The 72,089-nt window shown below is 38.5% G+C and overlaps 1 protein-coding gene across 1 annotated transcript; it reads left to right on the forward strand.

Moving 5' to 3' along the window:
• The first annotated feature begins 17,383 nt into the window (after window positions 1-17,383).
• On the forward strand, window positions 17,384-24,858 carry LOC138882734 (uncharacterized). The gene is made up of 3 exons (XM_070163361.1): window positions 17,384-17,449; window positions 24,071-24,138; window positions 24,525-24,858. Exons 1-3 carry the CDS (start codon window positions 17,384-17,386, stop codon window positions 24,856-24,858), a joined length of 468 nt encoding a protein of 155 aa, XP_070019462.1.
• The last annotated feature ends 47,231 nt before the right edge of the window (window positions 24,859-72,089 follow it).

Raw genomic sequence — 72,089 nt, forward strand, 5'->3', positions numbered from 1 at the left:
CCGAACATTTTTCGATAAAGATTGCCTTGCTCTAAACAATATCGAGCAGCCTTTTTTCGAAGCGCGTGAGCTTTTCTCTTGTCTTCAGGGACGGTACCATACTGCAAAAAAGCAATAATCTCGTTCCTCCAATCCCAGATTAAGTTATTAAAATTTACCTCATTTTTGTCTGGATCGAGCATTGAATGAAACAAATGAATTACAGAAGCATTTTCATTGCTTGCCACGTCTGCCGTAGATGCAAGATTATCTAGTCATCTGCCTCGACATTTTTATCTCTCGGTATTTGCGTAACTTTCCAGGTTTGGAATTGCCTAATCAGATCTCGTACCTTTTCTAAGTACTGCTGCATCCATGCTTCCCTGGCCGTATAAGTCCCCAGCATTTGATTAACTACGAGCTGCGAATCACTTTTGATTATAATCTGATTCATGCCAAGTTCTCGTGCCAGTTCTAAACCTGCAATCGCAGCTTCATACTCTGCCTCATTGTTAGTTACAGAATGACATTTAATGGCTTGTCGAATGGTTTCGTCCGTAGGTGATACCAAAATAACTCCTCAGCCTGCACCCTTCACATTAGTCGAACCATCAGTAAATAAGGTCCAAATTCCTGAATTAGATCCGTTGAACACTTGTAATTCTTTTTCTGCTTCTAATTGCATTCCTTGGCTAAAATCAGCCACAAAATCTGCTAACACTTGAGATTTTATCTCGGTTCTAGGTTGGTATGTGATGTCATATTCACTTAATTCTATAGCCCACTTGACTAACCTACCTGATAACTCATGCTTATGTAATATATTGCGTAACGGATAAGTAGTTACTACAACGATAAGATGACATTGAAAATAAGGCCTTAATTTTCTAGATGCCATGATTAATGCAAGTGCTAGCTTTTCTAATTGAGGATACCGCGTCTCCGTATATAATAAAGATTTGCTAACATAATAGATTGAAGATTGTTTACCTTGGTCTTCACAGACTAAAACAACACTTACCGCTAGTTCTAAGACATCAAGGTAGATGAGCAGTCTTTCCCCAGACTTTGATTTTGCGAGCAATGACGGGTTTGACAGGTATGTCTTCAAATTTTAGAGTGCCTGCTGACATTCCTTAGTCCATTCAAGCTGATCTTGCTTTTTAACAGCTGAAAAGAACTTAAAGCACTTTTCTGATGATTTAGAAATGAATCTCCCCAAGGCTGCAATTCTTCCTGTCAACCTCTGCACTTCTTTTTTACTTGTAAGCATGTCAAGAATTTCTTCAATGGCCTTAATCTTTGCGGGATTCACTTCAATACCACGGTTAGAAACAAGAAAACCCAAAAACTTACCTGATGCAACACCGAATGCACAATTCTCTGGATTTAATTTCATATTAAATTTTCGCAAGATCTGAAACGTATCAGACAAATGCGATATATGATCCCCTGAATGTTGAGTTTTAACGAGCATGTCATCTATGTAGACCTCCATTGTTTTTCCCAAATGTTCTTGAAACATTTTGGTCACTAGTCTTTGATATGTTGCACCAATATTTTTGAGACCAAAAGGTATTACTTTATAAGAGTAAGTCCTCGTGTCTGTTATAAATGAAGTTTTTTCTTCTTCTATTGGATCCATTTTGATCTGGTTGTATCCTGAATACGCATCTAAAAATCTTAACAATTCATGTCCTGCAGTAGCATTAATTAGTTGATCTATATGTGGTAATGGAAAAGAATCTTTAGGACAAGCTTTGTTAAGGTCTGTGTAATCTACACAAACTCGCCACTTACCATTCTTCTTTGGTACCACAACAGTATTGGCTAACCAATTAGGATACTTTACCTCACGGATAAACCCAATCTTCAGTAATTTTGAACCTCATCTTGAATCACTTGATTTTTAAAAGTTCCTTGCTTTCTCTTCTTTTGTTTGACAGGGGGAAACAGTGGGTCTTCATTTAATTTGTGAGTCATTACCTCTGGTGATATTCCTTTCATATCAGAGTGGGACCAAGCAAAATAATCCACGTTAGTTTTTAAAAATTCAATCAACTTACCTTTCATGTCTTGGCTTAGATTGGTCCCTACGTAGATTTTCCTTTCAGGCCATTGTGCAAATAATATTATAGCTTCCAGTTCTTCAATCGTTGTTTTGATATTTTCATTTTCCTCTGGTTCTTGAATGGCATTGAGTCCACGTCTGTTCGTCCTTGTTCAGTTGAGGTTTGTGTTGTGGTACCCTCAACTGGATTCTGTAATTGCTATTTTCTTCGTTTTCCATACTTGAATCTGCTACAGAGTTGATGCTCCTGGATGTATGTTGATCCCCACGGATTTGACATATTCCCCATGGTGATGGAAATTTAATAACTTGGTGCAAGGTTGACGGAACGACATCTATCTCATGGATCCATGGTCTCCCAAGGATCATATTGTAAGCTATCTCCATATCTACCACCTGAAACTTTGTATCTTTGACAACTCCTTCTGAGATTGTTGTAAGTATTACCTCCCCTTTCGTTACTACACTGGAATTATCAAATCCATACAGAGTATGCGCCTTTGGTATTAATTTATCTTCGGCTTGCATCTCACATAGTACTCTTAGTAGAATAATATTCACGGAACTACCTGGATCAATCAAAACTCATTTCACATTAGTATCATGTACAAGTAGAGATATTACCGGTGCATGGTTATGTGGGGATAATACGCCATCTGCATCTGCATCATAAAATGCAATGCTTTCTTCCTCTAAGACAATTAAAATTATAACCGCCAAATTTTGCTTTCAAATTTCTATCATCATCCCATGACTCTCGCGCGTTTTGATCATTCCCAAATCTTGATGATGAGCCCAACTCTCTATTCCTCGACCTATGATCATACCTTGGATTGTCCTGTTTTGACCGTGAATCTTTTCCCACTGGACACATATATGGTTCGTACCTATTTTTACCGGACCATTTTTCGGTTTTTGCCCGTCTCAAACTCACCTTTTCTTCTTTTTGAGATTGTGAGATAATATCCTCTTCTATCCTTAGCTTCGTGCTATACCTGTTGTAAACGTCATTCCACGTTGTTGCTGGGAATTCACGAAGACTTTCCTTGAGTCGCCTCGTGGCTTCAGAGCTTTTTTCATTCAAATTACTAGTGAAGGCTATAGCTGCCCAATTGTCAGGTACGCGCGGTGACGTCATTCTTTCACGTTGGAACCTATCCACAAACTCTCTAAGCAATTCTGAGTCCCCTTGCTTGAATTTGAAAATATCTTCCACTCTCTTTTCGACTTTTTGATCTCCCGAGTGTGCTTTAATAAATGAATCTGCAAGCTCAGCAAAAGAATTTATGGAATTTTCAGGTAAAAGAGAATACCATGTTAATGCTCCCTTAGTGAGTGTTTCACCGAATGTTTTAACCAGTACTGATTCAATTTCCTGTTTGGTCAAGTCACTGCCTTTTACGCTTGTTGTGAATGCATTCACGTGGTCTCGTGGATCAGTTGTTCCATCGTATTTTGGAATATGGGGCATTTTGAATTTCTTTGAAATTGGGAGGGGAGCAGCACTTGGCTTCCAGGGTTGTTGTGTTTATCCATATCTATCCCTTTGATTACGGGCGGTACTCCAGATATTTGCTCTATGCGGTCGCTTAGCTCCTTGAGCTGTTTCTGCAATGTTAGTACTAAATTTTGTAAATCAGAATTGACTAAATTACCTAGTTCTCCATCTCGTGACTCGGTGGGGATTCCATCACTGCCTGAATTGGCAAGCCCAGAACGAGGGTTCTCCAAAGTGTTGTCATTTGGAGTGGGTGTTGTGGGTGCGATAGGTAACTGACTAACAAAGGCCTCAAGAGCTTTATTGACCTGTTGAACGATTAGTTTTTGCAAAGATTCATTGGCAGCTTCATTATTTTCAAATTGAGCGTTTCCATTTGCATGAGATCCATTAGGAGTGCCTTTTTGAGACCGCCGAGGGGAGCTTTGTGGAGAAGGGACCGGGGTGTGATCATCCTGTGGATTTCCCTGGAGTTGTTGGTCTCCTTGGTTTCCTTGGGTGTTGTCATTAAAGTTTGACATGGTTGATGCAACATAAAAGGTTAGGCTAAGAAAGAACAGATTACCAGATTTCCGGTAACGGAACCAATTTGTTTAACCAAAAAGTGGAATTTTGGTCAAAGCTTTAATTTAGAAGAACACGGGTTACTGATAATCAAAACTGAATAAAGAAAAATGATTTTGCTAACAATAAGATAGACAAAAGAAAACAAAGTAAACCAGTATATTTAGATGATTTTTCGTGTCCTTACAAATGATCCATTCTCTCATTTTTATAGCTATATCAAAGATATACGTTCTGCCTTTGTCATAATAAGGCCATTATAGACAATTAAAGGCATTAAATGCTATATTACATAATTATTGTAATTTAATACAGATTCTCTAACGTTTTTAGTATTAAATATTGTATCTGTACTCTCTTGTGCTATCGGATTCATTCACCTTGATTTTTGGGTATAAATAGGTACGAGCGTTGAGTCTTTTGAATAACTGCCCGTGCCTCTACTTTTACTTCCGCTCGTATCTGTTGCAACTCGTGCCTCTTTGCTAATCATTATTCTTTGACCAACCTTCGTGTCATGACACATCATCTTTCAATCAATTCAATACGTAAACCCAATTTTTCCCAATATAACAAGGTACGCAATTCCATGTTTATTATGTGAGTCGAACTTTAGGAGATGCTGAAACTAGATACCCGCATCTAGAGAAATTGGCACTTGCATTAATAAGCGCATCTAGAAAACTAAAGCCATATTTCCAGTGTCACCCCATATGTGTGTTAACTACTTATCCTCTCCGAAATATTTTGCATAAGCCCAAGCTATTAGGCAGATTGGACAAATGGGCAGTCAAACTTGGCGGGTACCCCAGACGACCATCAAGTCTCAAATCTTGGCTGAATTTGTGGCTAATTTTATGCCAACCCTCGTACCCAAAGTAGAAAAGGAACTTCTACTTAAATCGGGTACAACACCGGGGGTATGGACCCTATTCACGGACGGTGCCTCGAATGTGAAAGGGCTTGGGCTCGTCATTGTTTTGAAGCTACCCACAGGGGGCACTATCAGACAATCTATAAAAACTACTAGATTAACTAACAATGCAGCCGAGTATGAGGCCATGATTGCAGGTCATGAGCTAGATAAAAGCTTGGGGGGCAGAAATCATCGACGCCAAATGTGACTCTCTATTGGTGGTGAACCAGGTAAACAAAAGCTTCGCAGTTCGAGAGGATAGAATGCAGAGGTATTTGGACAAGTTACAGGTGACATTGCACTGCTTCAAGGAGTGGACCCTAGATCACGTGCCTCGAGAGCAAAATAGTGAGGCCGATGCGCTTGCAAATTTGGGATCATCAGTCGAAGAAGACGACATTGTCCGGGGGGACTATCATCCAGTTATCAAGATCTGTTGTCGAGGAAGGTCATGCCGAGATAAATTCTACAAGTTTGACTTGGGATTGGATGAATATGTATATCGAATACTTGAAAAATAGAAAGCTCCCATTGGATCATAAAGAGTCAAGGGCTCTACGAACCAAGGATGCTAGGTTCACATTCGATGAAGATGGGATGTTGTACAGGAGGACCTTCGATGGACCATTGGCGGTATGTTTAGGGCCGGGGGACACCAATTATGTTCTACGAGAAATCCAGGAAGGCACTTGTAGGAATCACTCTGGCGCTGAGTCCTTGGTTTGCAAATTATTAGAGTAGGATATTACTGGGATAGTATGGAGAAAGATACCAAGGAGTTTGTTAGAAAATGTGATAAATGTCAAAGGTTTGCACCAATGATTCATCAGCCCGGAGAGCAACTTCACTCAGTCCTATCCCCGTGGCCTTTCATGAAATGGGGAATGGATATTGTTGGCCATCTACCAACGGCTCCAGGTAAAGCTAAATTTATTTTATTTATGACTGACTACTTTTCTAAATGGATGGAAGCACAAGCCTTCAAAAAGGGCAGGAAAAAATAAGTTATTGACTTTATTTGGGACCACATCGTGTGTCGGTTCGGGATACCCGCCGAAATCGTATGTGGCAACGACAAGCAATTCATAGGCAACAAGGTAACGGAGTTCCTCGAAGCACACAAAATAAAAAGGAATTTATCAACGCCATATCTTCCGACCGGGAACGGAGAGGCCGAGTCATCAAACAAAACTACTATTCAAAACTTAGAGAAGAGGTTGGACAATGCAAAAGGAAAATGGAGAGAAGTTCTTCCCGCAGTTCTTTGGGCGTATAGAACAACATCAAAGTCCAGCACGGGGGAAACCCCGTTCTCGTTAGTATACGGCTCTGAAGCCTTGATTCTGGTCGAGGTCGGGGAACCCAACGCTAGATTTCGACATTCATCGGAGGAGTCAAATCACGAGGCTATGAATACCAGCCTCGAACTACTAGATGAAAAATGAGAAGCTGCATTTGTTCGGATGGAAGCACAGAAACAAAGAATTGAGAGATATTATAATAGAAGGACTAACCTTCGACACTTCGGAATCGGGGACTTAGTTCTATGGAAAGTCACCCTCAATACTTGAGACCTGAATGAAAGGAAACTAGGCTCGAATTGGGAAGGACCATAACATCTTATCGGAGTTGTCGGTAAAGGATCTAACAAACCTGGCACGATGGGGGGCGAACAATTGCCAAACAATTGGAATGTATCGCTACTCAAACGATATTACTGCTAAGGTATGACCTTATCCTTTTTTCCATTTGAATTTAAGACCAACTCATTGCAGTTGTTTGATCGAAGACGCCGAGGGAACTTTTCTACACGAAGACATTAGGTTTTAAAGCACGTGTTGCGCTCTTTTTCCCTTAGATCGGATTTTGTCCCAAATGAGTTTTTGCGGCGAGGTTTTTATCGAGGCAACAACTATGTGCTACCTAAGGAGAATTCAACAGTATCTAAAGCTTCTTTTCAATCAACCTCGAATACTGGGGGGCATCACCCTTGGATGTTATATTTTCGAGGAAAATACTTCACACCAAAGAGGACCTCGATAGGAAAACTTTGTAATGAGCCAAATGGTCAGATGAACCGTGTTTATATAAAATAGTCGAGACCCAATGACAAAACATGTACGCATGTATCAATTATTCAAAGAAGCATTCCTTCTATATCAAAACACTTCGTGTCTCAATGAAATCTGCTACTATACAAACTCCATACTTGTGATTCTGCGAGAAACGGCTCAAGGGCCAAAAGGTGAATACACCTCGAATACTCGGGGACTGTCGTCGACAGTCAATACATTCGAATATCTAAACTCGAATTTATAAGACCTCAAAAAGGCATCCCCCGACTTGAAGGCCAAGGCCATCATACTCGGGGACTAACCTCTCGGACAAGTTCGAAAGGTTCTCGGGAAACAAGTCCAAAAGACACACCCGAAGGCTATGACCATATTAAAGACTACGGTCATATAAAATGGCTACGACCGAAATTATACGGCTCGGAGACGTCCGACTTCTGCCATAAGTTAAATGCCTTCAAATACTTTGAAAAACGGGTTAAATAAGGCTACCCTCGGCAAAGCAAATAGAAAAGGATTTTGATAAAATCAGCCCTCGATTAATTTGAAGGCTTCGATAATATCAGCCTTCGAAAAAGCCTCAATGGTATTAACACGAAGGGATCCTGATCGATTGAACCCTCGAAAAACCTAATGGGTACAAAAAATGCATGCTAAGGCATAAAGATATTTTCACTAAGTCTTTTAGCCAAAAAGAGGGAAAAATTATGGCCGCTTTAGAGGCCGAATTGGCCCAACGTAAAGAGCCTAAGGGCTGAAAAATGTAGTTTTCGAGTCCTTGCTCTCACTCAACTCGGACCCGAGAGTCCCATCATCCCAAGCTCGCATCAAATCGACTTAAGTATAGCTCGAGGGTTAACAAAAATCTTAAGAGGTATTCTGTTATAAGTTCACTAAAAACCTAAGGTTTTGTTCTTTTCTGAGTCCGACCCAATGTTCACTTGATCATTGAAGTTATAACATCAAAAATTTTCACAAAATAAAGACGAAGCAGAATTCAATTCAAATCGAAGATGAAGCAAAAAGAATTTCTTATATTTATAAAGGGTACTTATAGTGCCCACGAGGGACCTTACACAAAAACAAAGAAACAAAAACAAAATCCTAAAGAGCCTAATCTACTTTGAGAGCAACATCCTTTGGAGCGGCACGTTTAGGGGCCGCATCTTCGGGAACTTCCTCCTCGGGGACTCCATCCTCATCTCCCCCGCTCTCAGAACCATTAGAGGAATCTTCATCATCGGAAGAAACGAGGAACCTAGCATCGGTTTCCAGCGCCCTTGCTTGAGCTACCTCTTTAGTGAGGTCGAAACCTTGGGCGTGGATCTCTTCAAGGGTCTCCCTCCGAGATTGGAACTTGTCCAGATCGTTGCTCTATTTTTCTCGGTTGAAGGCCTCCCTTAGATCTGCTTGAACAGCCTCGGCACCCCTTAAGTACACGTCGATGGTTTAATTGGGCATATTCGTCCTCTAGGTCTCAGCCGAGGCCAGTTGAGCTAGAGCAGCTTCTTTATCAGCAGCAAGCTGATCCATATTTTCCTTCCATTGGTTGCAATCAGCCTTAACCTGATCGACCTCACCCTGAAGCTGCTCGATCATCTCCAATTTCTGCAGCTGAGACATTGAAGTGTTAGCCTCCACAGTAAGGTCAAGAAGACCATACTCTTTCAAAATCACGTTTACCTACTTGTCTAGCTCGACCTCATTTTTACGAGCTTTGGCAAAATCTGCCCGAAGATCCTTGAGCTCCTCCTACTTTTGGCTATAAAGGAGCCTCAGGGCCTTCTCTTCATCCAAAGATTTTTTGAGCTCGGCATCGCATTGCCTCAGCTCGGCCTCGAATTTGTGATGGCCTACATAAAAAACAAAAAGATATCAGTTAAGAGAGGGTGAAGAAGAAAAAATCGCAACAGCGGGAGCTAATACTTACCTGGGAGAAAAGACGATGAGCCTCTTCAAAAAGGGTAGATGCGTCATTAAGGTCGGCGACATCATCGACCCCAATAAAGCAATCCCGGAAAGGATCTTCTGCACCGGGGACTTTGCTCGGGTCAGGTGTTCGTAGAGCTAGAGCTTCATTCATTGTTTCCTCAGAAAAAGATGGTAAAGAAGGAGAATAACCCATTGTCATGGCCCCGAGCAAGTCACTTGGGGCGCTCTTTTTAGCCTCGGGGATCTCGGTACTTGTCCCCTGTGGTATACTTGTTAAAGGCGATGGAATAATCTCGACCTCGAGCGACTCAGGGGCTTTGGTCGAGTCTTCCCTCGGAGTTTCCTCTTCATAAGGCAAGGTCTCATGTTCGGAGGGTTTGGCGGCCTCAATTGGTTTCCTAGTTCAGGTCACCGGCGTCAATTCTTCGCCATCGTCCCCTTCATCATCCAAAAACTGGTAGGCCGAGTCTATGTCCACGTGAATAACATTCCTCCTGCATCTTCGAGCAGGAGCCTTTTCGTCATGGGGGTCTTTGGGTTTCGAAACCCTTTTTCTCTTGTTATCTTTCCCCTATTTAAGAATCGGGGACTCCATCTCTTCCCTAGGAGGTGCCGGCCTTATCTCGGAGAAATCTCCAATGCTTACATAAATTTAGAATTGAGTGTGAGGAAAGAAATGGCTTCGGTAAAGAAGAAATATATCAAAAAACGAGCAGAGGAAAACTCACCATGGTGTTTGGCTTCCTATTTACCTCTCGACAAGTCATGCCATTTGCGCTCGTTATACAAGGAGGTCACGACTAACTTCCGGACCCAGTCTTCGAGGTCAGTGACCGCATGAGGTATCCAAACAACAACTACAAAAAAGGTAAAGGCATCACACAATGCGAAAGCGAAGTATAAAAGGACATAGGGAAAAGGATTTCACTTACGGTCGGGGTTCCATTTCTCTGGGAATGGCATTTTTTCCTCGGGGATGATGTCCGAGGTCCTCACTCGATGAACCGACTCATCCAGCCTCGATCTTTGGCCTCATCATTGCTAGCAAAGAAGGCTTTGCTCGATCGATGTTGGAGCTTGATCAGTCCTCGGAAAAGCTGAGGCCGATACAATCGGATGAGGTGATTAAGGGTAAACTCCAGTCCCTTGGCCTTGTTGGAGAAATAACGGAGCATGATCATGGTGCGCCAAAAGGAGGGATGGATCTGGCCGAGGTGACTTGATACCTTTTACAGAAGTTAATCACGATTGGATTAAGAGGACCCAGTGTGAAGGGGTAAGGGTAAACACTTAGGAACATCTCCACGTGGGTGGTGACACTCTCCTCGGGGGTCGGGATCTGTACCACGACCTCATCCCCCAGCCATACTCCTTTCTCACAGCCTTGAGATGTTTCTTTTATTATCGAACAAATATATCTCTATGCATGCTCACATCGCCTGGGAACTGCAGGGGAGTTTTCGATATGAAAATCTTTCTTTATGACGAAGGCGACGGGAACGATCTCGTGAAGGGCCGGCGCTTTGTCATCGGCCAAACGTGAGGAGGAGGAGGAGCCTTTTCTTTTTGAGGAACTATTTTAGAGGTCTTTGCCATGTTTTTGGGTTTAGAGATGGAAAAGGTGGTGGAGTTCAGCGTTTTCCGGCACTAAGAGGACGGTAGAGGCGGATAATGAGAGAAAAGAGATGAAGGGAAGGAAATATAGAAGAAGTTTAGAGGTGGTTTGAAGATTGGAGTAAAGCTTTCTCTGAAATTTAAACCTTATATTTATAGGTGAACGACGACGGTTCAACGACGCTAGTGGCTGACCACCACTGGAGAAGCATTAATGTTTTGGTGAAGAGAACCGACAGGACTTTTCGGTCACTTCGAGCGCCTATGTCACGAGAATGACGTCATCATCAAGGGCTCTAGAAAATCGAGGTTCAAATCATTTCTTATCATTTTATTCTAAGAAACGCGGGGACTATCTGTATACGGTAAAATCATGTACCCCAATTTTGTGGGCTCGAGGGCTCACATCGAGGGATAAACTCAGTATGGATCGGGTTCGAGTTTGAGGGCAGAACATAAAGATCGAAGATCGAAATGCACGATGAGTACCGAAGCCAAGTATGACCAACCCCGAGATGGAGCCGCTATGAGTTTGTAATAAAATGAGTAAGATTCCAGCCACGTCCCCAAGATCATGGTGTAAATTCTGGAATAGATTTGTACGAGTTAGTACTAATCCGTACTAGTCGGTTAGACAACTGTCCCAATAAGATTCTTTACTGTAAATAGAAATATAGCTTATTTAGGGTTCCCCTACTATATAAAGGGGACCCTAATTATTTGTAAACATCATTAATCATTAACAAAGAGTATACTCTCTTACTTTTCTGCCTACTGCTCACCTGAATCTTCTTATTATTATTTTACTGTTCTTGTTGTTCTTGCTCATTTACCTCGAGGTCGCCTTTGCTCGAGGTCGAGGTCTGCTCACACGATTGGTTTGACTTGCTTTACTCTTAAATTTATACATTAGATTCCTTGTTTATCAATTAGTATTGGATTAAATCACACATCTTTTACCCCACAAACAAGTTTAATTGTTACTCGTATTTTCGAGGTAAACAATATATATATATATATATATATATATATATATATATATATATATATATATATAATTGAAGTCATCACCAGGTTTCGTTTTCACATACTGTCATTCCAATATGGAATTATATATGTTATCATTTTGGCGCAATGAACAACACCCGGAAAATAATTGCAGCATTTGTGATCAGTTTGACAAAAATAGGCCTAAAACTAACTCATAATCATTGTTTATGCTATCCCAGTGACTTTATAATTCGACTTATCTAATTTTTTTTTAAAAATTGTTAGTGTTTTTAATTTGTCTAATTGATAATCTATCTTGTTTCATGTTACTAATTTCACCTTTATATATAATTACATGTAATTATCTTTTAGGATACTTGATGATAATATTAAAATTAATTTACACCATTTTTGTAAAAAAAAAGAAGAAGAAGAAGAAGTTAATCTCGTACACAATACATGTCTTCACTAAGGCTGTAATGGCCTTAAATCACGAGTCTCATGGCTCAAAGAGGCGTCCCCCTTCTTTCTATTGCACGAAAACCTTAGCTTAATATCATTTCTAAACTCCTCTTTGTTAGATTAATTGCTATAAGATTTGCAGCGTTTCACATTCTTCGATTAGTCGCAAACCAAACAAAAAAAAAATACATAGACGAAGTTGAACCAAAAAAAAAAAAAAAATCAAAAAATGTAGTAGCCAGTCTACTGTAAAAATTAAATGATCAGTGTATATATCTTTAAATCCTCCCCTTAAATTTTTCGTCACCATCTTATTTATTCGTTCCCCATCTTTTTCTCTATTTTGCGTGAACGGCTTGCCGCATTCTTCTCCATGTTTTTCTCAGAAAAGGTTAATAGTGCTATCCTTCTGGCATTCAACACAACCCCACATGACTTGAGTACTCTTCTAATTGATGTTCTCACTCATTTTTTAATGTTCAAAATCATCTCCTTTTTTTTTTCTTTTTTCATGTTCACTTTTCGTACTGCAAAAAATGTAGGACGAGGATTCAGTATTTTGGTTCGGTATTTAAGAATTTTGGTTTGGTATTTCGGCATTTGATTTATCAATTGTGTATATCAAATACCGTACTAAAATATTTCGGTACGGTTCGGTATTTCTTATTTTGGTTCGGTACAATTTCGGTTTAAACCAAAGCTTCACTATCTCCCCTACTCCATTAACTAATGTAATTCATGTTAGAAATATTTAAGGCAATGAGGCAATTCGAATTCGAGGACCCTTAATTGCGTCCAAAAATTTAGCAATGAATATATACTATGAAAGTTATCTAATTTAATTTGAGTTCATTTCATATTGGCACATTCGGAGTTACATGTAATGTATTATTTTAAAGATGAAAGCTATCTATAATTGTGAGACTCACTGTCACGACCCGAATTTTCCACTCTCGAAAATCGTGATGGCGCCTACTATTGAGAGCTAGGCAAGTCAACCCCTAATTACCTTTTCATTTAACAGTTTACTTCTTTTAACAAATATTAACAACAACATGAAAACAATGAAATTTAATAATTAAGCGAAAGACTTAAATTTAAGAAAAACTGAACAAAATGCGGAAACAACATATATCTCTACCCAAGAACTGGTGTCACATACTCATATGCACGGTATCACCTTTCGTGCTTTTACTCTCTTTCCTCACAATATAGTAAATGAATATCAGTACGGAATGGTACATCGTACGGCACGACATCACCCTTCGTGCTTTACACTTTTTCCTTACAATATCAAACAATGCACGACATCACCCTTCGTGCTTTATCACTCTTCCTCGCCCAAACAACAATCACAAATAAGGGACAAGGAAGTAAACAAATAATGATAAAAATCCCGGCAAGAGAACAATATCAATAAATTCAATATAGGCAAGGGAGAAGATCAACAAAACTACAAAACATCCCAGCAAGGGAATAAATCAATAACTCTTTCTCTTTCTTTCATTTCTTACTTTATAATTTACTTTACCACTTGAGCCAATGCTCCAAAGGGTCCATTTATCTCATATTCCTTCACAATTCGTATTACAACTCGAGTCAATGCTCCTCGAAGTTCAAAGATCACAATTTCTTTCACATGCTCTTTACAACATATAGAAATCATCAATTAAGTATGGAAGTTACAACAAAATAAGAATATTCGCAATATAGAGACTCACGGTCATGCTAGACTCCAATGTATAGATACTCGTCACCATGCCTATACATCGCACTCGACAATTAGCAAGTAGCAAATAAGACTCAACACCTATTCCCTCAAGCTAAGGTTAGACCAAACACTTACCTCAACTTCCACGACCAAATCAATCCACAACAACCGCTTTCCCTTTCGAATTCGGCTCCAACTCAATCAAGTCTATACAATAATGACTTCATAATATCAATATATGCTAAACAAATCAAACCCTTATAGATTTCCAAGCTTTCTTCCCAAAATCCCAAAAATCGACCCCGGGCCCGCTTGGTCAAAATGCGAGGTTCGGACCAAATTCATATCTCTCATTCACCCACGAGCCCGAATATATAATTTGTTTTCAAATTCGACCCCAAAACGAGGTCTAAATCAAGAAAAATCAAAAAACCCTAACTCTACCCAAATCCCCAATTTTCTACCCTAAATTACATGTTTTAGGCTTAAGAATTCATGAGATGTTGAAGAAAATGGAAGGAAACAAGCAAGGATTACTATCCCATGAAGTCTTTGGTGAAGGATAGATTCAATGGACGCCTAAGGACCTTGGAGAAGAAGGAGTTCGTGAAAACTTAATGAAATCCCGTAGCTACTGTTTCTGAAAATTAAAAATATAACTGGGCGAAATTGCCCTTCGCATTCGCGACAGGCTGGTCACGTTCGCGAAGGGTAGGTCTTAACAGAACATCGTGTTAGCGGAAGGAGGCACGCGAACGCGGAGAGTAAAATGGTGAGGCCTTGAAATGGGTCTATGCGAACGCGGAAAGAGGCACGCGAACGAGAAGAGGAAATCTTGCAAGGTTTCGCGAACACAAGTAGGCTTACGCGAACGCGATGAAGAAAAGGAGACTCAGCCCTCAGAGTCAAATAACCCTACGTGAACACGAGGGCAGGGACGCGAACGCGGAGGAGGAAAAATTAGAGTATCACGAACGCGAGAGAAACAATGCGAACGCGTAGAAGAAACTCGGTCTGCAACAGCTGAAGCAAATCTGCAATTTTTCTAAGTTTGAAACCACTCCGAAACATTCCCGAGCCTTCGGGGCTCCTAGACAAACACATGCACTAACTCAACAACATTCTACGAACTTAACCGTGCGATCAAATTGCCAAAATAACATCAAAAACAACGAATCAAACCTCAAAATCACTAGTTTTTCTACAAACTTCATAAACTTTCAAATTTAGAGTTTTAAGTCAGAAACACGTCAAACGACGTTCAATTTCAACCAAACTTCACAGAAATATTTTAAACCACATATAAGACTTGTTCCGGGCGCCGGAATCAAAATACGAGTCTGATACCAACACGTTCGAACCAATTTTCATTTCAATTTTCTTTATAAATTTCAGAAAAACAATTTTACTCAAAAATTCATTTCTCAGGCTTGGGACCTCGGAATTCGATTCCGGGCATACGCCCAAGTCCCATATTTTCCTACGGATCCTCCGAGACCGTCAAATCAGGGGTCCGGGTTCGTTTACCCAAAATATTGACCGGAGTCAAATTTACTCATTTTAATATCAAATTTTAGTATTTTTCATAGAATTTCATATTTTAGCTTTCCGGCTACACGCCCGGACTGTGCACGCAAATTGAGGCGACTAAAAATGAGGTTTTTAAGGCCTCGGAAGCACGAAATGGGTAAGAAAACAGGTGATGACCCCTTTGGGCCGTCACACTCACTTAGCGGAAAGGAGGATTGAATACAAAAAGTAATTACCTTAATGAATTGAGCAACCTCTCAACTGCACATGCTTCTTGCAAAACATCAGTAGCTGCAAAGAGAGCAATTTACTATTCTGCATGGCACAACAGAGAAGATAGGGGTACAAATTCTGAAGAGAAGTTGTAATGAAACTATTTTTGTCGATGATGAGGATACTACTGAGAGGTCATTATTGCCTCAATGTGTATTTGTTTCGCAAAAGCACAACAGTAAGATGAATACAACCTTTCTCCATTACACTAAACTATTTCGGTATACCGAAATACCGAAATATCAAAAATCCAATACAGTATACCGAACCGAAATACCGAAATGTTTGTACCGAAATAAACTGAAATACCGAATAAACCGAAACCGAAATACCAAATTAATTCGGTTCGGTTCGGAATTCGATTTTTCGGATTTTATGCTCACCCCTACGAAAATGTGTGTATCGATATCTCTGACACAGTACTTGTGTATACGGTTAAAATCGGGTCTACCTCATTTTACTATTTGATCGAGGCCATCGAAGACCAGCCTCACAGTGGATCAGACCAGAGCATGAAGGCAAGGTATCTAGTTCGGGATCGAGGTGCTTGTCGAGATCGAGGCTAGCAACGATCGAGACCAAATATGGCATACTTCGAGTAAAGCGTAATAACGAAAAGTGAGATATCCGCGACTGGTCGAACATCACGGCGGAAATATAATCTCGGAATGGATCAAATCAAAAGCGGTTAATTAGCTAATCATGAGATTTACTTCCGTAATTAGAATTGTACCATAGAAATTCATGCATACCAAAGAAATACAATACTTTTCAGCTTGTATTCTTGTTCATCAGATTGTTATATTTTTAGTCGTTCTTGCATCGATCAGTTCGAGGGTATTCAACTCGAGGGTTGAATTCTATTCAAACGCTAGTTTGCTTAATTTTACTGCTAATTTCTGGTACTATTTTTTATATTCATCAATTGATATTAGGTGAAATCACGTGTCCTTCAAATCACATTATAAGTTTAATTGTTATCCAATTTTTAGGGTAAACATACTCCATTCAACAAAAAAATTCTTCTCTATAAAATAATTATTCAAATCAAATAAACAAAACAAACAAGGCATCCTTGTGAATAAATATTCCTCAAGTCCAAATTCAGTAACTGTTCGATGAGAAAGATCTTTACCCTGGCAAAATTAAGCACCAAACGACAAGATAAATGAAAAAAGAAGATAAATGGAAACCAAAAATGGTTAAGTGATTAACATCGCAAATCATGTTTATTTACTTGATTAAGTAGGCGAAGAACTGATTATGATCGGTGGAGTATTCTGATTTCTAAACTACTAAGTATCTCTTTTACGTACTACAGAAAAATATTACAAATGGAATCCCGAGTTTAAAAATTGTTCTAAGAGACATCATTAAGCTAGCAAAACTTTTAACTCGAGGAAGTGAGGGAGCAGCAACAATATATTTTATGAGTGAATTAATCGGAAGGTTTATCATATGATGAAGAAACAGCAGGAACTCCGATGTGGGTGGGTTTCTGATCACCGGCCATGATTACGACGATCCTCGGCGACATATCCTCAATTGTAATATTGACCTGACGAGGTACTGATTTCTCTTCGTCAGACACGGCGGAGGAATGGCGGCGTTTATGGAAGGAACAAGCGAGGAGGACAAGTGCCACCACAATTAGTGCCAACGTTAATGCTAAACCACCGAAAAGGTAAGGCAATGGAGATTTCCATTGCCAGAATGAAGTAGTTGAGTTTGTATTTATGTCTCTCATACTGTAAAATTTTCTGGTATAGTAATGAAACTGCGTAAGAAGGGACTAGGAATGGCGACTCAGATGGCAATCCTATCTGATTTTATAGAGGTAAACAACTTTGTGCTCAAAGCACTACACTGTATGAATTTGCTAATATGCCACTAATAGTAGCTAGGCTCTAAATAAGATTCTCTTTCTGCTACTTATACGATGTATATATTTTGTGTTTCTTTTAGAAAGTTAATTATTACGAAGTTTCTTGGAAATTCAGGATTTTTTTTTTTTTTTTGCTTTTCCTTTCCGGAGGATTATAACTTTTTGTCACTCGTACTTCCTTCCCTAAAGGTCCATCGATCACGTTTTCAATTACAATCATCAACCCATAAAATTTTATGTGCATAAATGAATAACTATTGGCAGAAACTCAAATATTATAACCTCACATCTATAAAGTAATATTATATGGAGTAATAACTAAAAAAAAATTGGTAATATCTTAATTTAAATTATACAAAATATGTTCTATTTTTATCCCAACAAAAGTACCTCTCACAACAACATCAACTTCTACCAACCTAAGTCACACAATTTATTACCTTTAGGGTTCGTCTGATAGGAAGTATAAGAATAGTACTGAATATGGTGTATTAGTAATGTTGATATTATTTTTTGTTCACTGTTTGATTTGGTGTACTAAATCATTGCATAATTTTTTTTAAAATTAATTGCTTACAAAAATACCCTTCACATTCTTTAACTTTGTACACTATTTTTATTGCAACAATTTTATTATCCTCCACATTTTTTGCTCTCTCTAAAGCCAACTTCTTTTACATGAGAGCAAAATTAAAATAGGAAACTAATTGAAATACTGGAGTTAAAAGAGAAGAAAAATTTAATTGCTATGATATATAATACAATATACTACCACCAAAGGATGTGGTGCAGTGGATGGGACTGCTCCTCCCTTAACCAGAGGTCTCGAGTTCGAGCCCTTGATATGAAAAAATCTTTGGCAGGGAGCGCTCTTCCCCGAATGGGACCCTACGCGGCGCGAATCCGGATATAGTCGGGCTCCAATGGTGTTTATTGATCTGGAGAAAGCGTACGATAAGGTTCCTAGGAAGGTCTTATGGAGCTGCTTAGAGGATAAAGGGGTCCCGAGTAACTATATTAGGGTGATTAAAGACATGTATGATGGAGCTAAGACTCGGGTTAGGACAGTAGGAGGCGACTCTGAACACTTTCCAGTTATTACGGGGTTGCACCAAGGGTCTGCGCTCAGCCCATTCCTATTTGCCCTGGTGATGGATGCACTGACTCATCATATTCAAGGGGAGGTTCCATGGTGCATGCTATTTGCTGATGACATTATTCTAATTGACGAGACAAGAGGCGGCGTCAACGAGAGGCTAGAGATTTGGAGACATGCTCTTGAGTCTAAAGGTTTCAAGTTGAGTAGGACGAAGACGGAATACCTCGAGTGCAAATTTGGAGTTGAGCCGACGGAAGCGGGAGTTGAAGTGAGGCTTGACTCTCAAGTCATTCCCAAGAGAGGTAGTTTCAAGTACCTTGGATCGGTTATTCAGGGGATCGGGGAGATTGACGAGGATGTCACACACCGTATAGGGGTGGGGTGGATGAAGTGGAGGTTAGCGTCGGGAGTCTTGTGTGACAAGAAAGTGCCACCGTTACTAAAAGGTAAGTTTTATAGAGCAGTGGTTAGGCCTGCCATGTTGTATGGAACTGAATGTTGGCCGGTAAAGAACTCACACACCCAGAAGATGAAAGTAGCAGAGATGAGGATGTTGAGGTGGATGTGCGGGCATACAAGGATGGATAAGATTAGGAATGCAGATATTCGAGAGAAGGTGGGTGTGGCCCCCATGGAGGACAAGATGCGGGAAGTAAGACTCAGATGGTTCGGGCACATTCAGAGGAGGAGCACTGATGCACCGGTGAGGAGGTGTGAGCGACTGGCTGTAGTGGGCACGCGGAGAGGTAGAGGGAGACCTAAGAAGTATTGGGGAGAGGTGATCAGACAGGACATGGCGCGACTTAGGATTACTGAGGACATGGCCCTTGATAGGGAATTATGGAGGTCGAGCATTAAGGTTGTAGGTTAGGGGAGAGTGTGAATATTTCTACAGCACAAGTGAGGGAGACTATCTAGTTAGGAGTTAGACTAGGAATGTCAGTGGTCGTCTATTGATGCAGGGCTTTACCTTCTAGTTGTACTATACCAACCATCTATTTCGTATTTCGTATTTCGTATCCTGTATTTCATATTTCATATCTCTTATATATTTTTATTACGCATTTTTATGGTACTAATATATCATCTCCTATTTTTTTGAGCCGAGGGTCTCCTGGAAACAACCTCTCTACCCTTCGGGGTAGAGGTAAGGTCTGCGTACATAATACCCTCCCCAGACCCCACTTGTAGGATTATACTGGGTCGTTGTTGTTGTTGTTGTTGATGTCTAAGTAGCTTCATACTTTAAAATATTATTCCTACAAAATACATTAATGTGTAGCTTGATATCAATTCCTCTTGTTCTTATGTACATTCATAATTGATTTTATCATCCTTCCAACATTATTGGAGTTACTTTATTATTGATCGAATTAAATTACTTGCACATGATCATTATAAAATAGAGAATAATTTTAAAATTGTTCGAATACACACTACATTCATCACACATTTCGATTCTAAAAATTGAATGCTAATTGAGCAAGAGAATCAAACTGCATGCCCAATGACTTTTAGTTTATATTGAAATTATCTACTTAAACATCTAAAATATATCTTTATATTTTTTATTTATTTCTTGAAATTATGTCAAATGTCTATATTTCCTATTTTAATTTTATCTATCATAATATTTTCATACGTGTATCTTATCCATATAGTATGACTTCTCTCGTTATTATTTGAAAAACTTTCTCTTCAAAAAAATCAAATAAATCTTATTCTTCTATATATCTCAATACTAAAATTATTTATTTACATAACTTGTTTCCTTTTTTTTTTTGATTTTTTGTCCATGTTATTGCATTGCCATAACTTAAAGTTATCCATATCGTGTCTGCTACTCCCATTTGGTGTTTACTATAATAATAGATTAAAAATAGAAGTACATATGCTCATACTTTATATTTCACCAAAATTTTAAAGTATTTTTTTTTTATCCTTGGAGTTTTCTTTGCCTATTCAAAAGCTTGGATAAAATTTATTTTATTTTATTTTTCAATTTAAAAGCTTGGATATGATTTGAATTAATTAAGTGTAACAAATAAATAGACAGAAGATATGCGATTATTATTATTATTATTATTATTATTATTATTATTATAATTATTATTAGTATTATTATTAATAGCAATAGTAGTAGTAGTAGTAGTAGTAGGAGGAGTAATTACAGTATATAGTAGTAGTAGTGGGAGTAATTACAGTATATGCTAAAATCAAGTTTTCTATTTATTTTTATTTATATCTATTGATCGATTTAAGTTTAATTCATTTGAATAGAAAAAATCACATTACCACTTGGTTTGTTGCCGATAAAAATAATTCTTTAATCATGATTTGTAACGACCCGAATGGTCGTTTTGAACAATTGCGTCTGGTTCGGCAGTTTGAGATCACGAGCAATTTCATATTATGTACATCGACTTGTGTGCATGGTGGATTCAGTTTTTGGATGAATCGGAGTCGAATTGGACGAAGGAATATAGTTTTGGAAGCTTAAGCAGAGAGAATTTGATCGGAATTTGACTTTTGAGTAAACAGCTCCGGAATAAATTTTGGACGATGTCAGTAGCTTTGTATGTTGATTTTGGACTTGGGTGTGTGTTCAGATTTGGTTTTGGAGGCCCTTAGGGCAATTTGAGGCATTTCGGTGAAAGTTGAAAAAGTTAAAGTTTGGAAAAATAGAGAGGGTTGACCAAGAGTTGACTTTTGTGTTATCGAGGCCGGAATACGATTCCGAAAGTTGGAAAAGCTCCGTTATATCATTTGGGACTTTCCTGCAAAATTTGGTGTTGTTTGAGTTGATTTGATATGGTTCGGACGCTTGGTTGCAATTCTAGAGGTTCTTGAAGTTTATAGTGATTTTCATGTATTTGAGCATCTGATTCGTGGTTTTAGCGTTGTTTGAAGTGATTTGAGAGTGGATCTAAGTTCGTATGATGTTATGGGATGTGTGGTACATTTGATTGAGGTTCTGGGGGCCTCAGATGAGTTTCGGGGTGAGTTTTGAGCGAGTTCGGACATTTCGGCACTCAGAAGTTGTTCCGGATAGTGGGGGGGGGGGGGGAAGGACAGCGGTAAATCATCACCCCAGCAACCTAAAGGACTGCTGTCAATGGTGATATTCCGCTGCAGCGGTGGAATTTCCGCTGTAGCGGAAAATGGTCCGCGGCCGCGGTCATGAAGAATCTGCAGGTTCATTGGTTTGACTTCGGAAGCCTATATCGTTTGATCTACAAGGAATGTTGAGATGATTCAGAAAGACAAGTTGTATACCTTCGTGTCTAGTTTCTAGAAAGGTAAAGAAACTATAATTTGGATATCTATAGAGAAAGTTATGGCCAAAATACTAAGGCATATCTGTGCAGCCACCAGAAGCGCGAACCGCGATACTTTTTCGCGACCGCGGAGGGGTGACCACTGCAGCGGTAATTTTTCGCGGTCAGCAGTGATGGAAATCCAGGAGGTGCACTATAAATATAATATTTAGGGTTTTATTTCATATTTTGACCTAGAGAGCTCTTTTCTTGGCGATTTTTCGAAGGTTTTTCAAGAAGTTCATCAAGGTAAGTGATTCTATTTCGAAGGTTAATAGTAATATGATATTTCGAAGGTTAATAGTAATAGTAGTAGTAGGAGGAGGAGGAGTAATTACAGTATATAGTAGTAGTAGTAGTAGTGGGAGTAATTACAGTATATGCTAAAATCAAGTTTTCTATTTATTTTTATTTATATCTATTGATCGATTTAAGTTTAATTCATTTGAATAGAAAAAATCACATTACCACTTGGTTTGTTGCCGATAAAAATAATTCTTTAATCATGATTTGTAACGACCCGAATGGTCGTTTTGAACAATTGCGCCTGGTTCGGCAGTTTGAGATCACAAGCAATTTCATATTACGTACATCGACTTGTGTGCATGGTGGATTCAGTTTTTGGATGAATCGGAGTCGAATTGGACGAAGGAATATAGTTTTAGAAGCTTAAGCATAGAGAATTTGATCGGAATTTGACTTTTGAGTAAACGGCTCCGGAATAAATTTTGGACGATGTCAGTAGCTTTGTATGATGATTTTGGACTTGGGTGTGTGTTCGGATTTGGTTTTGGAGGCCCTTAGGGCAATTTGAGGCATTTCGGTGAAAGTTGAAAAAGTTAAAGTTTGGAAAAATAGAGAGGGTTGACCAAGAGTTGACTTTTGTGTTATCGAGGCCGGAATACGATTCCGAAAGTTGGAAAAGCTCCATTATATCATTTGGGACTTTCCTGCAACATTTGGTGTCGTTTGGAGTTGATTTGATATGGTTCGGACGCTGGTTCTTGAAGTTTATAGTGATTTTCATGCATTTGAGCATCTGATTCGTGGTTTTAGCGTTGTTTGAAGTGATTTGAGAGTGGATCTAAGTTCGTATGATGTTATGGGATGTGTGGTACATTTGATTGAGGTTCTGGGGGCCTCGGATGAGTTTCGGGGTGAGTTTTGAGCGAGTTCGGACATTTCGGCACTCAGAAGTTGTTCCGGATAGTGGGGGGGGGGAGGACAGCAGTAAATCATCACCCCAGCAACCTAAAGGACCGCTGTCAATGGTGATATTCCGCTGCAGCGGTGGAATTTCCGCTGTAGCGGAAAATGGTCCTGGGCCGCGGTCTTGAAGAATATGCAGGTTCATTGGTCTGACTTCGGAAGCCTATATCGTTTGATCTACAAGGAATTTTGAGATGATTTAAAAAGACAAGTTGTATACCTTCGTGTCTAGTTTCTAGAAAGGTAAAGAAACTATAATTTTGATATCTATAGAGAAAGTTATGGCCAAAATACTAAGGCATATCTGTGCAGCCACCAGAAGCGCGAACCGCGATACTTTTTCGCGACCGCGGAGGGGTGACCACTGCAGCGGTGATTTTTCGCGGTCAGCGGTGATGGAAATCCAGGAGGTGCACTATAAATATGATATTTAGGGTTTTATTTCATATTTTGACCTAGAGAGCTCTTTTCTTGGCGATTTTTCGAAGGTTTTTCAAGAAGTTCATCAAGGTAAGTGATTCTAACTCGAATTTGGCTAAAATACATGAATCTATCATTGAATTCATCATTTTATTCGTGATTTGGGATGGAATTTGGGAAAAATTGTGAAATCTTTCAAAAATGTAAAATGATGATTTGAATGACCAAATGGTATCGGAATTGGATAATTTTTGTATGGGTGAACTCGTATCAGAATGGGTATTCTGTAAGGCCCAATAAAATATTTACTCAAAAATACAAAATCTCGTAGTGCCAAGTTAAGAATATGTGAAAGATTGCAGCAGTAAGGAATTGGTTTAGACCTACCACTCCAACAGAGATTCGCAGTTTCTTAGGTTTGGCCGGGTACTACAGAAGATTTGTGGAGGGATTTTCTACTCTTGCCTCTCCATTGACTAAACTGACACAGAAAGTAGTTAAGTTCTAGTGGTTCGATGCTTGTAAAAGGAGCTTCCAGGAATTGAAGTCAAGATTGACTACAGTGCCGGTATTGACCCTGCCAGAGGGTACAGAGGGTAAGTGGTGTACTGCGATGCTTCGAGGATCAGGCTTGGGTGTGTGTTAATACAACATGACAAGGTTATAGCTTACGCTTCTAGGCAACTCAAGAATCGTGAAAAGAACTATCCAACCCATGACTTAGAGATTGCAGCAGTGGTGTTTGCACTAAAGATTTGGCGACATTATTTGTATGGGGTCCATGTGGATGTATTTACGGACCACAAGAGCCTTCAATATATTTTCAAACAAAAGGAGTTGAATTTGAGATAGAGAAGATGGCTAGAGTTACTCAAGGACTATGATATCGATATTCTGTATCACCCAGGAAACGCCAATGTTGTGGTGGATGCTCTTAGCCGGAAATATATGGAAGTTTGGCTCATTTGAAGACATATCAAAGGTTGTTGGCCCGGGAGGTTAACCACTTGGCTAGTTTGGGAGTTCGCCTTGTGGACTCTAATGAAGGAGGAGTAATTGTGCAGAATAGGGTTGAATCATCGCTTGTGGTGGAGGTGAAAGAGAAGCAATTCAACGATCCATTATTGGCACAGCTGAAGGAGGGGGTCACAGCTTTTTCTTTTGGCATGGATGATGGTACCCTACGGTACCAAGGGCACCTATGTGTTCCAGATGTTGACGGTCTTCGAGAAAGGATCATGGCCGAAGCTCACACTTCCAAGTATTCCGTACACCCAGGTTCTACGAAAATGAATCATGATCTCAAAGAAGTTTAATGGTGGAGCAACATGAAAAGGGATGTGGCGAACTTTGTGGCAAAATGTCCGAACTGTCAGCAAATGAAGGCCGAACACCAAAGGGCAGGTGGATTGGCTCAAAGCATAGAAATTCCAATATGAAAATGGGAAATGATCAACATGCATTTTGTGGTAGGGTTACCGCGCACTCCGTGCAAGTTTGACTCAATTTGGGTGATCGTGGATGTAGACATGTGATTTTTGACCCTCCCCAAGATTTTTCATATTTTAGCATGTAAATACTTAGTTTAGGTCTAATATAGTTATTTCAACTAAGTTTGACTCATTTACATTTTTTTTATCACAAAATTGATATATACAAAAAAATAGTTCCATATTTCTCGATTTAATTCACGTATTTGATATTTTTAGAAGGATATGTTAGTTTGAACCTATTTTATTTTAATATAATCTTTGAAAATACCAAAAATAGTTTCAACTTTAATTTTTAGTTTTTATTTTTAATATTAATAGTTTATCAAAATCAATTAAGAGTTTTTATATTTTTATAGGTATTTAAATTGAATTTTTAACCTTTTCTTAGCCCAATTTTATAGAATTTTTAGCCCAAATTAAATTCTTGCAAGAGCCCCAAATATGAAGCCCAAGACCCTTTAATCCATCAACTCTTTTTATTTTAATCCTAGCTATGATTCAATTACCATTCAGATGACAAAAGAATTAATTTAACATGTTTAAGTAGATTTAGTGGAGTTTCGTTGTTTTGCAAATAGGATTTTTGGGCATATAGAATGAGAAATTAAATTTATCACGTTAATTATTTTATCTTATCTGCTTGAAATCGATAGGAGCGTGTTTAGGCCGACCACATTTGAGTAGGCAAACTCTAGGATTTTATTTTATTTAATTTTGAGGCGAGAGGTCATTCCCTTAGTTAAATATATCCGGGGAATGCCCCGAAGGATTTGTATATATATTATTCCGGGGAATGCCCCGTAGTATTCTGTAACTGGAGGCCGAAAGTGAACTCGTAGTACTTTTATTTCTATTTTATTTTTATTTTTATCTTTCTTTTATTAGGTGGGAACGATCTTGAGCCTCTTATGTGTTAATTTTCCCGTTTTGTGTTTATTATCTCAATTCGAATATTTGAAAAGCCAACTAGATCGAGTACGCAACCGTGACTTTCACGGGACTTGGGGAGTGCCTAACACCTTCTCCCTGAGTCAAATGAATCCACTTACCCAAATCTCTGGTACGGACATAGTTTTGGAATCCAAAGTGTTTTAAAAGAAAATATTATTTCTAAAAAAAATGGTGACCTGACACACCAAAACCAATGTCAGGTGGCGACTCTCAGTTAATCCTTTGAACACAATTTTGTCACTTTTCATAATTGAAACCCTTTTGAGCTTTACTAAATCTTTTTTATATTTTTAAGAGGGTTAAGTGAAGTGTAAAAAAGGGACGTGACATCTCTAGCGACTCTGCTGGGGACTTGCGAGTTCGAGCTGGTACTTGATCTTGTTAGTTTTTAGGATATTCGATTGAGGTGTTTGTTTTCTTTATTTGGTTTGTTTGTCTTATTTTCTGTTTTGTTGGTCATTTGTTTATCGCTTTTCCTTATGTGTCATCATTTGCATAACTATGTGTCTTCTTTCTGCAACAAGTCTCGGAGTACGCGTCGCGTACACGAACTCTTTGTTGAGTCACCCTTATTTTAGGAGGGGGCCGTCGGACGTATGGACTGGGTGGAAAGCTTGATCAGCCACCATCGACCATACGTTCCCCTGATTTGCCTTATTAGTGAACCCCAAACTTAGGTCAGCCTTTAGGTCATTTTTATTTGTATCATGTCATTTAGACCTAGCAGGGCTCGGTCCCAGGTATCGTGCCCTTTTGTAGGAGGCCTATCCAAATTTTGTCAAAATGGTTCGTGGCCCAAAAAGATATTCAATCATCCCTATATGATACATGTTGCATCTTTGAGGGTAAAAAAGTCATTTGGCAGACTGATGTTTGGGAAAGAGGGTGAAGTATAAAAATGAATCAAGTAGGGCCCAGTTACGACTTTCTTTCACAACTTTTTCAAGAAAAAGACTAAAAAAATGAAAATGAAAAATTCAAAAAGATTTTGCACTTTTCCATTATTTTCCAAAAAATATCAAAAAAAGAGAAAAAAGAAAATCCAAAAAGATTTTACATTTTCCATCATTTTTCAAAAAGACAAAAAATATTGTTTTTCCAAATTAGTTGCATTTTTTTTAAAGCTTTCTTCCATGTCCGATTTTCCCGAACTACGCATACCTGATTCTCGTCTTTCGGGGCGGGATATGTAGGCAACTCACATAGGGTCCGGTCTTCCTAGTGAGTCTTAGGTTCTTGGCTTTGCGGGGTCTTAGTCAAATCTTGCATGTCTGGCCACTTTTGGCCAAATCGGTCGTTGTTGCAAAATTGGGTCATTTTCGCAGAAGTGGATCAATTAACCATGTCTTAGGATTTTGAGTCCACAACTAGGTGTCATATTAATTTAAGGTCCTCCTTTTAGAGTTTGCATCTTTAGCAACTTCAGGCCATATCGACTGTTTTTGCAAAATGGGTCACTTCTGCAAATTAATTTTGGGCCATGATTAATGAGAGTTCGAATCCATATAAGTCTTAGTGAGGTATGTCCATGTCTTTGAGGTCATCTTTGTTGAGTTTGCGCTAATAGCCATATTTTGGCTACGTAGGTCATTTTGCAAAAATAGCCTTAATCATGTCTTGCATGTGTCCAATAGAAGGTGTCGTGGAGTCACATGTGTCTTGAGTCACTAACTCTATTTGATCTTATTTTTTCCATTCAGGTATGGAGCAATTTGCTAGAGTTTGAGCATGACAAATACCTCAGGACCATTCTAGTCAAGACCATTGCATGCATGAGCTGCTTGAAGAAACTTTTATTTTTTAGTCTATCTTATGTTGTCTTTTAATTTTTAGTCTTGTACAGTAGTATCGAGTCTATCAGTCTAGTTAAGATTGTCGAGTCTTTTGTTATAGTACTTCTTGTTTTGTATTTGAAAATCCAAAAAACTTATAAATGAAAATCCGAAAAGATTTTTATTTTTAGTTTATTTGTCCATTACTTTTTTCAGAACTACACTTGATCTGATTCATGAGGGACATGATATGTAGGCAACCTATATAGGGTTCGATTGAAGCATCTTTTAACAAAAAAAATAAAGAAAAAGAAAAAAAACAAAAAAAGAGAAAAAGAGAATGAAGTTGTGGGACGTGAGAAGTGAGAGGAAAGAAAAGAGGGGGAAAGAAATGAGAAATCAAATGGTGTTAGAAAGGAAAATGAAGAGGGAAATGGGGCAAGAAGAGTGAAATTGGGATGATGTCATATGACCTTCGTACCCTCGAAGCCATTTTAAAACTGTTAACTGTGACTAGGGGCATTGCTCGCAATGTGATATTTCTATCTGATAAATGCCCTAACTCTAACATGTTGGCTTTGTTTCGCTCCTCTTTGTTACTTTCATTGTTATCATAACAGAGGGTGGTTAGTTTGTGGCACTTTGGCGAGTCATCTGTACAACACAAGGTCAAAAGCAAGGTAGACATGGCTAGCAAAGACTTGGACACATGAGTTGTTGACATGTCGAGGGAGTTTGTGGAGTCGGAGTCTGAATTGAAAGAGGAGGTCCAAAGGTTGAAATAGCAGATGACAGAAATGTATCAGTCTTGGATCAGGGGGCATCCTCCACCTTCATTCCCCACTAACTACACTGAAAACCCTACAACTATCCCACCACTATCACAAGCCCAGATTCCCACTACCGTTGATCTTTTCCCTTAACATGCACCAGGCTTCACCCTTACCACAACTACCGTGGCACTTCCTCCCAAACTTTCCATGCTCCACCAGCCAAAATAACTGCATACCTGCTCTGAGATCTACTCCTATTTTTGTACCCCCTCCACAAGGTACCCTCTACCGATCCTCTAGTGAACCCGCATTCCAAGCTACAGATGTCCAACACTATGCTCCAGAATCAATTTTCAAGGTCTCGGGTCCATACTCTTACGCTCCTCATTTTGAGACTCCTGGTGAAACTGCAAAGCCTGTTAAGACAATGGAGCAAGATGAGATATCCATAAAGTTGAAAGGGTTTAAAATGCCAAAGCTTAATTTATATGATGGGCGTGAAAATTCAGTAGCGCATCTAAGAGATTATTATAATGAGAAGTGTTTGCGACAAAGATGAAGTATTGATGGCATATTTCAGTCAGAGTCTGAGTGGGGAAGCTCTGGAGTGGTACACCCGCCAAGACGCTAGTAAGTGTCATGCATGGGGTGACCTGGCTCAACATTTTGTTCGGCATTATCAGTACAATGTAGACATTATCCCAAACCGCTCCTCCCTATCTCAGATGGAAACGAAACCCAAGGAAGGCTTTAGGGAGTTTTGGTTCAGATGGAAAGAACAATATGCTGGGATCAGTCCTCCGATTGATAGAAAAGATGTTGTCGAGCCCAGCCAACGATAGGATGCAGCGGGCATCCCTGCTAAACGCTTTCAGCCTCAATACCAACCCTATGAATATCCTTGTACTCCAAATAATCCTCCCCAATGCTACTTTCCTCCACAAAATCCCCAAAGTCATACCTCACCTCCCTAGTACTCTATCCACAATGTACCGCCATATGATCCACACCCACAAAACCCGCAACGGCTTACACCGCCTCCACAAATGTCTTACCCACCACTACAAGCATATCAACCCCCTACCCAAAAGAGGTTCCAACCAAGGCTGGAATACAATATGAGAAGGCAGCAGCAATGAGAAAAGTCTTTCACTCCTATTGGAGAGTCATATGCCAGTTTGTTCCAAAGGCTGAGGCAATTAGACATGTCGAAGCCGATTCAGATAAAAATGTTGAAACGCATTCCAAAGAGTTTTGATTTTTCTCAAAGGTGCGCATATTGCTCTAATGGCCCGGGGCACGACATAGAAAAGTGTTGGCATCTGAAAAGAGCAGTCCAAAAGCTTATTAATGCAGGTGACATTACTGTGCAAAATTCAAATGCAACAGATACTAGCCAAAGCCCATTCCCTGTTCATAATGAGACGCATGTGGTGGGCATGATTTGTGTGGAAAAGGAATATGAGAACTCTTTTGAATCCCTTGGGGGGCCACCTACTACAAAGTTTTCAGCGCTATCAGTCTCGGTTCAAGAGGTTGATCTTAAGAACGAGTTGGCAAAAGGGACCCAAAAGTTATTTGTTAAGGTCAACATGATGAAGATTTGTGGAGTTTCTGGTAATATTGATGTGGAACTCAGTGGCTAAGATGTCGAGCTTGTTGATTGGAAAGACACTCCTTTCTAGGCTAGCCAGGGAGGAGTTTTGGTAGTTTATTTTGTTGTCATTTTTGTCTATCCGGGTTATTTCAGGGTTGTAATCCGGATATTGTCTTGTGGCTCAAACTCTTCTTCTTCTCATTTTGTCTAGTTCGTTTAGTTGTAGTAACTCGTCTAGTGTTATTTAGGATTGTTCCAGGGTTGTAACCCATGTCTATTTTGCTTGTCTTGTTCAAACCCTTTTCATGCACATGTAATTCTCAGCCTGGTCTTGAAAGCTAGTCTAATCATGAAGCAGTGACACAATTTTGAATATGATAAAAGGATGCGTTTGAGGAAACAATTAAAGATTCACGCATTCTGAGATAACTTGGACTTTGAATTGAGTGAAACTGATGCAGTAAGTCTGGAAAATTAAGAGGTTGATAAAAGCATACAACAAGGAAATTTCTCCCAAGTAGTTTGAGGTAAATCAGTCAGTGCTGAAATGCATTCTTCCACATCAAGATAACGTTGAGTCAAGTCTGCTTCGAACTGGCAAGGGTCATTCATTGGGACAAAGGTATTGCCCTTAACACTTTTTATTTGTGTTGATGTCATCAATAGATACTGTGTGTAATTTGTTTTCTTATCTTCAGTTGCATGTTTGTACTTGGAATTTTTAAAGTTTGGTATGATGAAGGCATTTTATTCTGCTACCCAAATACTTTTATCCTTTGCTACCCATTTTAAGCCCTAATTTTTGTTTCAAACCCCTATTTTGGAATCAAAAATAAAGTTAGGAACTAGAAAAGGAAAAGAAAAAGGAAAAAAAGAAAAGAGAAAAAAAGAGACAAAAAAACCAACTTTGTGTTTGAACTACGTTCGACCTGATTCTTGTCACCACAAGATACGTAGGCAGCCTTACGATTCGGTCACACCAAATAAAATATTTCATAATCCCCCGAAGTCAAGAGTGGACAGATTTTCTTAGAAATCTCAAAAAAAAAAAGCAAAAAGTAAAGAAGAAAAATCCCCAAACTTCAAGAAACTGGGGCAGAAGTTTTAATTATGCCAAAAGATCTGATTCCAAAAGTTGTAATTTTGAGCCCTTTCATCTTAAACTATTTTGAGCCTTCATGCCACCCTTTCTTTCCAACCCTGTCCAAAAGCCTACAACGGTCCAAAGAAAGACCTTTGACCAATCTTTGAAGATGCCAAATCAAGTGTGTGTGAAAGTATGATCTTCCTACATCATGGGTAATACCTTGTTCTCATCACAAAGAGAGAAAATGATAAATGAGAGAGTCTTATCGGTGAAAACCCTCATGGGCACCGTAAGGCGGTGGTGAGTTGAGAAAAAGAGTAAATTAAGAGAGGCTTGATGGTGAAAATCCTTCAGGGCATTGATAATTGGAGCACTGAAGCCCAGTTTCACAGCGTAGAGGCACAACAAGAGTCGAACATTAGACTTGCTTAACAGATTAGACCACTTTAATCCAAAATGCATGTCACAGTCAATAGAGTTGGTATCTACCTCTGACAAGTTTCTACTCGGTGATTTTCTTGTTAGATGTCATCGCTTTATGTTGTCCCCTTAACTCTATTTTTCTTGATTTGTTTAAGTCCTTTGGAGTCTGTTGTGTCAGAACAAGTAAAGAAATGACTTCAAAATCTGCCACCAACTTTAAAATTGCACAAAGCGGATTCTTGCTAGCACATCAAAATAGCATAAGTCAGGAAAGAACTGTATGCGCACTAAGTTGATAACAATTAACATGCTTTGGGATTCATGTGAAATGCAAAGGTTCGGTAAATGTCAATTGATGAGCAAAATGCAACAGATAGAGGATATTGGGATCGAATGGAGCGAAGGTGTTTTCTGTGATAAGGGTTGTAAGAAAATGGGTAGTCGATAACAGGCAAGGTCTTCCAAGTTGAAATCAAAGTTATCTTGGCAAGTGCAGAAGCAGCCGCCTTCAAGTTCAAGGCCACAAACTAACCACCGTGTTTTAAACTCACAAGTCTTTTTCTGTGAAACAGGGATGAAGGCTATGCTCATAACAAAGTTCGAATTTTTCAGGTGTAATGCCCTAATTCTGCTTGCGCAAAGGCTATTGAGAAGATCACACATCACCCCTAGGAGAAGCACTTCCTAGTCTGAGCCTTTCAAGTTATATTTTATTTTAGGAGACGCACTTCCTAAATTGAGATTTTACCCCTAGGAGACACACTTTCTAGTTTGGGTCATTTAAGTTCATTCCTAGGAGATGCACTTCCTAGTTTTAGTCATTGAAGTTTCACTCCTAGGAGACGCACTTCCTAGTCTAGGTCTTTCAGGTTATATTTTTCTTTGAGGAGACGCAGTTCCTAAATTGAGATTTTACCCCTCGGAGACGCATTTCCTAGTTTGGGTTATTTAAGTTCATTCCTAGGAGATGCACTCCCTAATTTGAGCCATTGAAGTTTCACCCCTAGGAGACGCACTTCCTAGTCTGGGTCTTTCAGGTTATATTTTTCTTTTAGGAGACGCACTTCCTAAATTGAGATATGCACTTCCTAGTTTGGGTCATTTAAGTTCATTCCTAGGAGACACACTTCCTTGTTTGAGTCATTGACGTTTCACCCCTAGGAGACGCACTTCCTAGTCTAGGTCTTTCAGGTTATATTTTTGTTTTAGGAGATGCACTTCCTAAATTGAGATTTTATTCTAGGAGACGCACTTCCTAGTTTTTGGTTCATTCAAGTTTCAACCCTAGGATACGCACTTCCTAGTTTGAGTCATTCAAGTTTTATCCTAGGAGACGCACTTCCTAATTTGGTTCATTCAAGTTTCTTCCCTAGGAGACGCACTTCCTAGTTTAAGTCATTTGAGTTTTATCCCTAGGAGATGCACATTCTAGTCGAGTCTTTAATTTTACTCTCATCATTGCATCAATAACATAGGTGATTTACAATTTTGCTAACAACTCACAAATCTTCCTAGTGCAAACTGGGGCAGAAAATTTTGTTTGTTTTGTTGTTTTGATTGCAGATACCCACCTGGAGAACAAGAGAATTCGTTTCAATTATTTCAAGTTTCAAGTCAGTGGCAGGCACCCACCTGAAGAATGAGGGAAGTCATTCCATAATTCAATTCAAGTTAGAAGTAGCAGAAGCTCGCGGTAAGAATGTGAGTCCAGGGGCGGATCCACCTCTTTACCATGGGGTGGCATGGCACCCGCTAAAATGATAAAAAAAAATTATATACCAATATTGAAATTTTCTTAAATTGGGTTAAATATCTAATCCTACCACCCGCAACTATAAATTAGATAAAGGTGCCATGACTGGTAGATCTTTTTGAAAGCTTTTCTCGTGTGAAAAAATCAAGTGAAAATTATCTTGAACCTTGTCCGACTTTCCCTTTTCGTGTGCTTTTTATTTATTTTTTTTCAATCATTTTCCTTCTTGGTTCCCTCCCAATTTTCTATAGATCGTTTCATTATTTTTTATTTTTCTTTTCTTTATTTTACTATTTATATGTGGTCTCTAACAAGAACACTAAAAAAAAGAGGCTAATATTATAAAATAAGCATTCCCCTTAATCTCAAATTTATGAGTTTGCTTCTTTCATCTCAGAAAAACTTGAGTCTTAATGGGAATTTTCGATTCAGATCAATTTTTTTTCATCTTTTTTTTTAATTATATCATAGACATTTTATGTTATTCTATGGTTATTAAATATAATTTAAATCTCTTTACTATTAAATTATAACAAAAATTTTCTAAGCATTGCTGCTTAAAAAATATGAGATTTATGATTTTAATTTTTGAGAACTTCTAGTTTATTTAATTCTATACTTGTGGGGTATAATTTATTTATTGAAGATATTTTAAAAAAAATCTTATTCTGTTTGATGTAATTCCCTCATTCAAGATTTTTTCTTGTGTAAGTTTATTTTTAATATATAAAAAAAGATGTAACTTTCTTAGTGAAAATGTTGATTTTACTTGTGTTGTTATAATTAAGGTATGATTCCTTAATTAAAAAACCGAATAAACATTCCTAATAAATTTCATAGTAGTCATTATAAGGTATACTTTAAAAGAAATTATGGCACCCGTCACCTTCAAATCCTAGATCCACCTCTGTGTGAGTCGACAATCCGAGATGAACAACAGAAGTAGTCTCAATCTAGAATAAAAAAATAAAATAAAAAGAAGTATCTGAAATGCAGAATCAGAGATAAGATATGGATTGCTCAAGACATGACCAAGTCACGAGCTTCGCATGTCCCGTTTTGATCCGAAAAGCTGAAGAAGAATGAACTAGCACCTGCAACTAGCAAGCGTCAAGGTTCAAATCTAAAATCCGCACGAAAAACTATTCAAGACTCAAGATCAAGCTTCAGAAGACTTATAGATATGAATTTTGTAACTCATAGTTGACAGGCTTAGTTAGTCTTTTTCATTTTTTTTATTTTGATGTTATAACAGGAACCTCGATGGAACGGCACATCGACCGGCTCTCCACCTCAGTATACTCCATCACCTCATTCACTTTTGAATTACGCGTGGCCTGATTCCTTTATAGCCAAGAATATGTAGGCAGCTCAGATACCAGGGTTCGGTCACATTCTCTTCCTTTCTCTTAGTTTCTGGTCTCTCTAAATAAGGGTCGGGTCAAAAAATATGTTTAGTCGTTCTTTGTCTGAAAATACTTCGTATTTCCAGTCAAAGAGGGGCAGCTGTAGACATGTGATTTTTGACTCTCCCCAAGATTTTTCATATTTTAGCATGTAAATGTTTAGTTTAGGCTTAATATCGTTATTTCAATTAGTTTTAACTCTTTTACTTTATTTTATCAAACAAAATTAAAAATTACAAAAATATTTATTTATTTATTTAGCTAATTAATATAAAATAGTTTCACTTTTAATTTTAATTTTACTTTAATTAATTGGAAATGAGTTCATAATTTTATAATTGTTATTTTAGGAGCTAATATTTTTAGTCTACTAGAGTTAAAGGGCCACTTTTAAAGGTATATTTGGCCAAATTTTGCCCAATTCGGATCTAGCCCATAATCCTAGGCCCAATACCTACTAACCTAACCCTAAAATCCTAATAAAACTAGACACTCTAAGATTTGGAGCCTTCGGCGAGTTTTATCATGAAAAACAAACAAAAAACCCCTAGAAGAGCACACCCTAACCTAATTTCCCTGATTCCAAAATCAGCGCCTCCTCTCCAAAAATAGACAGCCATCGCCATACCCTAACCCCAAGAGAAGAAGCGATCAATGAAAAATGGATCCCCTTACTTTAAACGTCGTCGTCCCATCCCCCTCTCTACCCTAGAATAATTGGCGCCCAATTCCTTAAAAATCCCAGCCTTATATGAGCCACATTCCAACTTCCCTAATTCTATGCAACTCTCAAATCATTCTGAAGAACCAAAGAATCAGTAGTATTTCCCATCGACGTCTACAAGGTGGACTCAAATTAAAGACGAATACTGAAAGTCTCGTTCCAGTACTTGAAAAGGATACTACAACTGTGGGGACTTCTCCAGATAGTTTGGCTAGAATTTCGAGTTTGTTCAAGAGATTTGAGTTTTCCGGCGAGTGCCGAGGTCGTCGAAGGTTGTAGTCTGAGGTTTCTGGTAAAGGCTTCCGGTGGATAGCTTGTTCGCGGTACTGTCGCTTAGCATTTTCAAACTATCAAACCATCAAATTTCAGATTTAGTTGAGGTCTATTTCTCCCCTTCTTTTACTATTTTGGCTTAATTACATGCTTCTATTTTGTTGAACTTTTGAGTTAATATTCATTTTTTCCGTTTGTAACGCCTTAGTAGTATTTATGTGTGTTTTTTGTTCTGTTGATTATTGTTTTGTGTTTTTTTCATGTAACTTACATTCGGGCGTTTTAATGGCTGAAATGAGTCTTTTGTTTTGTCCTTATCATATTGCTTCATTAAATGTTCCATGATTTAGTTACCATTCAAATGACAAAAGAATTAATTTAACATGTTTAAGTAGATTGAGTATAGTTTCGTTGTTTTGAAAATGGGGGTTTTGGGCATATAGAATGAGAAATTAAATTTATCACGTTAATTATTTTATCTTGTCTGCTTGAAATCGATAGGAGCATGTTAAGGCCGACCACATTTGGGTAGGCAAACTCTAGGATTTTGTTTTATTTAATTTTGAGGCTAGAGGTCGTTCCCTTAGTTAAATATATCCGGGGAATGCCCCGAAGGATTTGTATATATATTATTTCGGGGAATGCCTCATAGTATTCTGTAACTGGAGGCCGAAAGTGAACTCGTAGTACTTTTATTTCTATTTCATTTTTATTTTTATCTTTCTTTTATTAGGTGGGAACGATCTTGAGCCTCTTATGTTTTAATTTTTTCGTTTTGTGTTTATTATCTCAATTCAAATATCTTAAAAGCTAACTAGATCGAGTACATAACCGTGACTTTTACGGTACTTGGGGAGTGCCTAACACCTTCTCCCCGAGTCAAATGAACACCCTTACCCAAATCTTTGGTGCGGACTTAGTTTTGGAATCCAAAGTGTTTTAAAAGGAAATATCATTTCTAAAAAAATGGTGACCTGACAAACCGAAACCAATGTCAGGTGGCGACTCTAAGTTAATCCTTTTGAACACAATTTTGTCACTTTTCATAATTGAAACCTTTTTGAGCTTTACTAAAAAAAAATTATATTTTTAAGAGGGTTAAGTGAAGTGTAAAAAAGGGGCGTGCAGTGGATCGACTCACGAAATCAGCGCACTTCTTGCCAGTCAGGTTGCATGACACTCCAGTCTCAATCGTTTCAGATTGAGGGACTCAGTTCACGGCCAACTTTTGGAAGAAATTTCAGCAAGGTTTGGGTACGCAGGTAAATCTTAGTACAATTTTTCATCCTCAGACTGACGGGCAAGCAGAGCGGACTATTCAAACGCTTGAGGACATGTTGTGTGCTTGTGTTCTTGATTTTAAAGGTAGCTGGGATGATCATTTGCCACTCATAGAGTTTGCTTATAACAACAACTTCTATGCTAGTATGTGGATGGCACCTTTTGAGGCGTTGTATGGTAGGAGATGTAGGTTTCCCATTGGGTGGTTCGAGGTTGGAGAAGCTGAATTGATAGGGGCGGACCTTGTGCATCAGGCTATTGAGAAAGTCAAGATTATTAAGGAGAGGTTGAAAACTAATCAGAGTCGCCAAAAGTCTTATTCGGACATTTGTCGCAGAGATTTAGAGTTCAAGGAAGATGATTGGGTATTTTTGAAGGTTTCCCCCATGAAGGGTATCATGCATTTTGGAAAGAAAGTAAAATTGAGTCCGAGGTATGTCGGACTGTATAGAATCATTCAGAGGATCGGTCAGGCGGCATACAAGCTTGAGTTACCACCCGAGATGTCAATGCTACACCTTGTCTTCCATGTCTCTATGTTGAAGAAGGTAGTGGGAGATCCGTCCACCATTGTGCCGGTTGGAACTATTGAGGTTAATGAAGAACCGTCATATGAAGAAATTCTAGTTGCCATTCTCGACAGGAAAGTCCGGAAGTTGAGAAACAAAGAAATTGCCTCCGTAAAAGTGTAATGGCGAAACAAGCAAGTTAAAGAAGCCATTTGGGAAGACGAGGAAGAAATGAAAAGAAAGTACCCACATTTGTTTGCCTAGCCATGTAATAGCTTCTATGAATTTGGTTCCTATGAACTTTGTATCACTTGGTTAGTGTATGTAAAATTGTTCTGTTTTGATTATATATTACCTATGGGGCCGTGGTTGTTGTGGTTATGAGTTATATCATATCAATATATTGTGTACGTGCTATTCGGATATGTTTCTAGGGCTCTCTAGCAGGTGGATAGGCCTAGATACAAAGGGAACTTTGGCAAAAAAATTTGAAATCTAGAGAGTTAGTCAAATTTGGGGGTTGTTGGTACGTGGTGTGAAACTGAAGTTGCATAAGGTGCTGATAAGTGATCCTTGTTCCTCATTCGAGGACGAATGATCTCAAGTGGGGGAGGATGTAAGGCCCCGTGAAATTTTTACTCAAAAACCCGAATCTCATAGTGATGATCTGTGCATTAAAAAGTTAAGAAAAAATATTTTTCAGAAGAGCGCGTTTCTGCGGCCCATTATACGACCGCATAACAATAATGCGGGTCGCATATCTGCCGCATAGTGAGTCAGAATGTTGGATAATTTTGAGGTTAACTGTGCGACCAATTATGCGATCACATAATCGATATGCGGGCCGCATAGTCGTCGCATAACCTCTTTGGGATTTTTGCGAAGGGTCGTTTTACGGTGCATTATGCAACCACAGAACAGGTATGTGGGGCGCATATTGGTCGCATACCCGGGCAGTATATTCAAATCTTGAGGGCTACTTTTGCGGTCCCTTTTTGCGTGCCGCATGTCAGTTATGCGATCGCATATGTGACCACAGATTGAGTCGGGCTCCTATTTTCTAACTTTTAAAACCCGACCTCATTCCGTTAAAAACACCCTATTAGACCCCCCTTGTGCTATTTTCTACTACATTTAGAGTGAGAAAAAGAGTTCTAGAGGGAGAAGGTGATCCTCACCAAGTCTCTACTCAATCCTTGCCCAAATCTTCGAAGATTATCAAGAAAAGTTACTAAGCCTTCATCCTAAGAGGTAAGAACTTGTGTCCTTATCTATGATTTTGAAATTCCTACTAGAATAAGCAATTAACAAGTGAGTTCATGGGTATGACATGCATGTGTGATAAAAGGGTATGGGGGGGACTATGAGCTAAAAATGTAACAAATGGGGTGTAGGGTGATAGAATTCCTCATAAAAAGGTCCTAAAATCATAATGCACACTTAGTGCTTGATAATGTGCACAAATGAGCTAGAATCTTGATTATCCCTCTAACTCTTGGTTCAACTTGTAATTCTCATAAAATAGATCGAAGTTTCTAGGAGTTCCGGAATCTTGATTATCCCTCTTGATCGAGGTATGTATGGCTAAAACCCCCTGTTCTTAGAAATTGAGCTCCCTAGGTGTCCGTGCAAATGTTGTAAGTTCCAAAATTTGATTGGTGTAGAGATTGCTATTTCAAATGTATTGGTGTTGCAAGAATATATGTGAAAGGTGTGTCTCAATGTTTTCAATATGCTATTTTTTGGTACATTAAGGATGTGTGAAGAATGTGAACCATGTGCTAAAATGCCTAGATTTCAAGTCAAGTTTAAATTGAGATTGTTATGCCAAACTATGTGAAATCCTCTCTATGCTTACAACTTGAATTGCTCTTGTATGTGCCTATTATCTTAAATTGCAAGGTTAATGTTGAAAGTGGAAATGATGTGAAATGTGGGGGAAAAGAGTTTGAGTTATGAAATGTGGCCTAGTGCCAAGTATGATGTGATAATTGTGTCCCTAAGTGCCGATGAACTGATATATGTGAAATAAAGATTGAAATGAGATGATTGATGAAAAAGGAAAAACAACTTGGTAAGACGGCCTAGCCGATCGGGCCGTGATCGGATGTCATACCGCACACATGGTGGTATTGTACTGATATTGAAACCGGAAAGTGAGAATGAAATTATGATTAAGGTACATGTATCAAATGAGGCAACCTAGCTGATCGGGTCGTGATCGGACTCCGTGCAAGAAAGAGATGGTATTGTGAATGATGATGCAACAGTATGAAATGTCCCACCCTAAAGCTATGGAAATTATGTGAAAGCTATGTGATCCCTTTTATTTGATGATATGGTGATTGTTTAAAGCTTTTGTTGATCCCTGTGATTTCTTTATTCTTGTGTGGATTTTCTTTCTAATGAGATGGTGTTTAGTTATACATACTTGTACTATTCCATGATACTAACGTCTCTTTTGCCGGGGGCGCTACATCTTTGGATGGATATAGGTGGTTACTTCGCAGATAGCGCTGATCGCAGATAGTGGCCCTCTCTTTCTCTCCTCACAACGGTCTTGGTGAGCCCCTATTTCTCCCAGGGGTTTTGCGGTTCTTCTTTTGTATAAATTACCATATTTTGAGGTATAGCCGGGGCATTATTGCCAGCATTGACATATTGGTCTTTTGTATCCTTAAAGGCTCTGTAGATATTTGTGTAGGTTATGCACGGACATTGGATGGGTCACTAGACTATGTTGTAATTCTAAACTCTTGTTTTCTATAAACTATATCTGTATGAAATTTTAGAAACTTGACTATGGTTTAAGGATTTTAATATAAAATGAACTAGCAATGTAAGATGTACGATCTTTCCTACTGTCTAATTAAATGAAAGCTTGGTTTTTTTATCATAGTGAGTTGGGTAGAAGGTGTCCAAAAGGCTTGATCGGTTGGGTTCACTCGATTGAGCGCCGGTCGCGCCTCCCGAGGTTGCCGGTGACATATTTGGTTTTTGTAAATTTTATCGGGTTCCAAGGTGCGGGCCCAAGGAGTTAACTTTTGTTGACTTTTTGCAAATTGTATAATAATCATAGTTTTGTTAATTGAAATTATTCCTCTTGCATTGTTTGATGTATTCAAGTCATTTTTGGCTAGATTGAGTCGAGCGTTGATGAATTGGTAAAAGAAAAGCTAAATTGAGTATTGAATTGGCCTGATTAAGGTAAGTATCTTACCTAACCTTGTGGGAGGGGGAACTTCTCCTTAGTGTTTGAGTCTTCTATGTTAATTGTAGTCCGTCCATGCGAGGTGACGAGTGTATGCTCGAACTTATTTGTGGGAACTTGCCTTTAGGGTTCTTAGGTCCTTATGTTCATTATATGGGAAGTATTTCGTCATGATTGGATTTTCTAATTGCATAAATTACCTCTATATGCTCCATATGATGTTGTTAGCTTTCCTCTAATTCTTACGTGTTACTTGACCCCTAATTGCCTTAATTGAAGTGATTGTCTTCCTTATTGTTTTGATACTTCTTGATTATGAGTTCCACTATAACTTCGTGCAAATATGTTACATGTCCATTTGTTATGGTTACCGGTGTAATTATCACATGCTTATTTTGTCTTGTTGCTTTGTTAAGGTTAGTGTGCTTCTTGGTTTTCTTTTCATGATCCTTATTATGTATTATTCATGCTTGACTTGATGAGTATTCATGTTGGACTAGAATTATGGCAATTCCTTGGTATTTGACCGTTGTTGAGTATTGAATTAAGTTGGGATTCATTTTGTGAAGTTAATTATTGGAACGAGATTGGTTATTATTGATTCCCTTGCCGGGATGTATTGTTTATGATATTGTTTCCCTTACCGGGATGTTATTGCTTTTGATATTGTTTCCCTTGCCGGGATATTGTTGTAATACTATTGTCCCTTGCCGGGATTTTTTTTTGTGATTGGTGTTGATTTGTATATTGGGATCAGGTTGCACGTCGCAACAATATTATATGGGATTGGGTTGCACGCTGCAACAATATTTTATGGGATCGAATTGCACGTCGCAACAAGGAGTAATAAGGGTGGACAGTTGGGGTCGGGTTGCACACCGCAACATCATTATATGATTTGGATCGGGTTGCACGCCGCAACAATATTATATGACTTGGATCGGGTTGCACGCCACAACATCATTATATGATTTGGATCGGGTTGCACGCTGCAACAGTATTATATAATTGGAATCGGGTTGCACACCGCAACAAGAAAGAATAAAAGTGAATATTGATTCTTATGGTGAGAACGAGAGTAAAAACACGAGAGATAAAGCACGAAGAGTGATGTCGTGCACTTTCTGTTTGCAATGTTTCTTTGTTGTTATCAATTCAAGTGTTTTAACTGTTTAGATTCCTTTACTGCTATGATCCTTTGTGTTGGAATTCATAGTATTTTTAATACCTTGCCGTATTTATATATCCATATTTCAATACTTCAAATTTCAAAAATTGTCACATTTTTAATTGAATTACTTACTCAATTAGATCCCCTTAAACCGTCTAAAGTTGTAATTTACTTAAAAGGGAATTTCTACTAAGTTAATTTATTAAATCCCATGTTAAAGGTAATAATTCATTCGATGTTGTATTTTAAATTGAAAATGGTACTTTCTTTATTCAAATAATTTTTAAAAATAACTTCATCTTTTCTTGTTGAGTTCCTAATTGGTTTAAAAAGTTGCACTCTACTTTATGTTATGTAAATGAGACTCCTAGAATATCTTAATTGCATTAGTTATGGGTCCTATGTACTGAGTAACATAAGAACGTTGTTGTACAAAATGAGACAAAATATGTAGGCATAAAGTGTCGGGTGTGCTAAAGGTTTGGAAGTTGAGGTTATGATATGATACATCGAGTTCTGAGATGGCTGGGGTAGTGCATCAGAAACGATATGATTGATTGAGTTGACACTGTCTTCCTTACTTGAGTTCATTCTACTTCTCTGTGTTCCGGCTATGTTTGTGTTGATTTATTTGGTTATCTTTCGTTTCCATCTGAATTTCCTTTATTGTCTCTACTGTTTGTAGTTTGGTTTCTCCCTACTGTTGATATTACTCTGTTATCTTTATCTTGAAACTTTATTATCATAACATGTTCAATTTGTTTGATCAGTAGGTGTCTGGACTGTTCCTCGTCACTATCCCACCGAGGTTAGTCTTGATACTTACTGAGCACCGCCGTGGTGTGCTCATACTATACTTCTGTACATTTTTGGTATACAGATCCAGGTTTTGATCGGTAATAGCCGTGCGGGTTGTTGCGGTGGAGACTCGAGGTAAACCTGCTACAGCGTTCGCAGGGCTCGGAGTCACCTTCACTTGTACTTACTTCCATTTGTTCCTTTTGTTTCGGAACAATGATGTATTTATTTTGTATAACTACTCTTAGAAAAGCTTATGACTTGTACCACCAGTTCTGGAAAATTGTGATTTTTTTTAGAGTTATTTAATTTTAAGTTACTATATGTCAATGTTATTTCAGTTAATGTTAGGCTTACCTAGTTTAGAGACTTGGTGTCATCACGACTCCTTCGGAGGGATTGCAGGTCGTGACAAGTTGGTATCAGAGCTCTAGGTTCGTAGGTGATACGAGTCATAAGCAGGTTTAGTAGAGTCTTGCAGATCGGTACGGAGACGCCTGTACTTATCTTCGAGAGGCTACGGAATTGTTAGGAAATTCCACTTCTTTCATTCCTTATCTTGCGATATTGATTCAGCTCAAAGTATATGACTTATGTTCCTTACATCCACTCGAGTATAACATTACTCTGTAGAGAAAGTTATAGCCAAATTACTAAGGCCTATCTATGCAGCCACTAGAAGCGCGGACCGCGATACTTTTTCGCGACCGCGGAGGAGTGACCGCTGCAGCGGTGATTTTCCGCAGTCAGCGGTGATGGAAATCCAGGAGGTATACTATAAATACGGAATTTAGAGTTTTATTTCATATTTTGACCTAGAGAGCTCGGATCTTGGCGATTTTTTGAAGGTTTTTCAAGAAGTTCATCGGGGTAAGTGATTCTAGATAGGATTTGGCTAAAATACATGAATCTATCATTGAATTTATCATTTTATTCGTGATTTGGGATGGAATTTGGAAAAAATTGTGAAATCTTTCAAAAATGTAAAATGATGATTTGAAGGACCAAATGGTATCGGAATTGGATAATTTTTGTATGGGTGAACTCGTATCAGAATGAGTATTCGATTTTTGTAAATTTTATCGGGTTCCTAGGTACGGGCCTAGGGAATTGACTTTTGTTGAATTTTTGCAAATTTTATAAGAATCATAGTTTTGTTAATTGAAATTATTTCCTCTTGCATTGTTTGATGTATTCAAGTCATTTTTGGCTAGATTGAGCCGAACGTTGATGAATTGGTAAAGGAAAAGCTAAATTGAGTATTGAATTGGCCGGATTGAGGCAAGTATCTTGCCTAACCTTGTGTGGGGGACTTCTCCCTTAGGATTTGAGTCTTCTATGCTAATTGTAGTCCGTGCATGCGAGGTGACGAGTGTGTGCTCGAACTTATTTACGGGAAACTTGCCTTTAGGGTCCTTAGGTCCTTATGTTCATTTTGTGGAAGTATTTCGTCATGATTGGATATCCTAATTGTATAAATTACCTCTATATGTTCCATATGATGTTCCATATGACCCCTAATTGCCTTAATTAAAATAATTGTCTTCTTTATTATTTTGATACTTCTTCATTGTTAGTTTCCCTATGACTTCGTGCAAATATGTTACATGTACATTTGTTGTGGTTACCGGTGTAATTATCACGTGCTTATTATGTCTTGTTGCTTTGTTAAGGTTAGTATGCTTCTTGGTTTTCTTTTCGCAATCCTTATTATGTATTATTCATGCTTGACTTGATGAGTATTCATGTAGGACCAGGCTTATGGTAATTCCTTGGTATTTGACCGTTGTTGAGTATTGACTCAAGTTGGGATTCATTTTGTGAAGTTAATTATTGGAACGAGATTGGTTATCGTTGATTCTCTTGCCGGAATGTATTGTTTATGATATTGTTTCCTTACCGGGATGTTATTGCTTATGATATTGTTTCCCTTACCGGGATATTATTGTGATACTATTGTTCCCTTGCCGAGATTTTTTTTGTGATTGGTCTTGATTTGTATATTGGGATCGGGTTGCACGTCGCAACAATATTATATGAGATCGGGTTGTACGCCGCAACAATATTATATGGGATCGGATTGCACGTCGCAACAAGGAATAATAAGGGTGGACAGGTGGGGTCGGGTTGCACGCCGCAACATCATTATATGATTTGGATCGGGTTGCACGCCGCAACAATATTATATGATTTGGATCGGGTTGCACACCACAACATCATTATATGATTTGGATTGGATTGCACGCTGAAATAGTGTTATATGATTGGGATCGGGTTGCACGCCGCAACAAGAAAGAATAAAAGTGAATATTGATTCTTATGGTGAGAACGAGAGTAAAAGCACGAAGAGTGATGCCGTGCACTTTCTGTTTGCCGTGTTTATTTGTTGTTATCAATTCAAGTATTTTAACTGTTTAGATTCCTTTACTGCTATGATCCTTTGTGTTGGAATTCATAGTATTTTTAATACCTTGCCGTATTTATATATACATATTTCAATACTTCAAATTTCAAAAATTGTCACATTTTTAATTGAATTACTTACTCAATTAAATCCCCTTAAACCGTCTGAAGTTGTAATTTACTTAAAAGGGAATTTCTACTAAGTTAATTTATTAAATCCCATGTTAAAGGTAATAATTCATTCGATGTTGTATTTTAAATTGAAAATGGTACTTTCTTTATTCAAATGATTTCTAAAAATAACTTCATCTTTTCTTGCTGAGTTCTTAATTGGTTTAAAAAGTTGCACTCTACTTTATGTTATGTAAATGAGACTCCTAGAATATCTTAAATGCATTAGTTATGGGTCCTATGTACTGAGTAACATAAGAACATTGTTGTACAAAGTGAGACAAATATATGGGCACAAACTGCCGGGTGTGCTAAAAGTTTGGAAGTTAATGTTATGATATGAGACATCGAGTTCTGAGATGGTTGAGGTTGTGCACCAGAAACGATATGATTGATTGAGTTGACACTGTCTTCCTTACTTGAGTTCATTCTACTTCTCTACGTTCCAGCTATATTTGTGTTGATTTATTTGGTTATCTTTCGTTTTCATCCGAAATTCCTTTATTGTCTCTACTGTTTGTAGTTTGGTTTCTCCCTACTGTTGATATTAATCTGTTATCTTTATCTTGAAACTTTATTATCATAACCTGTTCAATTTGTTTGACCAGTAGGTGTCTGGATTGTTCCTCGTCACTATCCCACCGAGGTTAGTCTTGATACTTACTGGGCACCACCGTGGTGTGCTCATACTATACTTCTGTACATTTTTGGTGTACAGATCCAGGTTTTGATCGGTAGTAGCCATGCGGGTCGTTGCGGTGGAGACTCGAGGTAAACCTGCTGCAGCGTTCGCAGGCCTCGGAGTCACCTTCACTTGTACTTACTTCCATTTGTTCCTTTTGTTTCGGAACAATGATGTATTTATTTTGTAACTACTCTTAGAAAGGCTTATGACTTGTACCATCGGTTCTGGGAAATTGTGATTTTTTTTCCAGAGTTATTTAATTTGAAGTTAGTATATGTCAATATTATTTCAGTTAATGTTAGGCTTACCTAGTTTAGAGACTAGGTGTCATCACGACTCCTTCGGAGGGATTGTAGGTCGTGACAAGTTGGTATCAGAGCTCTAGGCTCGTAGGTGCTACGAGTCATAAGCAGATTTAGTAGAGTCTTGCGGATCGGTACAGAGACGTCTGTACTTATCTTCGAGAGGCTACAGAATTATTAGAAAATTCCACTTCTTTCATTCCTTATCGCGTGATATTGATTCAGCTCGAAGTATATGACTTATGTTCCTTACATCCACTTGAGTATAACATTACTCTCTCAATGTCTCACTACCTCTGCTTCTACTTTTTGGAAGAAGCTAAAATTTGTAGCTTCTCTCCAAAAATAGAAAAATTATTTCTGCTGCTGCTAAGAAGTACTTTTTATTTTAGCCAAACACCTTAAAATTTTTAAAAAGTATTTTTTTGGCCAAAAAAAAATACTTTTGACCTTCTAGAAGTTTGGCCAAAGAGGCTCTTAGTACCAAATTAATACAGGTTTATACATATTACCTACCATTCCACATATACTCGCCAAACAAGAGAGAGAAAAGAGACCGCTATATATGAAGGGGAGAGACAAGCTAATTAAGGCAAATTACCATGCATTATATCATTAGAAAAACAAATAAATTTCAAACAAGTCGTGCATCGAATTTGGCCAAGACAAGCTGATCTTTAGTAGGTCAAGAGTCGCAGAGGCGGATCTAGGATTTAAATTTTATGGGTTCAATTTTTAATGTCTTTAGCATTGAACCTTTAATATATTTAAAGTCATGGCTTCATATATATTCACTATTTTTCGTAATTTTAATAGATTTTTATATATAAATTTATGCTCCGCGTTAAAAATAGTGGGTTCACTTGAACCCGCCTCTCGCTTGCTGCATCCGTCCCTGAAGAGGCGTCACCATGCGTCATTCATGTAGTTTTGAGATATAGAAGAAGAAAATTTGAGCTTCATAACGATAAGTTTGTTCTCCATATTATAGCACAGGAGAAATAAATAATTGGGCACTAAGTGTCTGCCACTAAAATAATCAAACCCAATAAGAGGCTCCTTTATGTGGACACAATGTCTAATTTTCAACTGACTTTTTGGCTGGCATGTTATTGTAACTCATTATGATCATCAGTCATCAACTTGTTGATTTCACACTTTCCAATTTTGATTCCAAAACCTTACGTTTCCGAGCCACCGCATTCCACCAACCTCGAACTATAAATCGTCTGCAAATGTACTTTTCCTTTTCTATGTTCTTTTCAACAAGAGATGAAAACTTGTGACAGCAACTAATCGTAGATTTGGTGTCTTGAAAAAAGAGGTGGCTAAGCTAAAAAAGTAAATGCGAGTTGGGACGAACCCAATAGCTTTTGCTTAGATTTTGTATTTGTATTTAAAAGTTCATAAAATATGTAACAATATTTAATTATGAACTCAGTAACTAAAATGAGTTATGGGTTTTATGATAAATAGAATCATAAACTTCAAATCCTAACTCCGCATCTGTATACGCTTAGTTACAAAACTATCTTTGCAAAAGGAAAAGGAAAAAAATATGTTAAAAACACAAAGTTTGCTTTATTTTTCAACATGTTCACAGTTTTTCGGCTTTAATTTGACCGCCAAGAACTACAACTTCGCAAGTCAACTAAAATGTCAAAGTTTCATCTCTCAAGTAATTGACAAATTTCTTCAAAATGTTTCATAGATGGGTAATGCAATTAGGGGCTGGCACTAAGTTAACCTGAAAATGGAAATGTTAAATTTAAAAACATTAAGTCATGAACAAATTAAATAGGTAGTCGGATAAATTAAAATAATTTTGAAAAATAGCTAGGAAGCATGAACGAAGTAGCTAGTAATCGATGAATTAAACTATGTCCTCCACTTATGGTTACATATGGATACAGAGAAAGTAGAAAAGACTCAGGTCAACAAGTCAATTACCATCAAGTTAAAAAATAGGAGTACCTAGAAGAAAGATAGCCCCAAAGATACGTCGGCATAGTAAAAGATTAGTAAGTGGAAGTGGGTAATGTCGAATTATTCCACAGTTAAACTTAAAAGATAACGTGACAATGCAAATGTTAGCTATGAGATTGAAAATATTTCTTGTAGAAAGCGTCTTTCTCTTTAATGAATTTTGTTCTGCAAGAATTTAAATTAATCGGATCAGTTAATATCATATAGAATTGGTTATAATGGGACATAATAAAAGAAAGAAACGAATAGATCGACAACAGCAAGCATTCTATTCTGGCCTTCCTAACATTTATAGACTGATCCGAGACGCCATGGCCCTTAATCTAATCCATTTTATGATCATCTGCTTGTGTCCGTCTTTGTTTGCTAATTCTATATACTTATAGGATATTAAATGACAAAACTAGAAAGCTTATATTTGTTTGACTAGAATTCTTGGTTCGAATAATTAAATTTATGTGATAATGGGTTAAATCTAGTTAATAATAATATTTCTAGATGTGATTTCCGAAAATGCGATTAGCATCAAATAGATCTGGTAGAAAAGTGACAGCAACATGCAATAAGTATTCCAAAAAATATGAGCAATAATGTAACATTTAATAGCAATAAATAATAAAAGATGTCATTTAAGCAAATAGGAGGAGTGATTCACCCAATAAAGAATGAACTAGAAGGTTGTTCCTCCTAACAAGATGAGTGACACACACATCCTTGAATGTTCGAAATATTTTCGGATCTAAAGGAAAAGTATGGAATAATATAGACAAGAATCTTGATAGAAAGGTAGTGTTTGTATCTTAGTAAGAGAGAAAGAGAATCCTTTGTCAAAGTCTGTTCTTACAAAATGAATATCCCATGCTTCATATCATTGTCCCATTTTCTATTTATATGAAACATATTTCTAGTAAACCCTAATAATACAAATACAAAGAATATCCATTAGAATATTCCCTTTAATATCCTATTTCGAAAACTAGCTATTACAGCTTCATCAACGGTGCTCGACCTCGACCATTATCGACATCTCAACCACGGCTCTCGTCGGCTCATCAGTTATGAGTCTCGCTGCTTCTTGTTCTACCTCGACTATGTATTGGTCAAAATCTGACTGTCACGACCGAGCTGACCAACGTCCCGCCTAAGTGATTTGGCAGTAAAAGATAACACTACACCACCCACTCCACATCCCATTCCCGACATCCGTCGAGTCAGAAGGAGCAATGTCTAAAAGAATGACCAAGGCACACTAGATGCGAGTGATCGTCGGACCAAGTAAATGGCAAGGGTGTCTTGACTATATATAGTAGGGGGAAACCTTCGATTAAGGGGATCAGCTCCCCATTCTCTCTCCGAAGCTCTCTTCTTGTAATCTTTATAGGAAAGAAATAATTTGCAGAAGAAGATGTAAAGCTATCTCCTCCATTGATTGATGGGACCCACAATGTTGAGTTTCAATAATATAGACTTTGTTTCTTTCATCATATACACTATCTATCCTATTAGTTCTTTGATCTGGAATGTATTATGTCTGACTAAGATTTACCCCTTCATTTTCTTTGATTGATCTATTAAAAAAAGTTTCAATATCTTTTGAGTCAAACAATTTGGCGCCATCTGTGGGGATTTTTTAGTGAAATTTCCTAGTCACTCCCAGATCAAAGACAAGAAATACGATCATCCACCGAAAAGAGTGCGAAGGAAAAACCCAACCTATGCGGGACAAAGGTGCATCACGGTAGGGGGAGGAGAGCCGAGCAGAATCACCAAATTTAGAAATCTTCGCCCCATCAACTATTGAAATGCCAAACAAGACGAAGAACGTTACCAACCTATTATCCTCCATCGGACCACCGGGTGGGGGCAAGGAAAGTATCACTCCAACTCACCTTCTACTTTTTGCCCAAGCAGGAACACAAAGGCCGCGCGGGTGGGCGAGTAAAGAAACATCTCAATTAAAGAAAAAAAAACTACTACAAAATAATCGAAATGCCGCCCGCTGGCGACGCCTCCAAGCTGGAAGGCAGGAGTCAAATAAGGAAACTACAACGTGTGCGCAGAACGAACCTAAGCGAAACAGCAACGTTTCGTATTCTCCGACGTTGCACCCTCTGATGCAAGCAATGTCAAACGAACTGGGACTCCCCAAAAAAATGTCTGATTCTCAAAAAACTGGGACTGACGACGGGTTACTATTTCGATAAGTTCGAAATAACACCTTTTAAGGCCAAGAGCCTTCGCCAAAAAGAAGAGTTCGACCTCAATCGAACGAAAATGGGTTACTATTTCTATAAGTTCGAAATAACACCCTTTAAGGCCAAGGGCCTTCGCCCAAAAGAAGAGTTTGACCTCGATCGAACGATGATGAGTTACTATTTCGATAAGTTCGAAATAACACCCTTTCAAGCCAAGGGCCTTGGCTAAAAAGAAGAGTTCAACCTTGATCTAATGACGACGGGTTAATATTTCGATAAGTTCAAAATAATACCCTTTAAGGCCAAGGGCCTTCGCCAAAAAGAAGAGTTCGACCTCAATCGAACGACGACGGGTTACAATTTCGATAAGTTCGAAATAACACCCTTTAAGGTCAAGGACCTTCGCAAAAAAGAAGAGTTCGACCTCGATCGAACGACGACGGGTTACTATTTTGATAAGTTCGAAATAACACCATTTAAGGCCAAGGGCCTTCGTTAAAAAAAAGAGTCCGACCTCGATCGAACGACGACGGGTTACTATTTCGATAAGTTCGAAATAACACCATTTAAGGCCAGGGGCCTTCGCCAAAAAGAAGAGTTCGACCTCGATCGAACGACGACGAGTTATTATTTCGATAAGTTCGAAATAACACCCTTTAAGGTCAAGGTCCTTCGCCAAAAAAAAAGAGCTCGACCTCGATCGAACGACAACGGGTTACTATTTCGATAAGTTCGAAATAACACCCTTTAAGGCCAAGGGCCTTTGCCAAAAAGAAGAGTTCGACCTCGTCGAACGACAACGGGTTACTATTTCGATAAGTTCGAAATAACACCCTTTAAGGCCAAGGGCCTTCGCCAAAAAGAAAAGTTCGATCTCAATCGAACGACGATGGGTTAATATTTCGGAAAACATCCTATAAGGCCATAAGCCATCGCTAAAGAGAGAGTACCAAATATTCAAGGACCATCAGAAGGTGCAAAAAGACAGGGTCTTGTCGTGCGGGAATCTATCTCGCACTAAAATCATGCGAAATGAAAACAAGAGTAATATACAAGACAAATAACAGCGAAAAATTCTTTTTTATACAAATTCTCCGCGCAAACGGTCGCGGATTACATAAAGCCCAAGTCAACAATATGAATAAAAACAAACAAAAAAAGAAAGAAAAGAACAACGACAATCGACTACGAACAAAAAATGGAAAAAAAAACAACAACAAACAGAAAACAAGTCAATATCACTGTCCCTCTACTCTGCATCATCATCACCACCCTCTCCACTGTCATCTCCGGGCAGTTCTTCTTCGGCGTTCGTGCTCCCATTGGCTTCTTGCGTCGCCGCGTCATATCCACGATTGACGCGAGCCTCCCGCACTTTCACCCGCGCCTCTTCATATGGAGCCTCAGTCACATTACCCGCCTCCCCCAAACTTTTGTATATATCCCACTGGGCTTCGGCATAAACCCAAAGCTCGTGCATGTGGCAGGGAACGGCGTGGTGGAAGATTCAATTTGAGCCAAAAGTTGTTCATTTTCTGCCTCCAGTGTTGCGACCCGATCTCCCAGAACCGATGCCTCTAGGTCAATCTCACTAATGCGCTCATCAAGCCTTGCCTCCATAAGGGTGGACTGGAGGACGTATATGGTGTTATCCAAGGCCGCCGCCCTCGCCGAAGTCGCGGACCAAGCACTCTTAATGCTCTCCAACCCAACAACCTTGTTCTCCAGTCCAGTCAATCTCCCCATCCATTCCGCGCTCAGCACCTCGACCTTGATCAAGTTCTGATCCATCTCCAACTGCATTGACCTCAATTTCTCCTGCAGATGCTCGCACTCTGCGGCGATCCCCTTGCCTAACTCAAGCTCCTCATCCTTTATTCGAAGTTGCTCCTCAAGCATTCTCTTGTTGTGGATAGCCTGCATCAATTCCTGATCCTTTTCTCCAACTCCTCACCAAAAACCCAACTATCGGGGTTTTCCTTCAGCCACTCATGCATCTCGCAACACTTGTTGTGGTAGCGATGATATTTCTCCAACATCTTTAAGAAAATCTTGGCCCGAATGTTGGCCTTACGAATGCTCTCCACTTCCACCATATACGTTTGAAAAATGAAAAGACGGGTTAGAATCTTATCATCAAGAGAGACGAAGGGAAAGCGAAAGTAAGCATAACATACCCTTAAGCACATAACGCCCACCTCGTCTATCAAGTCAGCATCGGGAACGGTCCGAAGGGCCACATTCTCGGTTGCGGGCATAGCATGCTGAACTGCGGCACCAGATCCTCCGTGTCCCCCAAGAGATTGACATCCGAAGGGATCTCAAGAATACGGGCCGAGCCTCCCGCACGAACCACCGAGTGAATAAGTCCCTCCTCAAACATCTTGACATCATCAGGGTCGAGGTCCAATTCGGACTCATAATCGTCGACCACCACGCCTTTTCCTCTTTCGGCAGCTGAAGAGGAATAATGACCAACTGCGGAGGATGAGGGTACGTAACGGCAGTCTCTGAAATCTGACCTTTCGCCACGATAGGTTGCTGACCACCGACAATGGTGGGAATCTCTGATTGAGCCGAGGCAACGGCTGGTTTCATCCCTACGAGGGGAGCCACGACAACCCCTTCTCCAGATCATGTCGAAGGAGAGTCGTCTAGATGAATCACTGTTGGGGGTGCTGTCTCGAACTCCACTTGTCATCTTTTTGATGGCCCCTCTTCTTCCCCAGTAGGCAGAGATTCATCCGCCGGGCAAATGGCATAGGCCGGAACATCGGAGAAGCGGTCCTCGCAAGAGTAACCACGGTCGTAGACTCAACTGAAGCAGCCCTCGATGAAGGTCGGGCAGTGGGTACTGCGATAGGGCGAGTAGATGAGGTTGGCTTCCAGAAAGCTAACGGAGGAGACCTCACTCTCCGCACCCTCCCTAACACCGACGAACAACACGTGAGGAATTAAATACAAAGAGAAAAAGAAAAAAAGAAAAACGGCGAATAGAAACGACATCTTACCAGAAAGAGGCCTATGCCTATGCTGGTCATAGAAAGCCGCCCACGTACGGATCCCCGCCATATGAGGGAGAATAGCGCTCACCCACTCATGGATATTTTCGACAGGTGGAGGGGGCAATTTATCAGCTGCAAAAACATAACTGGTTTAAGTATTGTAACGGAAAACAGTCGGATATATCCCCGACAAAAAGCATGAGACTTACAAGCAAAGTTCCATTTCTCAGGGAACCCCGTCGAATCCACCACAATGTGTTCAGTCCGCACATAGAAATAATTCTCATAAAAACGACGGTTAGTCCTATCGTCGATCTTCACCACCAGACCCTTCGACCCCCGAGGAAGCATGTGAAGCATCGTGCCGCGGATAAGCTAAGGGGCGAAGATACTGAGCAAGTAGTCCAAAGTGATTTCACGACCAACGGGTTCTGCCAACTTGAGCAACATAAGGAACAGCTTGTACAGGTACGACAAAAGTTGGGCGGGGCATACCTCATAAAAACTGCAGAAGTCTACCACCAGGAGAGGGAGAGGAAGTGTGTATCCAATAAGGAAGGGGTAGGCGTAAAATACACAGTACCCAGGATGGTCAAAATGAACTATGTCGTTTCCTACCACCGGTCACATGTCGACGTAGCCGGGGATCCCCTACCTGGTTTTCAACTCTACAATGTCTCCTTCTCTCATAACAGAAGGGACAGGCTCCGGCTCCGCCACGACGCGACTGCTGAAGTCGGTCAATTCTCTCCCAGGGCGAGGCAAAATCTCAACTATCGACGGGACCTCCTCGTCTTCCACCGCATATACCCCTCTGGTGGCTTAAGTAGCACTTTTCGGTGCCGGAATTGTGACAAGGAGATCGGTGCGAGAGGAATCACCAGTCATTTTGTCCAGAAAATGCGTCAAAAAGACAACAGAAGGAAAGGATGAAAATTTTCAGTTAACTGAGGGCAAACGAAAACTTGGAGTGTCAGGAAGAAAGTATATCTGCAGAATTCTTTCGAGTAAAAGGCAAAGAAGTGTGTCAATCGAATGATAAGTTCCTTCTATTTATAAGAGACATAAATCCCCCGAGCACGAAACCTAAGAGTCGCTAATCGAACCTGATAGGGCACGAAACGTTTCGGTTCTCCAGGAACGTGTGTCATAATGGCGGTAACACGAAACAACCTTTTGATGCCAAACGACGTTTCGGTTCCTAAACAGCCGCAACGGTTCATGGGTATCGAAAGAACGCCGCCACCTCGCCTAAAACGTAATATAACTAAGGAACAAGAAGTCAGATTTCGCTCGAATTCGTAGTAATCGTGATCCGTCAGCCGGGCCCGACAAAGGACGACCCCGACAGACGAAGAAACTAACTGTATTGGTCAACATCTGACCGTCACGACCGAGCTGACCAACGTCCCGCCTAAGTGACCGGGCAGTAAAAGATAATATTACCCACTCTACATCCCATTCCCGACACCCGTACAGCCAGAAGGAGCAATGTCTAAAAGACCGACCAAGGCACACTAGATGCGAGAGATCGTCGGACCAAGTAAATGGCAAGGGTGCCTTGACTATATATAGTAGGGGGAAACCTTCGATTAAGGGGATCGACTCCCCTTTCTCTCTCTGAAGCTCTCTTCTTGTAATCTTTATAGGAAAGAAATAATTTGCAGAAGAAGATGTAAAGCTATCTCCCCCATTGATTGATGGGAGTTACAATGTTGAATTTCAATAATATCGACTTTGTTTCTTTCATCCTATATATTATCTACACTATTAGCTCTTTGATCTGGAATGTATTATGTCTGACTAAGATTTATCCCTTCATTTTCTTTGATAGATTTATTCAAAAAGGTTCCGATATCTTTTGAGTCAAACAAACTAACGATGGTTCAAGGACTCTTTCTTTAGTGTTATCTTATCTTAAATATTTTAGGGCAGATTTTGACCCATACAATATTCCGAATCAATCGTCTTGTTCCTGTACCTAATCCGTATGCCTTACCGCTCTATATACCAGTTGTGCTTTCAATAATTTTGTATCGCACATCCAAAGTGCTGATCTACTCAATAAAGGTGAATGATACCATAAAATAATAAAATCAACTTAAAATTGAGAACTTTTCTAAATGGATAGATATATGGTCAGGAAGTCATTACCAAGTGGTTTTCACATAGAATCAGAGTATATTGCCATTTGATGTGAGGCACACTGCAGTTTTCATATACTTTTTATCCAAGATGCAGTAACCTATGGTTCAAACCATGGGCAGTTAATGTTCGTATTCGCTCCACCGTGCCTTTATTTCGTTTCATTTTCCTTAATAAGAAACCTACTTAGATAGCCATATGGGGGGAATATTAGTGAGTAAAATGTAAGCGTTTGCTCTGATTTTATTTTTTCATATTTGAATTTTGAAAAAAAAAATATTTTATCATAATTGATTTTTATTTTTTCTAAAAGAAAAATATAAATTTACTCTCTCGATATGCTTTTTTTCCCGTATTTATATTAGTAAATTGATGTAAATTAATTGAACAAACTATTTAAATATATTATGCATCTTTTAGTACACTTCTTTTTGTTATTTGATTTATCGTTACATATTACTTCATTTTGGTGATGGCAACATCATATTTTGCGAAAATACAAGCAATTTGATCAGAAAGGTAGGGGTAGTGCCATTTTCCGCGGGACCGCTACTTGTAAATTCTAAGGCGTACCTTTTAATGATGACTATTGACTCCACGGCATGAAGCGGTCTACCTGACCCCTTTCAACGACTATTGACTTCTTTTACTTGCACGAAACTTTTTACTTAATGCCATTGATTTTGATTCCAAAAGTCTCCTCCTTCGCAATCCCTCCGTTATAATTTAGACAAGATAGTTTCAAGTTTAAAAAAGAAAAGAAAACTTTGAAATATGGTCCTAAAAGTTTAAGGGGTAAAAGCTTTGTAGGGCTATAATATTTGTGTGGCGACTATAAAAGTTTCTCATTAAGAATAAAATGGATAAATAAAAAGCCTAAAGTAAAATTATTGATAAACATAGAAATGTATCATTCTTTTTGAAACGTATTAATAAGCAAAATGTGTTATTTAAATTGAAACGCAGAATAGTATATTACATTAACTGCTATAGGCCTAGCTATAATTTGCGTCACGTTAATGTCTATTATTCAAGAACAGAATGGTTTTCTCATTCAACTGTATTGTTCTAATCTTCTGTGAGTGGAAATAACAAAAAGAGAATGAAGTTCACTGACTCTTCTCAAACATTACCATGGCACGTATAATTAACGTAAAATCCAATATGACTGCTACCGCTGCGTCCTCGCTGATGTATATGTTAGTCGTGACGAAGTTAGGAATTTTTTCAAGGGTATTTAAATTTGAAAGAAGTGAAAAAAATTCTCGACAAAAGGTGTTTAATATGTGTTATATACCTCTAAAACGTAATATTTTACCTATATTCATAATGTAATTTTTAGACGAAGGATGGTCAACTGACCACCCTTGTGACCATGTGGCTCCGCCACTGCAGGTTAGATTAATCAATTAGTGTTTGATGGAAGTATTTGAGAAGATGTTGTTTTGTCCTTAGTTGGAAAATAAAGAAAGAAGGAATTGTCTAAAAGTACTTCTTTGTCTTATATAGTTTGAATATTTTAAAGGATATTTTGGAGAGATATTGAAATTTGACTATATTACTAATAGTCAAGCTTGAATATTAAGTAGCATGAAATTAATATTATAGTCACTTATTATTTTATTAATTAATTAAAACCCTTTTTAAATTAATTTCAGGAAAAAATGTTTTTAACATTTTTTTTTTAAATTCAAAAAGGTGACTATTGATTTTAAAATGTGCCTATTTATGAAGAGATAGAGTTTGTTAATTTCAGTAGGCCCATAGAGGTATTATAAATACCCATATCATCTCTAAAACGAAAGAATTCTTTAGATTTCCATCACTTTCTCTTCTACTTATTTTCTACAACTCACAAATATTTTGTTCTTGTGGAAAATTCGAGTTAATTGCTGAAACTCAAATTTTAGTGACTTTGTAAAATCTTTAAGGTATTCTGCGATTATCTCTGCATCAACAAAGTGGGAAACTTAATTCCTTAAAGACTGTTGTTACATTATTAAAGTCAGATTATTACACCACATTATTTTCTAACAGTACATTCTTCAGAGTCAAAACACAAAAAAAGGATAAAAGCAAAGACAAAATGTGAAGATTAACAATCGTGTGAAATTTGATATGGTTTCAGAAAAGAGAGAAGGAGAAAAACTCAGAAGAAAGCATCGATATTTTCCATTCTGATTTCTTCATCTATACAGAGTCCTCTAGAACCTATATTTATACTTAGGGCAAAACTGTAAACTCACTACTCTTTAAATGGGCTGTAACCCGAAAATTTATAAATACATGTGGGCCAAACTTTGGGCCAAAACTGAACAAAAATCTGAACTAAAGCTAGCTAATTAAACTAACTAATAAGTGTCTATTATGTAATTCCAACACCCCTGCAAGTTGGAAGGTGATACCACGCCAACTTGCCAAGTAAGAAGTGATGATGGCCACCTGTTAAACACTTAGTAAAAATGTCAGCAAGTTGAGAAGAAGTAACAACATGATGTAAAGAAATGAGACCATCAACCAACTTAGTCCGGATGAAATGACAATCGACCTCAATATGTTTTGTACGCTCGTGAAAACTGGGTTTTTAGTAATGTGAAGTGCAGCCAAGTTATCACAGAAAACAGGAACTGGGGCAGAGATAGGCAAGTCTAAATCAACAAGCAAACGAACCAACCAAAGAAGTTCACCCACAACTTTACTCATAACTTGATACTCAGCTTCTGCTGAGGATAAAAAAACAATGGCCTGCTTTTTCGATTTCCAGCTAATAAGGCTACCCCCAATGATATGCAAAAACCACAAATAGACCTACAGGACTCATGACAAGCTGCCCAATCACTATTATAAAAGGCCTAAAGTGAAAAATCTGATGAAGCATTAAGAAACACCCCTACATCAAATGTGCCATTCAAATACCTCAGGATATGCATTGCAACAGCCATATGAGGAATGCGAGGAGACTTGAGGAATTGACTTAAATGTTGGACAACAAAACACAAATCTGGACGAGTGTGGGTGAGAAAATTCAATTTTCCAATGAGACTTCTATAAGATTAAGGATTAGGCAACACCTCACCCTGATCAAATGTCAGCTTGACACACAACTCAAGAGGAGAGACTACACCTGAAGCATCAGTGCACCCAAACTCAGAAATTAAATCAGAAGTAAATTTCTTCTGGTGAAGAAGAACCCCAAACTCATTATACAATATTTCAATACCCAAAAAATAATTGAGCAAGCCTAAATCCTTGATTTTAAATTGGTCATCCAGGAATTGTTTGAGAGCCGCTATCTTAACAAGATCATTACTAGTTAAAATAATATCATCAACATAAACAGCAAGTAAGACAGTAGATGAAGCTGATTTCTTACAGAAAAGAGAGTAATCATTCAAAGAATAAGTGTATCCTCTAGTGTAAAGAGCTTGAGATAGCTTATTTGATAACTAGGGATTCTAGTTCATTTTACACTCCTTTTTACTTGAGTTTTGATTAAAAATGTATACAAATAGTCCCAAAGGCTTACATATTGTACTTGTTTGGAGGGTTTGGTAAAAAAATGACAAGTAGTCAAAACCAGCTCAAAAAGGAGTAAAACATGCATAAGTACCAAGAACTAGTCAAGGCATTGCTGCAACATAAAATTCACTGCAGCCGCAACAGACCCACCGCAGTCGCAGACCATTTAGTACGATCCGCGGTGGATGAGTTCAGAGAGGTGCAAGTTTGGAAGCTTGATGCAGTACGGTCCGTGGAGGATTTCTTGCGGCCGCAGTAGCCTCTTCACGGCCGTAATCCATTTTATGCGGTCCGCGGAGAGGGGATTCAGAGAGTTGGGTGTTTGGATGATTGAAGCCAGCGCTGTCCGCGGTGTGATTTTATGCGGACCACAGTGAAGCCACCACGGCCGCGATGCATTTTATGCGGCCCGCGGTGGCTAGATTCTGAGACTGAGAAATTAAGCTATGAAGCCTCACCGTGGCCGCAATCCATTTCTTGCGGCTGAAACAGTAAAGGAATCATGAAAAATAGGCAAAACATCATCAGTAGTATTGGAAGGATGTGGAATAGGTGTTGAGATAGTAGAGGAATCTGGAGGAATAGGTAGAACAACATCAGTAATAGTGGAAGCAAGTAGAGAAGAGGACAAAGGAGGAGAGATATCATCAGAAAAGAAAATAGGAAACTGACTAGGAGAAGGTGATGAGATAGAGTAAGGAAATATAGACTCATGAAAAATGACATCTCTGGAGACTAACACAGATTTAGTTGACATATTATACAACTTGTATCCTCAAAGGAATAACCAAGGAAAATACAAGGTATAACTCTTGGGTCAAACTTATCCCTATTACATTTAGGGACAGTGGCATAACAAAGGCAGCCAAAAGGCTTTAAGTGGGAATAACAAGGAGCCTTCCCATATAATATTTCAAAAGGGTTTTATTATGCAAAACAGTGGAAGGAAATCTATTTATTAGATATGTGGCAGTTAATATACAATCCCCCCAGAATTTGGTAGAATACTTGGACTGAAACAATAATGCTCTTGCTATTTCTAACAAATGTTTATGTTTTCTTTCAATAATGCCATTTTGTTGAGGTGTATGAGAACAAGTTGTTTGATGAATGATCCCATTGTCTGAGAAATATTGTATGGCAGAAGTAGAAAGCCCAATTTCTAAGGCATTATCACTCCTAATGGTCTTGGCTGGAAGATTAAAATGGGTTTTGACCATGGAGATAAAGGCTTTTAGCAAGTTGAAAACATTACTCTTGAAGTGTATTAAATATGTCCAGGTTGCCCTGCTATGATCATCTACAATGGTCAAAAAATACTTTGCACCAGAGTATGTGTTAGTATTATAGGGTCCCCAGGTGTCAACATGAATGAGCTCAAACAAATACTTGGAAACTGAGCTACTTTGGGGAAATGGCAGCCTTGCCTTCCTTGCTAGAGGACAAATAAGATACACAAAAGATTGTTTAGAAGATAGTTGAGCAGAAATGGAGGAAATATTTTTCATTCTAACAAATGGAATATATCCTAGCCTATGATGTCAAAGTACATCATGCTTGTTTATTCTAGGTACATCATTACTAGAAAGTAAAGGAACACAATTCAATGCAGAATTAGATTGTTTGGTATTGGCAAGGGACATATCACCAATATTCAGATATTGCACATTTTTATTGAAAATAGAAGTAGGACAACTAGGACTAGAATCAGACTCATTGGCATGAAGGAGCTTGTAGAGGCCTTGGTCCTGTGTACCAAGTTCCAGAAGTTTCCTCATGAAATGGGCCTGTATCAAAAGGCATGAAGAGGAAGCAAACAAAATCATGTAGTGAAATTGCTGAATAAACTTGTAAACAGAGACTAAATTATATTGAAAACTAGGAATGTATAGGACTCTATGAAGAGTGAAAGAAGGGAACAAAGTAACAGAACCAGTATAAGTGACTTTTGCTTTGTAACCATTGGGAAGAGTTACCAAGTAAGGAGTAGGAAGTGGAGTAAGATTAGAAAGTATATTTTTGTTGGACGTCATATGGTCAGTAGCTCCACTATCTATAATCCAAATATTTCTACTAGTAGCAGATAGTAAACAAATATGAGAATCATCGTTAATATAAACAAGCAGAGAGAAAGTACTACCAGCAAAGTTGGCAGATCCCATGAGGCTAGTTTGAGAGTCAACAGTCGAAGGAACTTGAGTTTGTTGCAAGAGGGACATAAGTTGTGCATACTGCTGCTTTGTTAATCCAGGTACTAAAGAATCTTGTTCCTCATGGTCAGAAGCAGTGTAAAGTTGAGGTGAGTTTTACTGAGGTGGAGTATAGACTGTTGCAGGACACTCAACCTCAGCAGTTACATTAGCAGCCATCCTTTTCCCTTTATTGAATTTGAAATTCTGTGGAAATTCATGTAACTTGTAGCATTCATTGATTAGGTGTCCAGGCTTTTTATAATATTTACAAAAAATATTTTCCCCGGGCTGATCAAAGTCCACCTTCTAAGTATATTACTTTGGAGGGAATGTCTTACTGTTGACATTTGGAGGAAAAACTTTATTGTTGGCATTGACATTGAAAGAAGCAGCTTCTGGGACCAGCTGGGGAGTGTGTTGAACTTATCTCTGATTTTCATCTTGAAGAAGAATGTTGTATGCACTATCTAGTGTGGGAGAAGGCTACATCATTAGCAAATTTCTTATCACTCCCATATAGACTTCATTTAGGCCCATAAGGAATTGATGAAGCTTATCCTCCTCCTCATCCTTTTGAATACCATCTCTTGAAGCACACGTGCAACGATTTCCATGATTCTCATGCATTGTACCCAGCTCATCCCCGAGTTTCTTTAGTTTATTGAAATATGATGCAATGTCGAGGGAGCCTTGTTGTGTGGAGGCCAATTTCTTCTTTATTTCAAATGCCTTAGTACTATTCACAGCCTCATACCTACGCTCTAATTGTAATGTTCTTGGTTGTCTCTAGACACTCTTAGCTATAGTTGGTGAAAGTAAGCTAGTTAACCACGAAATCACCATATTATTGCATCTATCCCATTGACGCAGCTTTGCAACATCAGTGGTAACTGGTCTAGGGCATGAACCATCGACAAATCCTATTTTATTCTTAGTAGAAAGAGACTATCATGCTTCTTCTCCATCCTCCATACCCCGACCCAAAGAATGGAGTACTCACCAAACACATCCCAGGTATATCAGATGAGTAGAGAAATAAAGGACTTGTGGAGTCAGGAATATACATAGAATTATCACTAGAACTATCATCCACAGGAATTTCAATATTCACCATTTTAGCAAGGTAAAAAAAATACTTTTAAGCAAAATAGAATTTCTAGGGTTTTTCTGTAAAAAAAACAGAACTTTCCAAAATCAATTCCAAATGAAACTCATCAAAATAGAGAATACTCACTGATAATCCAAATCAGCAAAGAATCGAAGAAAATATCACTGATAATCCAAATTCCAGCAAAGAATCGAAAAAAAATTGTTGTCACAGACCAGTCGTAAAAAAATAACGAACGAGCAAAACCTTCAAATCAAACGACGAGGGTAAGATTGATCGACTCCTCTCGTTAAGATCTATCTAATGCCCATAGCTCTGATACCATAAGAAGATTAACAATCATATGAAATTGGATATGGTTTCAGAAAAGAGAGAAGGAGAAAAACTCAGAATAAAGCATCGATATATTTCATTTTAATTCTTCATCTATACAGAGTCTTCTAGAACCTATATTTATACTTGGAGCAAAACTGTAAACTCACTACTCTTTACATGGGCTGTAACCCAAAAATTTATAAATAATGTGGGCCAAACTTTGGGCCAAAATTGAACAAAAATCTGAACTAAAGCTAGGTAATTAAATTAACTAATAAGTGACCATTATGTAATTCCAACACAAAAATAAGAAATCATCCACTACTCTGGACTGTGAGCTCTACGCTAGCTAGCTAGTGTGGTAGACTACCTCCACCACTAGTTGACATGCTTATTTAGAAGTTCGATTACACTAAGATTAAATGAAAATTTTGTCTATCCTTGTAGGATAAAAATGAGAAAGAAAATTATACTACTAATAACGAATAAATGGCTGAAAGCGAAAAAGCTAAGTTATATGGTAGAAAAGTTTAGATGTATGTTATGTTAAAAAAAATAGATTTCGTGCATAACTTAGATAAAAAGCTAGCTCACAAAATGACAATTGCCCACTACAATATTACGAGACAAAGTTAACATTTAAACTACGCTTTTCAAGCTTGCTAGACACGATCTGGACCATGGCGAGTAAGGAAGGTAGGCTTGGCCAAACACATTGGGTTACAATATCAGGGCATGATCACAATAAACTTTGACTCCATCTCTGGTTTCAAAATCTGTACATGTTTCATCGACAGCTTCTCTTCACGACGGTCGGAATCGTTAACCTTGTCAGAAGACGATAGCGACAATGATTCTTCCGTCGAATGTTTCTTTTAAGAACAAGCTTTTTTTTCCCTCCCAAATTAGGAGTATCTATAGTATTTCCACACTTCCCCTCCATGGTGACTCGAACCCAGGACCTAACGGTCGTAGGTGGAGGTGCTTTTACCAACTGAGCAAGCCTCACTTGTCTTTAAGAACAAGCTAGAACTAAAAGTGTATAGGGTAAAATATGATACATTAAATGATTGAATGAGGAAGTGACATGTGGAGCCGAAAGCATATGACAGCTAAAACCGAAGGCAACTATTCCTTTTGTTACCAGAAAGAATGATACTCAAAAAGATAAAATAATTTTCTGCCACCTGGTAGCATTTAATGATTGAATATTCTACAATATTTAGTACACTGCCCGTTACAAAGAATATGAGATTCATGTCCGTTGTTACACATTCTTCAATAGCCCTTATAATTGACATTAAAGAAAGGCTTGATCCTAGGACCTTGTTCCATAATTGCAACTATAAATAGCAAGCTCTATTTCATTGTAAAGAACACGAATTTTCTGGTAAACATAAGCTACACTATATTCAAAGCTTAATACAATTTTATCTTTTTGCTTTTTGATTTCATATGTTGTTGATTTCATTTCCCAGAACTATTATTTCTAGTATTTCATCTCCATCCCAAGGCTAAATATTGTGTCTCTATATAATTCATCTATTATTTCAAGATCAAATTAATTGCATTGGGAAGATGCATAATAATGACGTGTGTGAGCACATGATTTTTGCTTCCCGAAAACTACTCCAAAAAAAATCAAAGTGTTTTGTCCGTAAATGCTTACTTTGTTATAGTTAATTGAAAAATAAAATAAAAAATACATGTTGCATGCATATCTAGAATTTAATTATGCATTTAAGAATTAATTAAACCGTCATTTAGCTCTAAAAAATCACAAAAAAATATGCATTTATCCTATTTTGTCATTTAAATGTGTCATTGTGTGATTTTATTTTTAATGTTTTGTCTTGTGTGTTAATTGTTGTTAAAGGGTAATTAATATTTTGTAAGGTTAATTTTGATTTTTACAATTCAAATTAGGAATTTTAGTAATTAGGAATTAAAAGAAAATGAAAGAAAAAGGAAGTGAAAATAATGAGAAAACCTGATTGGGCCATTTCAATTTGGGCCAAAATCAGGCCCAAGTCTCACCTTCACCCGATCCAGACCAACCATCCTCGAAGACGGGCAAAATGACGTAGTGTGATGTCGAAACTACGTCGTTTCGTCGTCAAAAATCACAATCGTCCACCCAAATCAATCCAACGGTCCCTAACGACCAACCCTAACCCATAAGCAGCCCCGACCCATTTCGCCCACACCGGTCCAACCCATCCCACAACTTCAGCCAAACGACACCGTTGAGTTAAGTGAATTGATCTGGACCTTCGATTTCTCTTGATCGAACGGCCCAGATCAGACCACCCCTCCCCTATATAAACTAAATATCCTACCCCAGCCCCCCCAAAACCAAACCCCCCTCGTCTTCATGTTCATCATCGTCTAAGACGATGCCCCCCCAAACCCTAGCCGCCCTAGCTCCCCTTCGCCTAAAACCCGGCGGCAACGACGCCGCCGGCCACCAAAATAACACCCCTGAACCTCCTAACCACCCCCAATCCAAATCACATACCAATTGTTTCGAATCATCAACAACCTTCTCGAATCTTCAATCGAAGAGTTCGTCAGAAACTCCACATGTTCCGATGACCACCAAATTAACACCACAGCATCCCCTGACCACCCCCTTCATGGATCTGTCAACCTACTTCGAATCTTCCTGAAACTCTTCGAATCTTCTTTTGAAGGTTCGAGCCAAACATGAACTTACCAGATCTGTTTCAAATTAATACCAGGTGACCCCCAGGCCTCCTTCACCCCTAAACCACCCTTGATTCCCTTCGAATATTCCTAGAAATGTTCTAGTCCTAAATCTGAAAAAAAAAACAGAACCCTAAAATTCCAATCATGGAATATGTCCAAATTAAATGAAGGATTGGGGTCTAATAGACCTTAATCGAGGTGTTCTCAGTTGCGAACACTTCAATTAAAGTCTGTTCGACTTCAAAGTGCTTAGGTTTGAGTTTGAGCCTGGGTTCGTATAATTTTGAGGTTATGAGGTATTTTTCTTTTTCCTTTATTCTATATTTATGATTTTCTATCTATGTATCTGCTTAGTTTAGTTTTATTGATTTCCCCTATTTTTAAGTTCTTCTTCTCATCTCCGCTAGACCTGTTTATTTGATCCAATTCTAGCATTGCTTCTGTTTGTTGTAATTGTTTACAATGTGTGTAATCGATTCGATTAAGTTCGTCGATTAATTGTTTTATTATAAATTCATGTTCCTGTTAATGCTGATTGAAACAACCTATTTATCTATTTTGGATTGATTGTTATCATTTGTTGTAGGTAATCAGTTAATTAGTTCTTGTCGATTAATTCGTTCTTGTTTGTTAACTCAGCAAGTTCGTCAAATGTTGTTGTGTATGTTTGATCTATGGCCACCTAGTTTCAGGACATTGTTATTAAGCTGACAATGAACCTGCATTCACATTACCTTCATTCATGTGCATATTGATTAAAGTTTCAATTTCAGTTTAAATAATTCTGTTAGAGTTCTGTAAATTCAGTTTTGTTTGTTTCAACTGGGGTTCGACCTTGTCCTTTAGTTGTCAATAAGTTTGGTTATAGTTGTTAGTCAGAGTTAATTTTCAGCTGGAACAAATTGCAGAATTAAAAGTTTTAATACAGTTGCTAGGCAGTAATATCAAGGGGTTTTCAGGGTTAGTTTGGGAATTAGGATACCCACTAATTAAACTAGGGCTCTATTAAACTGAGTGGAAACATTTCTTAATGGGAATGACACTTGTTGCTGATTTTAAGGGGCTGAAAGATGCACTAATTGTTAAAATAATCAGCACTAGTATAATGGGTTAATTAAGAAATGAAAAGTAGAATATTAAGTGGACAATGCACTAACTGAAATGCTTATTTAAGAAGCTGTGAATCCGACTTAGAAAAGAGAGGGTCTGGACAGAAAGAGGAGGAGAATTTAAAAAGAGGGAAAAAAGTGAGAATTGCAGGAGGATTTTCTGAAGAAGAAAAAATCTGATCCTATTTTGAAACTGAAAATAACTTTTAGCTTTAACTGTGGGATTGAGTTTTGAGTATTGAAGAAAAATTAAGAGTTTCTTTGATAGTGTTCTATTTTGAGGATTCTGTTCTAATTGCTGAAATTTTCTGGGTTTTCACTGAGGCTTTAAGTGGTTACGGGAGCTGTTATTTCTCATTCTGCATTGTTGTGTTGGTGTTGTCTCATTGGGTATTCTTGGGACTCAATTGTTGGTTTTAAAACTATCAATGAGTTGTTCTGTTATACTACTATTGTTGTTTTGCTGCTGCTGATCTTTCTTCTACTCCATTTCTGTCCCAATTCCAGGTACACATTCTGAAATCATTGATGTAGCTTCCAATTGGATTGAAATGAAGTAATGTTCCAGATTTGTGTTCATTCGAGTAGTTAAAGAATCAGTCCAAATGACATTTAGTTGCCTAGCTTTAATCTGTTTAAGTTGCAATGGTTGTTAGTTGTTTAATTAAGATTGTCTGTTTAAGGATTGATTAGGAGTATTTTAATTTGTGTTGGACTATATAATTGAGACTGGTTTAGGTGATGGGAACTATTTTTTTTTTTGCTATTATTTTTTTTGTAATAGACTGATAATTAGCTCAGAAAATCCGTGTGCAATAATTATACTTGAAAGGGTATTACTAGTAGTCAATTTAGTTCATTCTTTTAGTTTAAACGTTTGGAACCGTAGTATAATCCGAGTTGGATATTGCTTCATGAACTATGTATTTGTACCAATAATCTCGTGTTCGAACTGCTAAAAGTAAGAACGTAAACATTAGTTGTAGTGTCAATAATTCCAGACTTGATATCACATCTATATGCAACTAGATCCCTGTTAATATAAAGTTAAACCCGAAAATCAATCGTGATTCGGTATTGATAATAGAGTCATAGTTTAGTGTCAAGCGTATTGGTCTGCGTTACTGACCTAACTCATACATAGAAATCTGTAGGCTGTAATTTCAAGTATATTAGTTTAACTGGTTTGACCCGTTCAGAATATTCGAGCTAATGAAATGAAATGTTACCAAATTAAAATTGGTTGGATGCTCTAAAGATGCTGATTTTGTTGTGCATTAAAGCCACATGCTACATATAAAAGAACTTGGGCTCATATAAAGGCCCAGCACGTGACTGCTTTTTTTGAAGTAAGATTTGGGCCTGAATCCATTTCGGGTTTTGAAATAACAAATGAGACGAGCCTCGCCAAATATAAACACACAAATTACGGGGCCCTCAATAAATATTGTATTAATTTTTAGATTTCGGGATGATCAGTTTAGCGAATTCCACGGCCCTCCCAAAACAACAATACGCTAGTCGCTTTAGGCGCGTCTTTAATAAATTATTTTCTTAAATACGGGTGCGTATTCATGTGGCCCAAATCCAAATCTCAATGGAGTCGAAATATATCGATAACCACGGGTGCATTGACTGTGACGTGGTTCGAGATACGTTCTCACAATGTTGCAATTCTCCGTAAAATAATAACAATAATAATAAAATTGATAAAAGCAGTTCAAAGTTAAAATTTGCATATAAGTTCTTAATTGTTAAAATTAGATAAAATAAGCCAAATATAACAGTTGAGCGACCGTGCTAGAACCACGGAACTCGGGAATGCCTAACACCTTCTCCCGGGTTAACAGAATTCCTTATCCGGATTTCTGGTTCACGGACTGTTCAACAGAGTCAATTTTTCCTCGATTCGGGATTCAACCGGTGACTTGGGACACCACAAATCTCCCAAGTGGCGACTCAGAATTACATAAACAAATCCCGTTTCGATTGTCCTCTAATTGGAAAAACTCCCTTGTACCCTCGCGGGGGCGGAAAAAGGAGGTGCGACAGCTCTGGCGACTCTACTGGGGAAAATTAAAATCCTTTCTTATATGGATCAGGGTTCAAGAATTCGAGCTTAGAATAATTGTTATTATTTGGCTTTATTTATTATTTGATTTTATTACATGTTTTGGCTTAAATGTGCTAATTGATTGCCTTTACCGCTTTGATATTATGTGAACTGTATATAAACTGTGCCGAAACCCTTCTCTTCTTACCTCCGGGGAGAAGTTCGCTGGTCGAGACTCCCTATTCTGTTAGTGTCAATACCTGAAATAAGAAAGAGGCTCGGATAATTTACAAAGCCGGACGACCCCGCGGGTCCCGGTACGTAGCCCCCTCCTCGACTCGAGTTGTCCGCTCGGGTAAGCCAGGTCTAGAACAAAGCCCAGTTTGAAACTTAGTAAAACATGACTTCATGCCAGATCCCTAGTAGGAAAACGCTTATTTGCATCACGTTGCATCTGACTTAGGGGACTCAACACAGGGGTTGGGTCCGTCTAGGACTAGCAATCTGAAATGTAAAGACCATCCTGCTTCATCCTGTTTGCTTTATGCATTTACTTCCTTTAGACTTGCATGCTGACCGGCTTTGGAAAATCAGAAATATTGAAAATTGTGAAAAAAAGGGACGAAGTAACAGTGTAGAGAATTAATTGCCTATTTTAGAAAGAAAAAAAACAATAGTTTGTATTACCATGAAAAAAAAAAGTTTTGTTTTTAAAATAATTTTTTATTTGTTTATTTATCTACAAAAATGCCAAAAAATAAATAATAAAGAGTCAGGCGATGCCATGTTGCAAAAATAGCCGAACATTTCCTAAAGGGGCGCTGGAAGGCTGACTTTGCATAAGCAGCCACCTTTGGTTTTTTTTTTTTACCTTTCGGCTGGTTAAATCCCTACAGCCTTAAAATCTTCATCCCTGAAGAGTTAAAAGGCCGTATTTAAAGAATCAAATTTTCTTTTCCTCAAAATTAGGAAAAATAGGAAAATTAGTTTATGAGTCAAATAAAGATTTTGCTTTTTGTCTAAATCCCTTAATAAATGTGCAGAATGAGCACGAGTAGGAATTCATTTGAGGCCATTGTAAATGGGATCCCTTTAGGCTTACGCATGTGGTGGAACGACTTAGAAGAATCAGGGCGAGATACAGTCAAGATGTACTTAGGAAACTTAGTTGGGTTACTGGACATTGTTCCAAGAGGGGACATTATAAGGGCGCTAATCTCATTCTGGGACCCAGCACACAATGTATTTCATTTCTCAGACTTTGAGCTCACACCGACACTGGAAGAACTGGCAGGGTACATCGGGAGTCCCAAAGTCCCTATGAGAGAGCAGTATCTTATCGCACCAAGGACCGTGACCATACACAAATTTTTAGACACCGTGAAGATCCGCAGAGTTATACATAACCCAGAATTATCTGAAGGTTTTTGTAGTTTTGCATTCCTGTACGACAGATATGGTCATTTTGGAGGGTTCAACAATCCCGAGGGAAAGATCTGTAGCGGGGAAAACTAGCTGAAATGGGAAGGACATAGGTGTATTGCTTTCATGGTAGCCTTTCTGGGCCTTCTGGTATTCCCTAGAAAAGATGCGAAAATTAACATACAAGTCGCTGGGGTCGTCAGCACTTTGCTCAACCAAAACAACAGCACTCTGGCGCCAATGATTATAGCAGACATCTTCCGCGCTCTCACTGTTTGCAAAACCGGAGGAGGTTTCTTTGAGGGTTGCAATGTACTACTACAAATGTGGATGATAGAACACCTATGTCATCGCCCTCAATTCCTGAAATATGAGTCGTCACAAAAGACTTGTATAGAAGAGTTTTCCATAAGGGTCAACGGTTTTAGCCTGCCAGAAGGGGTCGCCGAATGGGTCACTTTGTTGCGTTCAGTCTCAGCAAACCAGATAGAATGGGCATTTGGGTGGCTACCCATAGATGAAATCGTACACATGTCAGCCACCGAATCTCATTTGTTGTTGATGGGCCTCCAAAGTATCCAGCCTTACGCACCATACAGAGTGTTGAGGCAGTTGGGGCGATACCAAATAGTCCCAAAGGAAGAGGATCTCAGTGGCCAGGTAATCGAAATCGGGCCTGGTGGGCAGTTCCCTGAAGCAGTCGTGCGGAGAATCTGGAATGAATGTCAAACCCTGAAAGTAGATACTCGTGTACAAGACCGGGCCAAAGGAGAAGTATCGCCAAAATACCTCACATGGTACAGAAGAGAGCCTGAGCACCAGAGACCAACTAAGAGAGCTCACGTCCAAGACTTTGTAGAATCATCGCGAGCACAATGGGGTTGGCTAGCAAAAGAGAAGGAATATCGGGTCGAGATTGGCAAGTTAAAACAGCAAATTGAGGGGCTAAAATACTAAAGCAGCTTGCAAGTTGATGCTGATACATGAGAGAAAAGCAAGTTGATTCAAGAGAACAAGGCCCTGAGAGCCCGAATCCGCCAAAACAGAAAGAATGCCGGTGACCAACAAAAAATTCGTTCTAGTGAAAGGTTGATAGCAGAGTTGAGGAGTCAGGTCAGCAAAAGCCGAGAGGATTTGGAGAGATCCGAGGCTTGTATAGCAAGAATGCGGGTCAGGTGGGCAAAAGTTACAGCAGCGCGGAGAGAGCACCTATGGCAAGTAAAAAGGGACTACGAAATGAGTGTTGCAACATTGAGAGAAGTAAACTCCATTCTCAATAATCGGGTCCTTAAACAAGCCCGGGATGCTAGAACAGATAGAGAACGCTGCTATGAGTCAATAGCCCGAATGGAAGAACAAATGGAGAGGTTCCAAGATCAGCTCATTGACAATACTCGAATATTGGGACTAAAGAATCAACGGATAGAACAGCTGTGCATAGAGAGGGATAGAATCAGGGGTAGGATCAACGAGATAGGGCGCTATATCACCACGAAGTGCTTAGCATGTGAAAAGATGCCCCGTGATGTCCTTTTTGCCTCAGTCATGGGTTATGTCCATCGGATCATAGAGGAACTAAAAAGCTTGCAAAGAGGACTGGCACCAAAGCCCGCGGAAAGGCCGAACGATGCCTCGCGGGCACCAAAATTCAAAGCTTTAATGTATCCCTAGCTCAATCTTGCACTTGTTTGAGTCTGTTGTCTACCCTTATGTTCTCTTCAAACGTTCTTAAAAAGAAAAAGTATGGAGTCTGTATTTTCGTTTGTTTTTTTTATGATGGCTTGTAATAGCATATTTGAGTAATAAAAGTTAAAATTGGGTCTTTATTTTACTTATGGCACGAACTACGCTTGGTCTGATTCGTGCGGGGTCACGATACGTAGGCAATCTCTATAGGATTCGACCGTAATTATGAAGAAAAAAATAAATAAATAAATAAATAAATATATATATATATATATATATATATATGTCAGAACAAAAATAAGCCGGGATGATGCATGCGG

The sequence above is a fragment of the Nicotiana sylvestris genome, chromosome 2, assembly GCF_000393655.2.
Source record: "Nicotiana sylvestris chromosome 2, ASM39365v2, whole genome shotgun sequence".
Lineage (NCBI taxonomy): Eukaryota > Viridiplantae > Streptophyta > Magnoliopsida > Solanales > Solanaceae > Nicotiana > Nicotiana sylvestris.

Coding starts and splice junctions, on each gene's coding strand:
- LOC138882734 (XM_070163361.1), top strand. CDS start 17,384: ATGAAACTGCGTAAGAAGGGACTAGGAATGGCGACTCAGATGGCAATC. Junction 17,450..24,070: donor TCCTATCTGATTTTATAGAG/GTAAACAACTTT, acceptor TGCTTGTAAAAG/GAGCTTCCAGGAATTGAAGT. Junction 24,139..24,524: donor CCTGCCAGAGGGTACAGAGG/GTAAGTGGTGTA, acceptor GACATATCAAAG/GTTGTTGGCCCGGGAGGTTA.